Raw genomic sequence first — 72,089 nt, 5'->3', positions numbered from 1 at the left:
GGCTTCCCTAGAGCATTCGTTATAGCACACTCCTAGGACAGACGGTGGCTAGGCACCATGTTGCCGATGCTAGAGCTATCGCTCTCAACCTCATCATTCAGGAGTTTGTGGAAAGTGGTGGGAGCATAGCTCGCCATTCTCACGAATTCGGATGTGAGAGGGGGTGACGCCAGCGTCCTTCAGAGCCCCTAAGCGCACACATCTGTGGGAGACTCAAGGTCATAGGGGAACCAGTCATATGGTGTTTGCGGTGCAAACAATATGGTCCCTTCGGATAATCGGTGGTAGATAGTAAATAGAGAGTAAATAATAGTATGCATATTACTCACAGCGGGGTTTCAGCAGAGAGTTTGCTCGGAATGAAGCGTAGGCGCCTTGTCGTTGAAGTCGTCATGCGTCCCAGAGCCGATGGAGGGCACCCCTCCGATGGGCGCCAGAATGAGTGCCTCCTCATGGAGGTGTAGTAAGCCAAGCCAGTTGGCGACGAAGTCCAGGCTTCCGAAGAGGAAGGCTCAGAATAGTTTGAAGATGGGTGGAACCCACATCCCAATTGGTAGGAGTGTGGGAAACTCCAGTGAGCCAAAGCGAGTCATATCGCTTGAGCTTGCCATGGTGAAGGTGGCAGAAAAGTGGGCCATCCGATGACCAAAAGTGTGAATGTACAACGTCTTCCCCATGGATGGCACTAACTGTCGGTGCAGAAAGCGACCAACATGTAAATATTTGTAGTTTTACTATACGTTGTGATGGGAGGTGGCTTAGCACTAAATGACACAGGGTTTTTTACTGGTTTAGGCCACATGCCCTATGTCCAGTTTGAGTCGGTTGATGACTTTATTCCTGAGCCTAGGTGCTCAAAGTTTGCTATGGGGTTACAAATGGAAGGGAGAAAGATAGGGGGTATAAGAGGTCCGGACAAACTCTGGTCTGAAGGGCCAAAAGTGATGGGAGCCCCGCTATGCACTAAGTATTCGAGCATGTGCTTGTGGTGTGAACCTAGTGGTTCTGTTGTTGTGTACTAGTGAACTGATTGAACTCCTTGTTGGGAGAGAGCGCATCCCCTTTTATAGATGAAGGGGATGGCCTTACAAGTGAATGGGAGAGAGTACGTATGCTACTAAGTCTTGTTGCCCACGCCACCAGGTACAAGATGATGGCAGGCATCCATAATACTGTTTGATGTTAGATGCACGTGGGAGGTTGCATTGTCTTCTTTTGATATGGCAGACATCGGTGCCTGCCATACTGTTGATGCCGAGAGGCATGCAGGGGGTTTTACCATGTTCGCCTGGTATGGTACATGCCGGCACCCATAACATTGTTCGTGTTTGTCTGGTATGAAAGTTGATGGCACCCACAACACTGTAAGGAAAAATGTCAGCGCCTATAGCACTGCTTGGGTTCTGTCATGCTAGGGAGGTCGTAGGGTACTGTCCTATAGGTGCATAGGGTATGTTCCTCGGTATTACAGTTGACTTAGGTCCCCTGCTTTACTTTTTCCATCTGTTCCCTGGTCCTTACCGAGCGGACGTCCCTGGTCGGTTGGTCCCAGTCGACTCTGATTACGCTAGTTGAAGAAGAGCTGTAAGTAGGGGTTCGGCATATCTGCGGTAGGAGACGTGGCTCAGAGTCAGAAGCGGTGTTTGGCCAGGTCTTTTGGTCAGAGAGGCCATCCAAAGGCGGGCTGGGTTTGGAGGCGAGGCCTTCCAGTTAGAGAGGCGGGCCAGAGTCAGAAGTGGGCACCATTCCTTCTCGTCCAGCCCTTCTGGTCGAAGACTGGATCATCCTTCTATGTTGTTTTAGGTATTTGGGCTGGCCCATGAGTTTCGTGTCGTTTGCAATATTGTTTGCTGGGCCGGGCCTTTTGTAGGAAGCTGGTACATAAGGGACCCCAGGTTTATGAACCCAACAAGTTCTTACTACGGTGCTAGACCATAGCCAAGTCATATCGTATCATATGGCAATTCGCGAACCAATGTATCCCAGCTAGGTACCCCGAAACACAAGCCTCGCTTATACCCCAGGCACAAGTAAGACCAACCCACCACTCTCCTATCAAGGGGTCTAGGTCCCTATCCAAACTTGGACTCCAAGCCCCCACCCCTAAGTCTTGGACTCAGTGTGGTACTTAGACCTCCATCATCCCCACCTCCAATCAGTCGGTCTAGAAAAGAGCCAGAATCCACGATAAGAGAGCAATGAGCCTTCACACTCCCATAAGCAAGTATGTGCTTAGGATAATAAGTTTGTGACCTAACTACCATCCACTGCAATGGATAGTCCATAACCAACACGGACAGGGAAAATAGTGTAACCAAGCTATGTCCCATTGGCTATGGGACACAACCTATTACACCCACCAATACCTGTACCATATCTCTACCTGGTCTCTATTTCCTTTCACCATTTTATCATGAGAGTAACAATAATAATCACCTATTATGAGTAATAGCAGGTTACTCATGCTACCGATAGCCTAAGCATAGCAGCTACTCAACCTATGCTAGTAGAACTCATAGGTAGGTTTATCTATGCATGTAGTTTCAATACAAATCCTATAACATAAATGCACATCACATATATATATCCAGTGATTTTTCAAAATAAGGGTTATGCACCGAGGCTTGCCTTGGGCAGGCGGGGTATTAGCTAAGTCAGCCATTGATGGCTCTGAGGCTTCCTCCTATATGAGAACTTTCTCCTCATACTCCTCGATCACCTCCTCGTACTCCTGCTCTCTGGTGGTCATGAACTTCACCAACTCGTTCTCTACATACAAGCAATGATGATGCAACCCTTAATACTAAGGCAACAACAATTCTTCAAATAAGAATGCATCTACTAAGCCACTAAGCTAGCTCTAATGGCTAAGATACTAACTACCTATCATTTCCACCAAAACAGGTATGGTTTCATCTAATAGGTATTAACTTAGCAACTAAAATGTAATCTTACTCTTATTAGCGATTTAACATATATAACAACAAGGAGCACCTAATTATCCTAGTGCTTAGCCTATTCTAGGGCTACAAAAATTATAGGGAGCACATAATAATACAATGAAGCTATTGTAAAATTGTCAAAGCTAAAGCTATCACCATTTTACCACAATATTTAAACTAATAATATTAAGCATCCTTAATTAATTTAATGGCTCCTAAAGTCAACATATATTTGCACAAAATAAATACACCAATGGATAGAGAATAATTTCAGTAGTCTAACAAAATTTATTTTATAATTTTTACACATCTATATGATTTTAGATTAATTACACAAAAATGGTTCTTAAATAAAATACAAAACCATTTCTAATTTTTTACTAAAAAGATGAACCAAACTAGCCCAACGTGGCCCACACGTGGAGGCCACCCACGGCGGGGAGCCCGCACGCTCTGGTGTTTTTGCGAAAATGCCCCTGAGCTACCTACTATTCTCATAGCCACTATTCATCCTATTTACTCAGTCATCACTTATGGACGAAAGACCCCGAGAGAAGCTATATTTGCATCGGAGAGGTCCCCGTGACCCCCACGCTCGCTGGCGCGGCGTGGACCGGTACGGCCTCGTTACGCCGGCCAACCGGGACCCTTTCAGACCTAACTATGGGACCAATGCTCACCTATGGGCCGACGCGCGATGATGGATGATGGTTGCACGAACGAAGGTGAAGCAGACCGGGCTCTCCTCGGCAGTGGGTGACCTGTAGCGGCGGCAACTGCGTTTCGGTGGGCCATAGCGTGCAACAGATAATATAAGTGGCGGGTAAGCATCAGTGATGCACCATGATTCTACCCATGGCGGTTTCTCGGCTGGAGATGCCCTGAGCAAGTCTGGCCGCATGCGCACGATGAGCTCGATGGTGAACCATAGCGACACACCTGTGTTAGCGACGTGGAGGTGGCTATAGGGCTATGACTTGGGTGCGCATGATGAAGAGGGGTTCTTGGTGGGGCTAGTGGTACGATCATTTCGATGCGAGATGGTGAGGTTGGAGCTGGCCACGGTGAGACGGGCTAGGCCTTAATGGCACGATGGCAGGAGCAAAGCTCCAAAATTGGAGCTCGGCCTGGCAACAATTAAGGCAGGGTAGGGGTGGTTGATGTGAGGCTATGAGGATGGAGCAGTGGGTGCTTGGAATTGATGGGAGACGACCCCTCGCAGGTAGGCGCGTTGGCGCGTCTCAGCAGCGGCAGCAGAGAAAAGGAAAGAGAGAGAGAGAGGGGGTGTGGCCAGTGACTTGATGAGGCAAGCCTTGGTGGGACGTAGTTGACGCGATCCATGAGGCCCACGGCCAAATGCTAACCGATAGGCGCGCATGCTCATGACCGACATGGCCCGCGCGCCGTAGTGCCATAAATGGCATGGCGATGGTGGTCCGACCTTGCGCGCGTGGCATCAAAGCAGGCTAGCAACGCAGCACATTGCAGCGGTAGGCAACACAGTGAGATGCAGCGAGTAGGCATGAGCACGATGTGATGTGACAGCAGCGGCAGTGGCGGTGTTGCGGCGTGAGGTGGGTCGGCGGTGTGGCAGCGCCGCTCAGCCGGGCAAGCCACAACAATGGTGGCTCCTCACGGTCGGGTCAAGGCGACTAGGCCGGCCAAGCGTAGCAGCATGCGTGCACACACAGAGCACACCAACACCGCGCCCCATGGCCTGGTGACCGCGCCCAGCCTAGAGGGCTAGCCCGAGAACGTGCTGTGCACAGATTTTAAAAGCTGCGACTACAACTAAACCATTGCCTCTAAACCGAAACCGACTTTACCATGATCAAACTGATACATGAGGCTACTCAACCGAGCTAAAACACCACATCACCCTCTAATGGAGTCTCTTTAAATAAATTGCTAAACTTAGCAATGCCCAGGTGTACACAAGCTTGAAATTTTTCTAAGTTTTTTAGTTAAATTCTATTTCAAATTGCATTTCTAAGCTATTGAAAATATTACTAATGTCGGGGACCAATAGTAGGGTATCCCAGAAGGTGGAACCGATAACCACCGAACGTGAAAAACTTCTGGACGCATAAGGGCACCATGTCATCCCTTGTTCGAGTGACAGGAGTTCGGTTCTGCCTCGCCCGACACCTTTGGGACGGGCTCGGTCTCGCCCGAGGGCCAAGGGATAAACTCCGTCTCGCCCGACGCCTTGAGGGCGGGCTCGGTCTCGCCCAAGGGCTGAGGGATGAATTCCGTCTCGCCCGATCTCGGAGGGGCAGGGTCAGCCTCACCCGACGCCTTTGTGGGATAACCCTGCCTCGCCCAAAGGCTCAAGGCTAATCTCCGTCTCGCCCGACGCCTATAGGGCGAGCTCGGTCTCGCCCGAAGGCTAAGGGATGGATTCCGCCTCGCCCGATCCTAGAGGGATAGGTTTAGTACTCGCCCAAGAGATAGGGATTGGTCTCCGTCTCACCCGATGGCCCAGAACGAGCCTCGCCCTGATCGATATCTATCCCTCATAATGATGGGTACAGGACGAGACAAGACGTTCGGGTCAACCATGACTCCAACGACCATACCCTGCGCCCTGGCAGGAAAAAGACTGCCAGGGAACGACAGGACTGATGCTTTAGACCCTTCCGGGCGCTGTAGAGCCCAAAAGGTATTATAGGTGCGTGCACCTCACCCTGTAGAGTTGTAGACGCCGCCTTCAGCTCTGGGACACAGAACCCAACGAAGATATACGACAACCGCTACGCTCCAAGAATGGATTTGCTATCTCCATGAACGACGGATATTCCGTCACCATGCTGTGGACCCGAGGGAGCAGTGCCCTCTTCCCGACCCCTCAGGTCCTCCCAGTCAGAAGGCCTTGGCCACAGCGCTACACCGGACCCCGACCCCGAATTCTCCCAACAAGGAATCATGGGAACCAGAATGGCGTGCGGAGCAAGGCTGGGGGGAGGCTCATAAGTCAAAACCACTATACTACAGCCCATACCCTACGTAGGGCAGCATTCTATGACTAACCTGACATCCTACAGAGACATCAACAACATGGTAAGCACTTATCTTCCTTTGCACTCATCAGAATTGAGGACCTGGCCAGGTAGACGTGAGCCACAAGACTAAGTAGAGTACGCATCCTGGAACCCTCACCCTTGTAAAGCCAGCCCCTTCATCTATAAAAGGGGAGGCGCTTCCTCCATCAAGGAGACGGAAGAAAAGAGGACCGAACAATAGAACGCACTCATACACACATTCAAGCAGCTATGAAGCTCTTGACCACCTTTCAATCCTTCCATCAGAGACTTGGGACCAGTCCCTCTCTCGGCAGTTTATATCCCTTACTACAGACCGTTCACGGTGCTAATAACACAAGCAGCAACAAACTGGACGTAGGGACGTTCCGCCCGAACCAGTATAAATCCTGTGTCCTTTAGCGCACCATCCGAGCCTAACGCGCATTACTATAAATTTACTTGCCGGTGCTTGTACGAAACACCGACAGTTGGCGCGCCAGGTAGGGGCTTTGCGTGTTCCAAATCAGGTCTCGGATGGCCACCCACGCAATCACCTGGGCCCCGGGCGCACACGTGCGTTTCGACGACCTGGATTTCATCATCACATTAGGAGGAGAGCTGGCGCTGACTCACTCAGCCGCCCCATCTCCCCCTTCCATCAACCTCAGCCGTCTCAGGCTTGAGGGCCCACCGGGCAACTCCCGGGGAGTCCTGTCACCCAAGGAGGCCTCTCACAACGCCACCATGTGTCCGGAAGGGTCCGTATGGAGCGCCCCGACAGCGTTTCCGTTCGGTCTCCGCAACGTTGCGGCAACCGCTGGCCGCCTTCTGGCGCTACGTGTGGTTCAACCACCCACGGACATCGAGTTCATGGGGGCGATTGAGCGGGATATGGAGACCCTCTACGAGCTCCTCAACGAGGAGCCTGTATCGCTCTCCAGCTCAGATTCCAGTAGGGGGAGCCACCACCCTTCCCGGGAATGCTACATGACGCAGACCCCCGAGGGTCACGTCGAAAGCGCCTCCAGGGAAGAGGCCACCCCTACAAACAATCCTGACAGCAGATCCGGGGAAGGGGGGACAAGCCCCATCTCACCTGAGGAAGGAGCAGCTAAGGGCTCGTTAGCAAGAGATCGATGAGGCCGGGCAAGGGCTCGCACGAGAATACGCGGACATCAATCACGAGATTGAACGTCGCAAAGACGGGGGGCGCGCACGCGCCACAGCCCGCACCATACATCAAAGGATCCTCACCGACGATGGGGCCTTTCCTCACTTTGCTCGAGCCAGCCAGAACATCGCCGCAGCAACCGCCTTGCTGCATGGCCTCCCAGAGGCCACGACATCCGAGGATCGACACGCTTATCAGGAGATTCACACGTTGCTCGAGCGTGCAGCAGCGCAGCAGGCGGAAAGTTTGTTGTCTCGATGACGCAAACCCGACACCAGCCAGCGCGCGCCCTCAGTGCGTCCCACCAAGGACGCATCCATACACCAAATGCCGCTAGCCAGTGGGCAGCCCTCCGTCGTCCCTGTACATCAATGCCTCGGCCGTGGCCACGACGTACGCAGCATCATCGACGCCCAAAGACGTGCCCACGGCGACGAGGGAGAAGCAGCACGCCGCGGCTATCATCCCTGATGTGGCGGGCACTACGATAGCAATGAGGACCGAAGCCCGAGCCCCAGTCCTGCCAGGCCCTCAGGCCTTTGGCTGGCACATCCTCAACGCTGCGTTCCCTCTAAGGTATCGACCGCCTACGAACATTCCTAAATATTCTGGCAAAACAAATCCTGGGCTTTGGCTCGAAGACTACCGGCTTGCATGTCAGGCCGGTGGTGCGAGTGATGATAACTTCATTATTCACAATCTCCTGCTATTCTTGGCCGACTCGGCACGAGCATGGCTGGAGCACCTACCGTCCAATGCTATTCAGAGTTGGGCGGATCTGACTGAGATCTTCGTGGGTAATTTCCAGGGCACGTACAAACACCGTGGAAACCCATGGGACCTCAAGAACTGCCGTCAGAAGGCTGATGAAACCCTCCGCTGGTACATCCAGGCGCTTTTCCCGACAGTGCAATGAGCTCCCGAATGTCGCCGACGCCGACGTGATAGGAGCCTTTCTGTCCAGAACGACCTGCGAATCCCTGGTCCACAAGCTAGGACGCAGGGGCCCGTGAACTACCAAGGAACTCCTAGACATCGCCACCAGTCATGCCTCTGGAGAAGAGGCGGTCGGAGCCATCTTTGATCGCTCCAACGGAAAGGACAAGGCAGGACGAGGACGCCAGCGAAGGCGCCTCCAACCGTCCCGCCAAAGGGAAAAATAAGAAGCAACGGCGCGACAACTCACTCATGGCCGCTGCCGACCGCAAGGGTGGCCGGAAGCCCGCGGAGGGCACTCCGAACCACTTCGAGAAAATGCTCGAGGGGCCATGCCCAAACCACAGCCTTCCCGACCAAGCACCTATACAAGGAATGCGGCCTTATGCGCAAATACTTGGCCGGGGGCCTGAACAAGGAGGAGCAGGGGAAGGAGCCTGTTCCCACCACTAACGACACTGAAGGAGAAGGACGACACCTTCCCAACTCCGACCGGTGCCCTCATGATCTTCGGAGGATCAACGGCCTATGACTCCAGGCACCGCTAGAAGGTCGCACGTTGAGAAGTCTATACCGCTGGACCGGCCACGCCAGCTTTTCTCCGATGGTCGGAATCCGCCATAACCTTCGACCGGACCGACCATCCGGATGCCGTCCCACACCCGAGAAGGTATCCGCTTGTCGTCAACCCGATCGTCAGTCCAAAGCGGCTCACCAAGGTATTGATGGATGGGGGCAGCGGCCTCAACATCATATACGCCAAGACGCTCGACGAGATGGACGTCGACCGAACGCACCTCTGTCCCGTCCAAGCACCTTTCCATGGCGTCGTGCCTAGAAAGCAAGCCGTGCCACTAGGGCAGATTGACCTGCCCGTCACTTTTGGGGATCGATCCAATTACCGGACTGAGACCCTCACCTTCGATGTAGTGGGGTTCCTAGGGACTTTCTATGCCATTCTGGGGCGACCATGTTACGCGAAGTTCATGGCCGTACCCAATTACACATACCTGAAGCTAAGATGCCGGGCCCCCATGGGATCATCACCATCGGCACCTCCTTCCAGCGCGCTTACGAGTGCGAGGATTGAATGCTGTGGACACGCATCCGCGGTCATCACATCCAAAGAGCTTGCCACCCTCAGGGAGGAGGTCATTGAAGGGACACCCGACGCAAAGAAGTCATCTGGATCGTTCGAATCGGCAGAGGGCTCCAGGGACATCCTCTTGGATCCTAGTAGCTCCGAGGGCAAAAAAGTCCGAATCGGGACCGCGCTCTCCTCCGCATAGGAAAGCATGCTCGTCGACTTCCTCCGTGCCAACAAGGACATCTTTGCATGGAAACCCTCGGATATGCCGGGTATCCCGAGGGAGGTCGCCGAGCATACTCTCCAAATCCTCCCGGGCTCCAAGCCGGTGAAACAACTGCCTGCGCCACTTCGACGAGGAGAAACGCAGGGCCATCGGCGAGGAGATAGCCAAACTACTGGCCGTAGGATTCATTAAGGAAGTATACCACCCAGAGTGGTTAGCAAATCCTGTTCTTGTCCGGAAAAAGAGCGGGAAATGGAGAATGTGTGTTGATTATACTGGCCTCAACAAAGCGTGTCCAAAGGATCCATTTCCTTTGCCACGAATAGACCAAATAGTTAATTCCACCTTAGGGTGCGAAACCCTCTGTTTCCTGGACGCATACTCAGGCTACCATCAAATCGCGATGAAAGAATCCGACCAGCTCGCGACATCTTTTATCACGTCCTTCGGATCATTTTGCTACGTTTCAATGCCGTTTGGTCTGAAGAACGCTGGGGCAATGTACCAGCGCTGTATGCTTAGTTGCTTCGGAGACCTCATCGGGCGAACCGTTGAGGCCTATGTCGATGACATCGTAGTCAAATCCAAGCGGGCTAACCACCTTGTCGCCGACCTTGAACGCACCTTTGCGAAACTCTGGGCGAACGGCATCAAGCTCAATCCCAAAAAATGTGTTTTCGAGGGTCCCGAGGGGCATGCTGCTCGGCTTCATCGTCTCCGAGCGTGGCATCGAAGCCAACCCAGAGAAGATATCAGCCATCACGAGGATGGGCCCGATCCAAAACATAAAGGGGGTTCAGCGGATCACCGGGTGCCTTGCCGCCCTCAGCCGATTCATTTCACGCCTCGGCGAATGAGGACTCCCCCTTTATCGACTCCTGAAGAAAACTGACCGCTTCGAGTGGACAGCCGAGGCTCAGGAGGCACTTGACATGGTTAAACGATTTTTAACTAAGCCACCGGTCCTAGTTCCTCCATGCGATGGAGAATCTCTCCTACTATATATATCGGCCACCACCCAAGTGGTTAGCTCCACCTTAATAGTAGAGCGAGAGGAAGAGGGGCACTGCCTTCAAGGTGCAGCGCCCTGTATATTTCATCAGCGAGGTGTTATCCGACTCCAAAACCCGCTACTCCCAGATCCTAGAAACTCCTCTACACCGTCCTCATCACCAAAAGGAAGCTACGCCACTACTTCGAGTCACACCCCATGACAGTAGTGACGTCGTTCCCCCTCGGCGAGGTCGTTCGTAGCCATGACGCTACGGGAAGAACCGCAAAGTGGGCACTCGAGCTGATGGATCAGGGCATTTCTTATGTCCCCTGAACGGCGATCAAATCTCAGGCACTAGCTGACTTCATCGCGGAGTGGACCGAGGTCCAGATGCCACCAGCAGCCGTCGATCAAGAGTACTAGATAATGTACTTCAACGGATCGCTGATGAAGAAGGGCGCTGGAGCAGGACTAGTCTTTGTATCCCCCCTCTGGGGTGCACATGAAGGTACATGGTTCGGCTTCATTTTCCCTCATCAAACAATACTGCAGAATACGAAGCGCTCATCAACGGCCTACTGAATCGCCATCGAGCTGGGCATCCGATGCCTCGACATCAGGGGCGACTCTCAGCTGATCGTCAACCAGGTCATGAAAGAATCAGGCTGCCACGATACCAAGATGGAGGCGTACTGTCAAGAGGTCCAATGCCTAGAGGACAAATTTGACGGCCTCGAACTCAATCATATCCCCAGGCGCCTCAACGAAGCGGCCGACACACTCGCAAAAGCAGCATCCAGTCGAGAGCCAGTTCCAATAGGCGTCTTCGCCAGTGACCAACACGAACCCTCAGTACGCTACACGGGGTCGGAACAAGCCGACGGTGGCCCTTCTAGTCCGACCCCCAAGGCTGATCCACCAACTGTTCCTCCTGACCCCGAGGTCATGGAGCTTGAAGAAGACCCAACAATGGAGTCCGATCCTCCCAATGACTGGAGAACGCTTTACCTCGACTATCTCCTCCACGACGTACAACCAATCGACAAGATAGAAGCCTGACGGCTCGCGCGACGCGCCAAATCCTTCGTTCTTGTAGAGGGCGAACTCTACAAACGAAGTCACATCGGAATTCTGCAACTTTGTATCCCTGGTGAATAGGGAAAACTCCGACTGAGCGACATCCACGGTGGAGCATGCAGTCACCATGCCACACCAAGAACCTTGGTTGGGAAGGCATTCCGACAGGGTTTCTATTGGCCCACCGCAGTAGCCAATGCCGAGCAAATTGTACGCACCTGCGAAGGGTGCCAATACTATGCTCGGCAAACACACCTCCTAGCCCAAGCTCTCCAAATGATCCCCATCACGTGGCCCTTCGCGGTTTGGGGGCTTGACCTGGTTGGGCCACTTAAAAAGGTGCCCGGGGGCTTTACCCACCTGCTTATCACCATAGACAAGTTCACAAAATGGATTGAAGCTCAGCCAATATCCACAATCAAATCCGAGCAAGCTGTGCTATTCTTTTTCAACATCATCCATCACTTTGGAATACCAAACTCCATCATCACAGACAACGGCACATAGTTCACCGATAGGAAATTCGTTCGTTTCTGTGATGAACAACACATCCGAATCGATTGGGCAGCTGTCGTGCACCCCTAGACGAACGGACAGGTCGAGCGCGCAAACGGCATGCTTCTTCAAGGCCTCAAACCCAGAATTTTCAACCGGTTGAACAAGTTCGGCACGCGTTGGCTCACTGAGCTCCCAGCTGTGCTCTGGAGCCTAAGAATGACTCCTAGCTGGGCCACTAGCTACACACCCTTCTTCATGATCTACGGTTCCGAGGCCGTTCTCCCGACGGACCTCGACTATGGAGCACCAAGAATCAGAGCATATGACGAACAGGGAGCCGAGGCATCTCACCAAGATGCCATGGACCAGCTGGATGAGGCCCGCGATATCGCCCTCCTCCATTCAGCTAAGTACCAGCAAGCGTTACGGTGGTACCATAGCCGACGGGTGCGGGGTCGAGCCTTCAACGTCGGAGACCTCGTCCTCTGTCTTGTGCAGAGCAACAAGGATCGCCACAAACTCTCCCCGCCCTGGGAAGGGCCCTACATCGTCGCAGAAATACTTCGCCCAGGCGGCTACTGGTTGAAAACCATCAAAGGCGAGGTCTTCACCAACGCCTGGAACATTGAACAGCTACGTCGTTTCTATCCTTAAAATAAGCTTACACTTTTCCTTATCAGTTTTTGTCTTAACAGAACCCCAATCCTTAGTGACTTCCGACCCTTGCAAATCGCGAGGGGTCCGACCTCACTCAGGGGCTGGCATGTGATCGTAACATATGTCATGTGTAATACAAGTATTACGCTTGCAAAAAAATCCCTGTGTTATACTTACAAACATTCTCTAAGTTTTCCATTCGCCTCGTAAACGAGTCTCGAGGGCTAAGATCTTGGGAACCAATTCTGAATACAACTGGTAGGACTGCAAGACACCCACGCCCCAGCGGCTGCAACCTCTTTGCTCACCAGTTCAATCAGAATTAGTTCGCCCACGTTCCTAGCTTCCTATGACTTAGACCATGAGAAGAGTTGGAAAGCGCTAAAATGACTTGCCATAAGCAAAGGATGTAATTTTGTTCATTTTTTGCACAAATTCACCACTTACAAAGCGATGTCATTACAAAAAGGAACAATATACTCAGAGGACTATTTACTCGGGGGCTTCCCCACAACGTTATTTCATTACAGTCTCGGCTCAGCTCTACCACAAGTGCTACTGCGGTCGTCACGCCATGCTCTCCATCGGTGACGTCCGGGGCATGTACACGAGCCAGCTCGTCTACTGTGGTCACCGTGCCACGCTCTCCATCGGCGACATCTTCGCTGGATCCTCGAAGGCGCCACCATCTACGACGCCTCCGCCGGAGCGTCTAGGGACTACGCCATCGTCGTCAGCCACGACCCCGGCAGCGATGCCACCGCCATGATGTCTGGGGACTACGCCATCATCCCCAGCCATAACCCTGACAATGGCGTATGGGTAGGAAATGCCTCCCGCCAAGGGAGGAGCACAGCGAACGACGGCACAGTCAACGACATATGACGCCCACCGACGCCTCCTTTCCTTCAGCAGCAGCGACTCCTCAGCAAGGGCTGCGCGCACCATCTCATCTACGTTGGATAACCTCCGACTCGACATCACGCACCAGACTCACGAGCAAGTTTGTAAGTTCTCTATCTCTCTCTGGCATGACTCTTCCTCACTCAGGAACTGCCGCAACGCACAGACGTGTTCGGCAGAAAGGAAGAAGAAGGAGAGATAGCGGCTCGGAGGCAGAAGGGGAGGTGGGATGAGAACTCCTCTCCCCCTCCCTATTTAAAGAGGTGGCGCTGTAACTAAGGAAAGGCGAAAGGTCGGACGAAAAACCCTCTCCCTTCCCCTTTTTTAATACGCAATCAATGCTGATTGATATCTGAGGGGACGCGCCAGAAGTGACGGGACGAACCCCGGTCTACGAGGCGTTCCTCTTTGGTCAAACTGAACACTGCCTGGGTATGGCCCGCCACTGACCCGCTCCGAACGTGGCGATTAAGGCACCCACATAGGCAGACAACTTTTCGCCTCCCCATGCAGGACCACGGATGACCCGACGACGGGACCTTTCAGATCTCCTGGGTCGGCCGTTCGACCCAGAAGACATGACGAACGAACGACCAAAGAAAGATAAGCCTCCCAGCTTTCTCACTTTATGCGCTAAAATTCGTTCGCAAGATTCCGACCCCGTCAAATAGCAGGGACGCGAACATCACTCGGGGGCTGCCGAGGATGACTACCAGTCTAGACATCCTCTTCACCTGACCCCTCCGTACGCTTGAAACTAAGGGCGCAACATACAGGCACAAAGCTTTGAGTAAAACTAGACGAACTAGCAAAACCTACGCCCCGATAGCTACGGTGTTTCTGTTCACCAAAAAAATCCTACTCAACGCCCCTCGCGTCTCTAGTTTCGACGTCTGCCTTCTCAAAGAAGGGATCGGAGGGGTCCGCCTATAGAATCTCCCCCAAAGGAGAAGCTGTCAGGCTACCCAAGTTAATCGAACAGCTCGGATCGTCACCGAGACACGAAAACAAAGAATGGCAATTCTTAAGCAGGTTTTTTCAACCTCGTCACAAACGTCAGGGCCCGAACCCATCTGGTAGGAGCTTTTCCGCCACTCATATCACCAAGGTAATGTTACCGACCCCACCTTTATTTTCAATTAAATCTTGCATTCAAAACATTTCATATGCAAAAAATTGCATCCCAACGATTCATGTCGCACCACGAAATGGCTGTCGCCTCATTCGATAGAGGCAACCACAGGCTGAGGTTCGAAGGTCGGCCCACGAAGGGCTCAAGGCCACCTCACGCCGAACAGAGCCAAGGAGAGATAACCGAGATGAGCCCCAGTGGCCCTGCCCGACCCTGCTCAGAAGCAAACCAGGACGTCTCGACCTTCTCTCATTCGATTCTAACCTCGAGCCAAACCCACAGAATCTCCATCGAGGAGAGGCCATCGGCCCCCCTGAGCTTATCGAACGACTCAGGCATCTGCCGGGAGGCGGGTTAAGAAGTTGTGGAGTGCCACTAGAGGGCTCTGCCGACCCCATCAGCAAATGATGGACCCGGATTCCGCATGAACGTACCTATTAGCGAGCTCGTTGAGCGTGGTACTCAAGCCGTCGAGGCAAGTGTCGTTCACTCAGCCCTTCCGATTGCAAAAACCGAGGACGGGTTAACACGCAAAAAACAGCTGACCCCTATCAGACCCTAACAAGGCTCGAGGGCTCGGGCCAAACAATGCAGGGACATAGGTTCAAAGGCCCCACCTTGCCGAGCCCATAGAGTCCCCAGTTGGGATTTCTGTTGGAAGACAGGGCGGGGATTATTGCGATGACATCCATTGTCACCAAAACCATGATTCCGGTCTCCAGTAACACCCGACCCCAGCAGGTGTGGGGGTCGGACCTTACTCGGGGGCTGTTAAGGTATGGCCACCTCCTTTCCTTCCTTCGGAACAATCTCCTCGCATTATAATCAGCGGCATAATTCAGGGGAACATATTGGTAAGACCGTAAAAAATCAAATCGCAAAAAATCAAACAAAACGAAATTAAGACGCAAAAGCACGAAAGGCGTCCAGACTCGAAAAGTACCGACACTTGTCCACATATTACATATAAGCTATTCTCAAAATTGTTCGATTAATTACTCCCACGGAGGGAGAACCATTTCTTTCATACTGTCTGCCAGGTTCTTCGCAAGGAGAGCGACCATCTTCTCCATTTCCTCTAGCTCTTCATCCTCGTAGGTGGATGGAAAGCCTTCGCTCATCACCTTTAGGTTTATTTCCTTCTCATAATGGGCGTGGGCGACGGTGAAGGCCTGGGTAATCCCGGCGTGAAAGGCACTCTCCTCAAGTTGGCCCACCCGAGCCGTGATACCTCCGACACGAGCCGTGAGCGGGCTAGTCTCCACTGGCTCCGTCACATTCAGGGCGTTAAGGACCACCCCGACCGCAGCTTGAAGAAGATCGTGCTCATCGCTCTCAACCTGAAGGGCCCTTCACGTATAGGCAGCCTCTTTCTCTAGCTTGGTGGCGACATTCTCAGCACTCAACCTTCCTTCCACCATGTCACCAAGCTCCGCCCGGAGAGAGTGGACCACCTCGATGTTCTCGTCCACCTTCTGTTGGAGGGCTGTGGCCCTACTCTCGGCTTTCCGCCGGAGGTCCCACTCCATCTCTAGCTCCTTTAGGACTTCGTCGGCCTTCTCATTGGCCACGGCATTCCTCTGCAGCAGCTCGTCTTGCTCTTTTTGGAGTCTGGCAATCTCCTCTCCATCTAGCTTAGACCTCGCCAACAGGTCCTCGAACATCCCGTGCGCCTCCTCCGCATCCTGACGCGCCTAGGCCTCCCGCTCCTGGACAGTAGCAAGCTGGGCGGCCATGTCTGCTCGTAGCCGGGCCTCCTCGGAAAGGCGATCCCACTCCACCTTCTGTTCACGGAGGAATTGGGATTTATTCCGGCTACGAGCAACAAGAATCTGAGGAGGAAGAAGACTGATATCAGAAATGCGAGAACACAGAAACACATGAAGAAAGAAGAAAGTCTAGAAAATACCTGAGTGGTAGGGATAACGATCTCACGGAGGGCTCCTCTGGCCTGGTCCAGGGCGTTCAGCATGGTCGAGATCCCGATGTCAAGACCCTCCCGCTCCATGCTCTCGGAATAATCATCGAGCGAGAAAAGAGCCGACGTCGGGTCCTGAGCAGCCATCCACTAGAGCAGCGGCTCCCCCCGCGTAGGGGAGCGGCTTCCTCCCGACAAAGGGGCCAGTGGCGGCTCCCTCCTGACCCTATGTGGCACCACCGCCGCACTCGAGGACCCTCCGGCTAGACCCTCCTCTGTCTGGACCGCTTCGGGCACCACGGGCGGATCCACATGGGCGCCTAGCAGCGTGGATTGCACCATGCCCTCGGGTGCCACCACGACCGCGCCCGGCTGATCCTGGCTTGGCATAGTCACGATCACCTTCACCGGAAGTATGCGGTCCTCGGCCGGCTGTTCCACGCCCGCCATGGAAGAGATCGCTCGCTCAGTAACCTCCGCAGGCGTGGGAGCCACCATGGACGCCGTCGGTTCGGCTAACGCGGCCCCGACATTGGCACCACTCCTACCTGAAACAGGGGTGACTCCAGGCGACACCGTCTGTCCCACTTGAAGGGCGAGACTCTTCTTGGACGCCAGCCCTAGGGGGTGACCCGTCCACAAGAACCTACACAAAGGTAATAACCGATAAGTCAAAATAAAAACAGAAAAAGGATGAAAACAGAGGAGTCAAGAGCTTACGTTGATGTCCTCGACCGACAAAAGCGTTTTGGGGATGGATCCCTAGATCCCTGCCTTGACTCGTCCGGATGGGACCGTTTCATGCCTGCCCCCTGCTCCGGGGCAGGGGGGTTCATCTCGTCTGGCGCGGCGCCGGAGTCGCTCCCCTCCATTGTCTCGTTGGGCGTGGCACCGGAGCCGTCCCCCTCCATCATCTCATGGGGTGCAGCACCGGAGCTGCTCCCCTCCATCGTCTCACGGGGCGCAGCACCGGAGCTGCTCCCCTCCATCACCTCATAGGGCGCGGCATCAGAGCCGGGTGCGGCTCCGGTGCCACCCCCTCCACGGTCACCTCGGGGTCATCGGTAGCAAGCCCGGCGTCCCCCGTCCACCGATCCTCGGCCAGCACGCCATGCGAAGCGGCGGACTCGCCGGCCTCCACTGACCTCATCGATTCACTTCCCTCTACGTGAAAAGGGAAGGGCCCCTGCACGGGTGGGTGGCCACTTGTCAGCGTTTCCTCATCCTCTAGGACGCCCCAATCCACGTCGATGGCTACCTCGTCGTCGTCGTCATCATCATCATCATCATCGTCATCCTCACTACTCACGTCCTCTCCCCGATCCCGCACCTCTTGCTTCAGTCGTTTCACCTTCTTCATCTCCTCCTTTGCTTTCTTGTCCCGCTCGGCCGTGAGTCGATTCGCCGCCGCCACAACCTTGTCCTTCGGCAGCGGGGCCGGACTATCCTTGAAGACTAGCCCCCTCGGCTAGCCCCAACATTACAAAAGCAAGTATTAAAAAAGGGAGATTCAGGAGAAAGAAAAGAATGCGGGAGAAGAGGGCTTACGAATTCGAAAAACCTAGGCTCCAGCCGCATTGGAGGATGCCCGAGCACCGGATACATGATGTCGAGGACACTGCCGGCAGAATCCTTCGTCGGCTCTGTCGCCTCCTTGATGCGCTGCGCCACTTCTGAGTAAGGGAGCGCCTCATCAACAAGCACCGTCCCCTCGTACGATATCCCGGGCATCATCCGATGCAGGGGAAGCGCACACGCCATCAGGGGTGCCACCCTCCTAGCATGGTAGGCACCGATGATCCCTGTCCCCTTTACACCCCGGCCCTTCAAGGCTTGGAGGGCGGAAAGAAGGTCGGTGATGTGTTTCTTGTCTCTGGACTGGACGCCCCAGCCCCACGACTCCGGAGCATCCACAATAAGACACCCGGTATACTTCGGTAGGGTGGCACTCGCATCATCCTTAACATAAAACCATTGCGAGTGCCATCCCTTGTTGGATGTCGCCAGACGCATGTATGGGTAACCCTTCGACCGGGTATGGCGCAGATGAATACTGGCACATCCCATCGGCGCGTTCATTTCTTTCCCCCCAATCTTCCTTCTTGATAGACTAATACTAAAGAAATACCGCCACAGATCAAAATGGGGATCGATCCCCAGGAAGCCCTCACACAGGGCAACAAACGCTGCCATATGCTGAATCCCATTGGGAGTTAGATGCTGCAGCTCTACCTCATAATAATCTAATAGCCCCCGGAGGAATCTATGCACGGGTACCCCAAATCCCCGCTCATGAAAGATGGCAAAAGAGACGACATACCCTTCAGGCGGCACCGGCTCACCCTCGTCGCCAGGAAGCAACCACTCCTGGACGGCGGACAGTGGGCGGAGAAGGCCACGGCGGACGAGGCCCTCTAGACGCCGGGAGGTGATGCTTGATCTACCCCACAACTCCATTAAAACAGTAGGGGGAAGGGCAGGCGCGATCTTGACGGCAGCTGGAACACGAACGCAGGCCGGTCGACGGTGGTGATACGGGCGCGAGAAGCTGGAAAGATTGGCAGCGGATGTTTCAGAACGCAAAGGAAGGGGAGCGAAATACGGAACCCTAGGGGCAAACCCCGCGGTTTTATAAGAGGCGACGGACGTGAGAAGGGCAACCGTCCGCCTCGATCTCCGGGCCTGCCACGCGCGCCACCGCATCACGTCGCGGGACACGCGCCCGCAGTCCCTATCCTCTCACCCCAAAAATCTCGGCGGACGGTTCGCCTTCCCCAAGCGAATCTAGACTCTCTACCCACCAGGGAAACGCAAGCCACAAAGGTCTGTTCTTTTCTCTTTGGCCCACCTAGGGCCCAGAAACTCGCCGGCCGGCCCAACTAAGAAGGAATCCACGAACGATCCACCATCAAGGACAGAAGCACCAGTTAGGACAGCCCCGAATTAGTTCCCAGTGAACGGAATGCCACGACCCACTCGGAAAAACGTCCAGTTGATAAAAAACTAAGTCCTTCAGCCTTACCCGTGAAGGGGCCGATACAACCCCCCGGGCGACTCTACTCGAGTCACCCGAGGGCTCGGGGGCTACACCCATCGGGTGCGCTCGCGCGCACCCTCCGGCAAATTAGCTTCGACAAAATCAAAAACACCCTCCAGGCGGTTCTACTCGAATCACCTAGAGTCTCGGGGGCTACTGTCGGGGACCAATAGTAGGGTATCCCAGAAGGTGGAACTGATAACCACCGAACGTGAAAAACTTCTGGACGCATAAGGGCGCCATGTCATCCCTTGTTCGAGTGACAGGAGTTTGGTTCCGCCTCGCCCGACACCTTTGGGACGGGCTCGGTCTCACCCGAGGGCCAAGGGATGAACTCCGTCTCGCCCGACGCCTTGAGGGCGGGCTCGGTCTCGCCCAAGGGCTGAGGGATGAATTCCATCTCACCCGATCCCAGAGGGGCAGGGTCAGCCTCACCCGACGCCTTTGTGGGATAACCCTGCCTCGCCCAAAGGCTCAAGGCTAATCTCCATCTCGCCCGACGCCTATAGGGCGGGCTCGGTCTCGCCCGAAGGCTAAGGGATGGATTCCGCCTCGCTCGATCCCGGAGGGATAGGTTTAGACTCGCCCAAGAGATAGGGATTGGTCTCCGTCTCACCCGATGGCCCAGAACAAGCCTCGCCCTGATCGATATCTATCCCTCATAATGATGGGTACAGGACGAGACAAGACGTTCGGGTCAACCATGACTCCAACGACCATACCCTGCGCCCTGGCAGGAAAAAGACCGCCAGGGAACGACAGGACTGATGCTTTAGACCCTTTCGGGCGCCGCAGAGCCCAAAAGGTATTACAGGTGCGTGCACCTCACCCTGTAGAGTTATAGACACCACCTTCAGCTCTAGGACATGGAACCCAACGAAGATATACGACAACCGCTACGCTCCAAGAACGGATTTGCTATCTCCACGAACGACGGATATTCCGTCATCACGCTGTGGACTCGAGGGAGCGGCGCCCTCTTCTCGACCCCTTAGGTCCTCCCAGTCAGAAGGCCTTGGCCACGGCGCTACATCGGACCCCGACCCCGAATTCTCCCAACAAGGAATCATGGGAACCAGAAGGCATGCGGAGCAAGGCTGGGGGGAGGCTCATAAGTCAAAACCACTGTACTACAGCCCATACCCTACGTAGGGCAACATTCTATGACTAACCTGACATCCTACAGAGACATCGACAACATGGTAAGCACTTATCTTCCTTCGCACTCATCAGAATTGAGGACCTGGCCAGGTAGACGTGAGCCACAAGACTAAGTAGAGTACGCATCATGGAACCCTCACCCTTGTAAAGCCAACCCCTTCATCTATAAAAGGGGAGGCGCTTCTTCCATCAAGGAGACGAAAGAAAGAGGACCGAACAATAGAACGCACTCATACACACATTCAAGCAGCTACGAAGCTCTTGACCACCTTTCAATCCTTCCATCAGAGACTTGGGACCAGTCCCTCTCTCGGCAGTTTGTATCCCTTACTACAGACCATTCACGGTGCTAATAACACAAGCAGCAACAAACTGGACGTAGGGACATTTTGCCCGAACCAGTATAAATCCTGTGTCCTTTAGCGCACCATCCGAGCCTAACGTGCATTACTATAAATTTACTTGCCGGTGCTTGTACGAAACATCGACAACTAAGCAATATTATTTTTTAACAGCAAGCATTTCATTGTCATCTACAAAGTTTGCACTTTCAACTTTATTTAAGTATCACACACATGTTCTATAGTATTTTTGCTTAATAAAAAATGATTTTAAACCCTACTTGATATGCATGAACTATCGAATCAACTTTTGTTTATCATTTTTATTGATCATTTTGAGTTACAGAAATTGATCTACACACTTTATCACATGCATTAACACATAAACATGATGCTCATGACATGTTTTAATAATTACTTTAAGGTGTAACACTGAGGGTGTTATAGTGGGTAGCTTGCATTGAGAATGGAGTCTCTATGTAGTGCTCCGCCTGTGTCGATTGAGGACCATACCGTTGTAGACCTGTGTGAGTCGAGACTTTGTAGTACTAGCCACACACTCTAGTAAGCCTGAGTACCTTGGCTATTTCATTATGCAAACTGATAATGCACACTAGGAGTGGAGAGATGGCGGGAGTAGCATGTACAGACCCTACAAGATAACCGTCAGGGATGGAGCAGGGCGATGGAGTACTATGCTCCTGGGTGGTGTGATCTAGTTCATGTTTTGGAGGATCCATAGGAATGGTTGATATATGTAGGTCCGGGACCTGCATATGTCATGTGGTTGGAAATCCCCAGCTGGGTTTTAATTGATTCGAATCGCTGTTGCTTCTCGGAGAAGGAGACTCGATTCCCTGATCTACATCGTAGTTTAATTAATGAAACATTGATACTTATGATTACATGTTGAGATGATTTATGAAGTGTTTGATCTAGAGTAGGTGCAAACTGGATACTATGGATACACTTAATACAAAGCTAAATATTGAAAGTAAGGACCCACTCATAGTAAGCTTTTCTACAAAAAGTTACTTCTTGCTTCAGACTTTTCTTTAAGCCTTGATACCCTTGAAGTCTTTTCTTTTAGTCAGGTAAGTCTTATTAAGTACCCTCAAGTATTTAGGGTTTGTTAACCCCTGTTGTAGGTTTTGACTTGTACTGCTAATCAAGATCACATCGGTGGGCCTCACATGATGTAGATGTCTCTTCTACCTTAGGTGCTTCTTCTAATTTGCTTCTGCTATCCTATTCACCTTTTGGATCTAAAGTTAAGTTTTACTTAAACATGTTTCGTAAACTAATGTTATAAGTCTTCCATAACTCTATTGTATGAAACTTTTGTATCAATGTTGTAATGTTGTGGTAACTCCGTTGTTAATCATGTATGAGTTGTAAAATGTGGATGATTCAGGGTTCCCCATAGACACCAGACAAACTACCGGATTATCTAGTTTTCATATACAGTAGTCAGAGATCTTTAGGACAATGATGAATACACATGGACCAGCATAATGTCGGGTACCATAAAAAGGGGTCCCCTAAGCAAGAACCGAAAAATCGCTTAGACCTGGTAAATATTGAAGCCAAGAGATAACCACTGGCAAACCCCCACCTTATCCGAGGCCCGGCTGGACCACCCGGCCCATCTCGAACAGTATCCGGGCTCACCCGAAGCGGGCTCAGCCTAGAACATAACCACGAGGCCTCGGACGAGGTACTGATTCTCCGACTCGCCCGAGGCCCCATGCCACAAGGCCTTGGATAGGTACCAATTCTCCGACTTGCCCGAGGCCCCATGCCACAAGGCCTCGGACGAGGTACTGATTCTCCGACTCGCCCGAGGCCCCACGCCATGAGGCCTCGACCGAGGACCCAGTTACCAACTCACTCGAGGTCAGCTCAGCATCAACCCCATCACCGTCGCCTTGACCGACTTCTCTGACGAGACGTCACATCCAACTAACACATCCAACCACTCCCGCGACGTTAGCCGAACGACGGGACGATACAGCGGAGTGGCAGACGAGACGGAAGTCACATCGACACCATGCCATCCGGGATAGGATGGGGTAGGGGTTACCGGCCACTGTGCTCAGCACTATGCCCATTGCTGACACCCATGCTGCACTGTGTTGCCTAAACCCTGCTCCAAGGATAGCGCGGCATGGAAAGTCAAGTCCGAGTCCTTGTAGCCTCAGAATCGACGTACAAAACCAACTGCTCCCTTTGAGCCTCGGCTATTCGCTTCTAAGCTCCTGTAGCCTCGAGACTCGCGCCCGCTAAGCCCCCCACAATGGTTCAGCCTCGGTACCGACTGGGCCTTGGCTCTCTATGTTGTCAGCACTCTGGGACCAGCACGTCGTCTGCAGTACGCGCCGTGCCCTACGTCAAGCTACAGGAGCCCCCACGTCTTGCACAAGGCCAAGCTCCTATAGCCTCGGAATCAGCGCACCCTCGCCGTCACATCTACCTAGCCTTGACTCTTCGCGCCGGTCAAACATACAGTGACCAACATGCCTCCAACCGAAGAAGGCACGTATGCCACCATAGGAGCTCCCACATCGCATAGGATTAGGCATGACCGGTGTGTCGCTCCAGTGCACCGAGGACAAGTCCACTCCATCGACCATGCTGCCACAGTGATGAGCTACAGGGCTCGAACATACCGCCTCTGCTCACAAAACGCCATGTAGCAAATACATGTACTGCCCTTGTGCCTCCCTTCGACTATAAAAGGGAGTGACCAGGGCCGCTTCTAGGAGGGAAGAGACATAGGTGCAAGCAACGCACAACGCTCTATAACACACATGCTTCCTCACTACAAGAGATCAACATCTCAAGCAACCCACGCCACTCCACGTAGAGACCTAGGACTAGGTTCCTCTCTCGCTCAACTTGTAAGCCCCTCTACAAGCACCTCAGTGTAAGGAATTCAAGATCGCTCTCTCAGACTGGACGTAGGGCACCTATTGCCTGAACTAGTATAAACCTTATGTCTCTTTGCATCACCATCCGGGATTAGAGGCATGCAGTACACTTTCACTAGTCGGTTGAGGACCCGCTGGACCAGAACACCGACACATAGTTTGGATGGTTCTGCCACAAGATGCCTTGTGATAAACTATTTTGATTCTCGTGCCTCATTGACTTTTGGACAACAGGTGTGTGAAATGAAATGGCTGTTTTGTCCTCTAAACGGCGAGGATGAATAAACACACATATAGCCTATTCGGCTGGTGCTGATACGATCATATACAATCATGGATTATTACTGCTAGCTGGTTTGGTGTGAGCGAAAAATATTGTTCTGGCTAGAAATTTATGATTATTTATGACCAAGCGAATAGGCTGATAGTTGCACCGTGTATTAGCATCACATTTTTGTTTGGTTGTACTCGAATTGATTTTTCACATCAACCCCTCAAAGCTTGTATGGATCGAGGTAAGTCAAAATGCACCCAAACAAATTTTGGTGTGTACGAGCATATGCAACCAGCCAGCTACCCTGAAATTTTTAGCCTTTTTTTTAAAGTTTTTCACAAATACGCCCCCGATGGAAAGATTTCAGAATCTGGACCCTTGGCTCGGTGCCATCGATGCTGGCGCCGAGCTAACATGTCTCGGCGCCAGCGTCCCTGGCACCGAGATCTTGAGCTCGATGCTGACGTATCACTGATTTGACAGGCAGCTCGGCGTCGTAGACACTGGCGCCAAGCTCGGTGCCAGGACATATGGCGCCGAGCGTGGGGTGAGCGCTGGTAGTGGCAGGACGCTGCAGAGCGCTAGGAGCAGACACGATGGCGACCGCTCAGGGAGCTAGCAGTAGCGGGACAGAGATATCACGTGAGCCTCGGACAACCTCTTAGTCTGCTGTGCGTGTAGTCTGATAGCGCTAGCTTCTTGCTCTGTTGCCATCCATCCTACCCCGCTGGCCTACTGAGTGCACAAGGAAATTGCAATTGCAATTTTGCTTGCAAGTAGTAATGAGCCATATTTTTTTCTAAAAGGTCACGTCGCGTGGGGCGGTGGGTCCTCCTCCCCAACATGAGGTGAGTGCAGTGCAGTGTGTGTAGTGCAGTGTTTACCGAGCTCCCGTCTCTGAGATGAGGCCTGCAGTGCACTTTGTGTTATGGGCCTAGTTCTCACATCTCCCGTTAGATCCTGTCCGCAAAGCGTGGAAAGAAAGGAGGTGCCTTAGCGCAATGAAATCTACAGTAATAGCAGGCACCTCCTCCGCCTCTCCTGGCGTCACCGATAGTAGCAGTAGGCGCCTCAAAGTCGAAAATGAAATTTATCTAAGCCCCTTGACTACTTCATCCACTGCATGATTTGACAACAGGGCTAGGTGTACACGATGCTACTGCTCAACAGCTACTGAAAATGAAATGACCGATGCTGCAAAGGTGAAGGTGAAGTGAAGGGAGACTACTGTAGTGTGGTGTGTAGGAGCAGGCATTGCCAATCAGACAGAACAGCTACTACTACTACAGGTAGTGAGTGATGAAGCAATGCTACTGCACATACAGATATAGTACCGTGCGAACCAATAATCGATCTGTTTAGACTGTCTCTAACAACAGAACCTAAAAATAAGACCCATCCTATGATTTAGGTTGTGTACGGTAAAAAGATAGCTCACCCAAATCTTTTGTTCTCCAACAGCGACCCAAAAAAAACATGAGCGAGCATGCGGCGACGGGGGGCGGAGCGAGCGAGCAGAGCGCACCGGCTGGGACAGCGGTGGGGGCTAGGTGGATCTCAAGGGCAAACTAGATCTGGACAGGGAAGCAGCAGGCCTCGCCGCCAGTGCCTGGGTAGAGCTCGAGGACGGAGCTCAAGGCCATGGTCATCGGGAGCAGCGGTGGCCTAGGCGAGCAGCAGCGCACCTAGGCAAGAGGGGGCGGCACGCCTCACGTGGATCTAGGCGAGCGGCGCGCATGGTGAAGGCGGCATACCTAGTCTTTGCGGGGGCGGCATGCATGGTGGCGGCGGCGCTCCTGGGTGAGTGGCAACGGTGGTAGGCTGGCGAGCGGCTTTGGGTGCTCGGTTTCACACGGTAGGGAGGGCAGAGAAGCGGCTTTGGGCGGCTCCTTCTCCCCTTCCGGTCAGCTGCCTCGATGTCCACGCAGATGGCCCCTACATGGAGCTTCCAAGGGTAGGCACGCCTTGCCGTCGTCGTTCACTATAGTTTTGCATCGTGGAGATTGAGGACACCTTTTGCCTACCGACTCACGTGGTACGTAAAATGGCTGTTTGGTTTGCGTCCTCCGTTGGAGTGTTTTTGTGGGACGCAAATCACTATGCATAGTGCATTTTGTGTTTGGGTAGCTCTTTACCTCCATAGTTGGAGACAGTCTTACTCCGATCAGCCACACCCACACCACAGGATAGGATCGTGTCTGCCATCAAGACGGATGCACGATCGATGACCAACGAGTACTGCTCGTGCAAGTGCCTTGTAGTACGTCAGGAGGACTTATGGCTACTGATGAACCAACACCAAGTGTCATGCTAGAGCGATCGTTGCACTGCACTGCAAATCCATCTCTCTCGCATCGCATGCAAGTGATCGATCCAGCAACACACATAGTTGTTTTTTTTCTTTCTCTCTTTTTTATAACAGGTTAGTTACTGTATCATTCATTCCAGCTATGACCGGCCGGTAATATCCTCCCTCACCAACAAATTGATCGGCAGGTGGTGGTGTGGGATAGATGCAGTAGTATTTGCAACGTGTGGCCTTGTGTGTGCACACCTGTGTGCTATGTTGGACTGGACGACGACCGGACGATGGATTGATGATGGGACCAGACGGGATGAGACGACCGGCTACTACTACTATTGCTAGCTCCCTAAGCGGTCACCATCATGCCTGCCTTGAGCGCTCCACAGCGTCTTGCCACTGCCAGCGCTCACCCCACACTCGACGCCATACGTCCTGGCGCTAAGCTCGGCGCTAGCGTCTACGGCGCCGAGCTGCCTACTAAATCAGCGACATGTCAGCGTCAAGCCCAAGATCTCGGCGCTAGGGACACTGGCGCCGAGACGTGTTAGCTCAGCGCTAGCATCGATGGTGCCAAGCTAAGGGTCTAGATTCTAAAATCTTTTCGCCAGGGACGTATTTGTGAAAAAAATTCAAAAAAAGAGCTAAAAAGTAAAAAATTCGGCCAGCTACCCTCGTTGCATTCCTCTCGATCCTATCCCATTGCCGCCTACAACGAACAAAGCTAGTTCCTTGGTCGAGTCAGATGCCACGACCACGCAACAAGCAACACGCATATGGCAGCATGTGGTCTAAACTCCAAAGCGATGAGGGAGATTTGAAATAGGCAAAGGCAACTGTTTGCGCGTGTCACCGGGTGGGGATGTGGGGTTGACAAAAGGCCTAAGGCCTAGGCACATCACCACACACATGGTGGGGAGATTTAACTTTTTACCATTATAAAGATCGACCACTCCTCAGATAGCATCTCAACGGTTGCCACTACATTTTTATCAGCCAAGACGGAAAACAGATACAAAAATACCACTTTTGCTCATGTGGCACGCCAACTCTCACGCTAGCAGAGATCCAAGTCAGCATACGAATGTTAAATGTCTCTCCTGCCCCTGCTCTCTCCTTCTCCACCTCTTCCTCTCTACCCACGTGGCTTAAGGTCACCGACGCTCGCTCACAGTGGCCTACACATGAGCGGAGCAGCGGAGAGCGCCACGAGTGCCCCAGGTGGCCTACACGTGAGCAGAGCAGCGGTGAGAGCGACGAGCGCCGTGGCAGCCTGTGCGCCAGCGGAGCGGTGGCGAGCGCCCGCGCATGTCTGTATTGTGAAGAGCGTCTACACGGTGCCCAGCGCGGCATGGCTGAGCGCGTCCCTGGCAGCGTGCATGCTGGCCCTAGGCAGCGCGCGGAGGAGCACCACCAGCGCCGCCAGGAGTGGCCGCAAGTCGCCCATGACCGTGCGGTGCACCTCCTCCCCGCAGAGGAGGCTGTGGACCACGACCATCGCGTGCTGCACGGCGTTGCCGGATCGTAGCACGGACGTCAGCGCGTCCAGCACGCCCGACGCCGATGCCACTGGGTCCCACGCCGAGATAGAGATGTTGAGGTCGTGCGGGGTGCCGTGGGCCGTGGCGGCGTGCGGGAGCGCGGTGTGCAGGCGGGACGCTCGAACGGTGCCGCAATCATCGGTCGTGTGTTGCCCCCGTACTTGTGCTCAGCAGCGGTGGTCGTCACTGTGCTAGTCGGCCATAGGCACCGCGTGCCACTTCCACCCCACCTCCCCCACACCTGTATGTTCGTCGGCCACTTGCTGCTCCCGCACAGGTAACCGTGGTCAGTTTCTCCTTGCATCCTTTGTTACGACCGTAGGCAAGGCACTCATCGTTGCTCCATGCCTGGGTGGCAAGCAGCAAACTTGCTGGTATGGTGATTTGGTCATCGCCGTACGGCCTGCGCACGAGGCATGCGCTCGTTGCCGCTCTTCCTCCTCGCCGTGGCTGCGACCGTGACCGCGGCGAAGCTGATGCCCAACTACTACAACGCTCGCATGCTGCGACCGTGACCGCGGCGAAGCCGACAACGGGTTGATTTACGGCGCCGGCGGGACCTCCGACGTCCCCGTAGTGCGTGCGCTCGCGTACTGCGTGGCCACGCACCTTAGGGCCGTTCGCGGCATGCGCGTCACTCATGGCTCTGGCGCTTGGTCGCAGTCTCGCAGACCTCGCCGACCTCCGGAGGCTAGCATTGCCAACGAAGGAGGCAAGGCCGAACGTGGCGCGCATGGCGTCGGGCACCCGCCCGGAGAGCTGGTTGTTGCAGGCGTCGTGCCAGGTCGGGCGTCGTCGCCGTCATCGGGCCAGGACACGAGCACCGCCACCTGGCCGGAGCGCCGCCACCGCCGGGCACGAGCTGACGCGTTCTGGGCTACGAGCGCGGGCACCGCCAGGGTGTGAGCTGCCGAGGCACGGTGCGAGCACGCGCACGGTCGCTGGGCCAGGGCGTGGGCAACAGCGCGCCACCGCCTGGCCGGAGCACCGCCGCCGCCGGGCATGAGGTGTCACGCTGCAGGTGCCTAGGGCTACCAGCATGGCCAACGCTGGGCGCGCGAGTTGCCGCGGCTGCCAGGAGCACGGTGCGAAAATGCCAGCCGCGTGGGTGGAGAGAAAAAGGGCATGAGGGACATTTCACAAGTCCTGCAGACTCGAATCTACGCTGGCACGAGGAGCTGATCTGCCACGCAAGCAAAAGTGATAAATTTATAGCTGTTTTCTTTCTGTGCTGACGAAAATATATTGGCATCTGGGCCTCGTTCACTTTGCAAAAAAAAAGTGAACCTGATGAATAGTACCACTTTCGTCTTATTTGGTAAATATTGTCCAATCGTGGACCAGGCCTGGTTCACTTTGCAAAAAAAGTGAACCTGATGAATAGTACCACTTTCGTCTTATTTGGCAAATATTGTCCAATCGTGGACCAACTAGGCTCAAAAGATTCATCTCGTGATTTCCAACTAAACTGTGTAATTAATTATTTTTTTACCTACATTTAATACTCCATGCAAGCGGCTAAAAATTGATGTGATGGAAAGAGAGTGAAAAAACTTAGAATTTAGATGGCATCTAAACAAAGCTCTGTTAAAATACTATTTAAGGAGGTGTTATTTATTATAACGATAAAAAGTTAAATCTCCCCGCATGACAGCACGGCAGGCTGTCCATGCCAACCGGGCCTCTCATCCCAGCCGGGCCAGAGACTGCCAGCGCGAGGGGAGCGCCCGCCTCGTGCCCCCCGCCCCGTGCCGGAAACAATCTGGCTGGCTGGAGCCCACCGCCCGCGATCTCTCTTCCCACCTCGCCGACGCACGGGGCAAACCATTTGGCGCTGGCACGGCACGGCCAAAAAAATCACGGCTCCTCCCTCCCATAAAAAACTCGGCAGCCGCAACACCCCCGGCCTCGGCGTAGCCGTCCGATCAGATCGCAGGCTCGCAGCACAGGCAGCCGCCCCCCACACGCGCCGCGCTCAGCGCTGTTCTGCAGCAAAAAATCGCCTTGCTCACGCGCTCTCTGCCCTGCTTGCTATTTTATCCTGAGCCCAGCCCAATCCCCTCGTCGTCCTGTTCATTTCCTCTCCTCTCCCCCTCCTAGCCCCCCTTCCTCGCCGCTCGCCGTTGAAGAGGGAGGCCCCTCGGGCCGGCGGAAATGGAGGCGGCGACGATGGCGTGGACGGCGGCGGTGGTCGGGGTGGGGCTGGTGTACTGGTTCGTGTGGGTGATGGGCGCGGCGGAGGTGAAGGGGAAGCGGGCGGTGGATCTCAAGATGGGATCCATCACGCGGGACAAGGTGCAGGACAAGTACACGCAGTACTGGTCCTTCTTCCGCCGCCCCAAGGAGACGGCCACCACCGCGGCGTCGGCGGAGAAGGTGCCGGCCTTCGTCGACACCTTCTACAACCTCGTCACCGACATCTACGAGTGGGGCTGGGGCCAGTCCTTCCACTTCTCCCCGTCGCTCCCGGGCCGCTCCCACCGCGACGCCACGCGCGTCCACGAGGAGCGCGTCGCCGACCTCCTCGGCGCCAGGCCGGGCCACCGCCTCCTCGACGTCGGCTGCGGCGTCGGCGGGCCCATGCGCGCCATCGCCGCGCACTCGAGATCCAACGTCGTCGGTATCACCATCAACGAGTACCAGGTGAACCGCGCCCGCGCGCACAACCGCAAGGCCGGCCTCGACTCCTCGCGGTGCGAGGTCGTCTGCGGCAACTTCCTCTCCATGCCCTTCCCGGACGCCTCCTTCGACGGCGCCTACTCCATCGAGGCCACCTGCCACGCGCCCAGGCTGCAGGACGTCTACGGCGAGGTCTACCGCGTGCTCAAGCCTGGCGGGCTCTACGTCTCCTACGAGTGGGTCACCACCTCGCTGTACCGCGCCGAGGACCCGGACCACGTCGAGTGCATCCACGGCATCGAGCGCGGCGACGCGCTCCCGGGGCTCCGCCGCCAGGACGAGATCTCGTCCATCGCCAAGGAGGTCGGCTTCGAGGTGATCAAGGAGCAGGACCTGGCGCTGCCCCCGGCCCTGCCCTGGTGGACGCGCCTCAAGATGGGCCGCGTCGCCTACTGGCGCAACTCCCTCGTCGTCCGCGTGCTCACCATGCTCCGGATCGCGCCCAAGGGCGTCTCCGAGGTGCACGAGATGCTGTACGAGACCGCGCAGCATCTCACCCGCGGCGGCGAGACCGGCATCTTCACGCCCATGCACATGGTGCTCCTCCGCAAGCCTGTCGTCTCCATCGAGGAGGCGAAATAGTGTAAGATTACACATCAACGACATCACCACCAATCAATTACTACTCAACCACCGCAAGAGGGGAGAGGGAGGAAGGAAGAAGAGCAGGCTACTCGGCGACTTCAAGAAGTGAAATTTGACCTGTTAGAGAAGAAGATACTACTAGGAACCATGCTTCTCTCGTTTACTCTTTTTTCTTGTTATTAGTAGCTTTCAATTTTAATTTTAGTTTTTTGGTGGAAGGATCATTCCGGGGGACGAGGTTGGGGTTTAAATTTGTTTTCGCTTGCTTATATCGGTGGAGATCCATCTATCATCTATCATCATCATCATCATCATCATCAACCACCATGTTTTGTCTGCAACAATACATTGGAATTGAATTCCCTAATTGTTACTGCTGCTGGCCTGCTTGCTTATGTTGGGTGAGATCTGTTATCTGATTCGATTTCGAGTTTTCGACAGCGCGTCCCTTTCCTCTTTTCGTCCTTCGTCACCGGCCACGCATCGTTTGTTTCGCTCCGTTTTCCACTGGACCACGACCCGTTATTATTCTATAGTCGGGCGGGCGGCCGGCTGCGGTGAAGCCCTGAAAAAGGTTAGAAACGACAAACATTCTCGCTGTTTCACATTCACTAAGGTGTTTTTTACCCTGCTACGACCACGAGAGCCGCGCAGAGCCCGGACGGCGGTGGTCCAGCTTGCGAGCTGCGTGTGTGTGGGTGTCACGAGCCGGGGGCCTACGATGTGGATCTCGTCGTCTAAGTGGGACCCGAGATCGGATCTGAAATGTTGTTTACCGTAGGAGTAGTAGGCGATTACTTTAATCAGTCAGCTGGAGCCTGGATGGGACTACGGGAGTGAGTAGTCTGGGGGGCGGGGGATGGGGAGAAGCCGGGCACGTGAGCGCGCCACGGAGGCCGAGGCCGAGGCCGAGGCCGAGGCGATGCGCGCCACCCTTTCTTTCCCTCCTGCACCGCAGCCAGGGCCGGAAAAAGCTGGGCTTTGCTAGGCTTTCTCCGCGCGGTGGTGGGTCGGCGTGGCCCCTCGCGCGCGCGCCACTAGTCCGGCTCCGGCGGAGGCCCATGAGGCCGGAGGACGGCTGGACCTGGACGGGAGGCCAGGGAGGAGCGGAGCCGAGAAAATATCCGTTGGAGGCTGGGGGCAGGGCCAACCGGCCAGGGCGTGCGCGTGCCAATGGATGGGGACGGTAGGGCCTGTATCGTGTCAGCGGCGTGCAGGATCGGTCGCTGTCAGAGGAGGGAGGGACAGCCCTTTGTTTGCCTTTGGCGGTGGCATGTGCTGGTCCGCAGGAGAGCAAAAAGAATTGGCGTTTGCAGGTTTGTGTCGCACTACCGGCACTATGCTATGCTTCCCGAATTCAGATACTACTCGTATTTGAGTTTTAATTCGATGCTGTTGCTGCTTTGTGCTGAATTGTATGGTTGATTTGTTGAAAGAGAAAAATATTATACCATAACTTAAGTCGATTTATAATGGTAGCCGAACACTCACCTAAATTCTAGGAGAACCTACACCTAGATATCCAAAACAGATAAGATAAAAATGATTTAATTTTTAGTTCCCAACCAAACTACTATTACATTTCAAATTATAAGACGGATTAGTTTTTTCTACAAACATTGCTTTTACTATACACTATGTTTAAATACATAAGAAAAACGGTGTATTAAAAACAAAATATCTTAAATTTAGAACGGAGAGAATAGTCATTAGCTCATTAGTGAGCAAGGTACACGCGAGTCTTTCTCTAAGAGAGCTACATGCTTTTAGTTCACTTTTAAGGTTTGTTCGATACCATGCACTAACTTGGTCACCTAGACTTTAGCTTAAGCCTAGGGTATCCAAATAGGTGAACTAAAAATAATTAATTTATAGCCCCCGACTCAACAAACCGTCAGTTTATTACTTGGCAAATGTGAGCTAATATATGGGGCTAAAAGGTGTACATGAGACTTTGTCTAGAAAAGCCTTTTTCCTTTTAGGCCTTGTTTAGATTCTTGAAATTAAAACTTACTCTAATAAACATAATTTAGGCATAAATTAATTAAGTTACCATGGTCGTATGCAGAATGTACTTGTATGTCTCCGTTGATCACATTGGGGAGATATTTATGTGCCGCATTTTCTGCCGCAGGCGAGCAAGCCGAAGAGCATGTTATTAGTTGGAGTGTAGAAATAGACCATAGGAATTGATGAAATCTATTTAATCTATCAACCCATGAATTTAAGATAGGCTTATATCTAAACTTTAAAAATGATAAAATAATGTTAAATTACAAGCCAAATAGTCTAGTCATAAAGTAGATTCTAATTCTTTCAAAATGAAAGTATGGAAATGTGGCCTTAGTTCGTTTTATCTATGAATCCAATTGTCCAAATAATACCGAATTAAACTTTAATTCTAGGTAAACAGGTTCTTAATCTAGTTTAAAGGACTCTTATTTTGAGAAGAAAGATAATGGATCTGTCTGGCAGGCCCCGGTCTTCTATAAAAACATAATGTCTTTTAGAAAAGAGAATATATTAATATCCTAGCCTCTGCGTCGACTAATGCATATGGTTGTTCATTATTACAAGCGAGCAAAAAAGTCAAAGGAATCTCAAACACGAAGTTTTGAACCATGAATGCAACAAAATTCTCAAAAGGAAAGACTAAAGAGCAATTCTATTGCTAAAACGTCAGTCGTGTCTAGCAAACACCTCCATCGCGATCGTCTCAATAATCCTACAGCCCGCCTTCATGAAATGGCGATCCTCCTCCTTCTGAAATAATGTCCAGTACCTGGTCCAATACATTCCCTTAAAGATAACCTGCAAATAAGACGGTGCTATGGCCTTGTCAAACACAACACCATTCCGCGTTAACCAAAGAGCCCAGCAAATGGCACTTGCACCAACAAGAATCTGAGACTTCCTTTTCCTATTTAACCCTTTCAACCAACTTGTAAACAAATTATGTACACTAGTTGGGGATTTCAGGTTAAAGGAAATAAAAACAATTCTCCACATAAATTTAGCATAATGACAGTCAAAGAGTAAATGTTGTATGGTCTCATTAGTGGAACAGAAACAACACTTCCTATCTCCTTGCCACTGTCGCCTAGCTAAATTATCCTTGGTCAAGATTATGCCTTTGTATAAAAACCACATAAAGACTTTAATCTTGAGGGATAGTTTAAGTTTCCAAATTAAAGTGTTGTAAGGTAAAGCATGTACACCTAATAATGCTCTGTACATTGAATTAACTGAAAACAACCCTTTCTGATGCAGCCCCCACACAAAGCGATCCCTTTGGTTTCTTAAGTGTGCATCTGCAACCATGGACACTATATTGTGCCATGCTTGCAAATTAACCCCCATCAGAGATCTCCTGAAAGCTACATTTAACGGTGTCGTAGACAGTACCATCCTAACAGATGCACTTTTCTTTCTCACAATGTTATATAGTGATGGGAAGAGCGTCTTGAAAGGACGTGGCGTTATCCACGAATCCTCCCAAAAACATACTTGGGATCCGTCACCTAGATCAAACCTACCCATCGACAGGAACTCACCCTTGACCTTCATAAGGCCAGCCCAAAACTGAGAGTCCCCGGGCATGTATTGGACCTGAGTCAAAGTCTTGTCCCTTAAATACTTATTTTAAGCAACTTTTGCCAAACACCATCACCATTTATCAGTTTGAAAAGGCACTTGCTTAAGAGACACTTATTATGGACACCTAGATTTAGGACACCCAATCCTTCTTGGTCTTTTGGTTTACATACTACTTCCCATTTTGTTAATCTATATTTCTTCTTATGTTCATCGCTTTGCCAAAAGAACCGAGATCTAAAATAATCTATTTTTTTCAAAATTCCTCTAGGTATTTCAAAGAAGGACATCATGAACATAGGAAGACTACTCAGAACCGAGTTAATGAGGACAAGCCTTCCACCCATCAAAAGCATCTTACTCCTCCAACCACTCAGTCTCTTTTGAAATCTTTCTTCCACATATTTCCCGTCCTTATTCATTAGTTTTCGATGACGCATAAGAATTCCTAGGTATCGAAAAGGGAATGATCCTACATTACATCCGAAAATTTGTGTATATTCCAATTGATTAGCGTTAGCTGCTCCATAACAAAATAATTCGCTCTTATGAAAATTGATTTTGAGTCCCGATAATTGCTCAAAGGCACAAAGCAAGAGCTTCATGTTTTTGGCCCTCTCCAAATCATTGTCCATAAAGATAACAGTGCCATCCGCATACTGAAGGTCTGAGAGTCCTTCATCGACCTAAATGTGGAACCTACTCCATGGATTTGTTCGGCCTCTTTTGCTCGTGAAATGAGTATAGCCAGCATATCAACCACTATATTAAACAAGATTGGAGATAACAGGTCCTCTTGCCGCACTCCTTTTCTTATTTGAAAATAATGGCCTAAATTATCATTAACCTTTACTGCAACACTCCCTCTAGACATGACTTTTGAAATCCATTCACACCAAACCAGTGAGAATCCTTTCATTCTGAGGACTTGTTGTATAAAAGGCCACTTAAGATTATCATGCGCTTGTTCGAAATCCTAGCTTTAGGATCACTCCATCTTTCTTTTTCCTATGCAGCTCGTGTATTGTTTCATGTAGTATTACAACACCTTCTATTATATATCTTCCTGGAATAAAAGCCAGTCTGAGATGGACCTATCAACTAATCTGCCACTTTCAAAATTCTATTATTTAACACCTTCGTAAAAACCTTGAACAACACGTTTAAGAGACAAATAGGTCTGAACTGTTGTATCCTAGTCGCATCCGTAATCTTGGGTAATAGTGTAATTACCCCAAAATTTAAACTATGAACATGCAGTCTCCCCATATAAAATTCATAAAAGAGACTCATCAAATCTTGCTTGACAACATCCCAAAAGAATTGGTAAAATTCTACAGGAAAGCAATCCAGACCTGGTGCCTTATTATGTTCCATATCAAAGATTGCCATTTTGACCTCTTCCTCACTGAATGGAGCCACCAATACTTCATTCTCCTCCTCCGACACTTGAGGTATATCATGCCTCAGAGTCTCGTCCAATGAGAAAGAATTCTGTAAATGAGGTCCAAACAATCTTTTGTAGCAATCGGTTATATAATCTTTCAAATTCGCACCCCAACAATAATTTCTTCTTCCTGTTCTAGTTGTGTGATTTTTGTTTTTCTGTCTCCCATTTGCTAACATATGAAAATACTTAGTATTATCATCTCCCTGCAACAACTTTGTTGCTTTTGATCGTTGGAGCCAATAAATCTCCTCCTCTCTTAGCAACTTAGTTAATTGCCCTTTAAGATGGTATCTAAGCTCTACCTCCTGAGATGATAGCAAATTTGTTTCTATCTTTCTATCGAGGATATCTATTTTATCCATCAGGTCTAGTTTATGTTTCTTGTTTTGGGAGACTAAATTTCTAGCCCAACCTCTAAGAAAACGTCACAACTTCCTTATCTTAGACTGCCACCGTTCCATGGGTGTTCTACCCCTATTCTCAGACTCCCACACCTCTTTTACCAAATCAAAAAACCATCCCTTGTCAGCCATCCTAGCTCAAATTTAAAATTCCTAGCGTTGCCTCTGTGAGATGGTTCCCCTACATCAAGTAAGAGTGGTGTGTGATAAGAGATTTCTCGAGTGAGAGCCTAGACGGTCGCCAACTAGAAATTTTTGTTCCCATTCGGTTGTCACCAAAATACGATATAATTTCTCATAGGTTGGAATTTCAGCATAATTATCCCAAGTGAACTTTCTACCCGTCATTTCTAGTTCCCTTAGATTGAGAGTTTCGATAATGGCATTAAAGAGAAGTGGCCATTTATTATTATATCTTGAATTATTTTTTTGATGGCTTCCTAATTATATTGAAATCCCCCCTACTATAAAAGGTAGATCCCCACTAGCTAGTGCAAGCACGTACTAACTCTGATAAAAAGTTCTCTTTGTGCTCTTCCTATGCTGTGCCATAGACCGACAAAAGGGCCTATCGAAAACCATCTACCTTATTTCTCAAGACAAATTTTATGTAGTAATCCCCATCAATAATACTTTCTACTTCGAAGCTTTCTCGATTTATTCCCATTAGCATCCCCTAGACATACCCCGGGGACATTGCCAATGCCAAACAAAATCAGTCCCCACACAGAAATTTTCCTAGACACTGAGTTGAGAAACTATTTCTGTTGGATTTCTGATAAAGTTATAAAATCAAGTCTTTTCTCTTCAGCCACATCATGTAAAAAGGTATGTTTAGCCAGGTCACGTAGACCTCTACAATTCCAGAAGATACCTTTCATTAGAACATTTTTTTCTTTACATGCGCCTTCCTATTAAGGAGTTTCTTAAACTTTTTATTTTTTGCCACCTTGATGGGTATGTGAACAAGTACTCCATCAACGCCCACATTACTATCGTCCATCACCTCCTCCGTCAAGTCACCACAGAGTCGACTGATGGTGGAAGTATCAGGATCGACCTCATCCTCCTCCGATTCACATTCTTTATCAATTGAATTACCAACATATGAAGGTTTCAATCTCTCTTGTTCTATATCTTTAATTAAAGCTATAGAACCAGCAATTAAATTTTCACTACCACCCTAGACTGATCCCCACCCCTCCAAAATTTTGCTCAATACGATCACTAGAAAAAGAACACACTGAATTAATAACTGCCTTAGCATTACCTTGGGGATCCTCGAGATTTTTTATGGCAACTCTTTTTTCTGCCTTCTCAAGAGAGTGTACATCAGCCACGTCCACATTCCACTTGCTTCGCCTGCACTGGAGTAAGCTCTCCGTTAGACATCACCGCCATCGTCATAACACTACCTAATACATTGCCATCCGCTGACACTCCGGCCTGTACCATGGCTTTAGGACCGGCCCCAAGGTACTGATCCTCACCCACAAGCACTCCATCTGATGTCCCATCAACCTGTCTTGCCTCAAGTGACTCTCCAACTAGTGTGGAAGGCTGCTGGTTATGATTTTTTTGCGAACCCCAACTAGCAGCCCCCAAACCGACCGACGCCTGTATCCCTTCCTGAAGGCGGTTGCTGCTTGCCCCTTCTCCTTCCCTTTCAATAAATTTCCTAGGACCAACTTGCCTCCTAACCTTGATGACTGTGATGAACGTTGTTGCATATGCGCTGGAGCTGAGGGCCCTGAAGGTACCTAGAGAAGCTGCTACTCGCACATCCGCTGAATGACCTCTCTTGACTCCCATAAAATTACGTACCACATCACTCAGATCATTCCCCTCATCTAATAAATCATCCTCTTCAAAATCAACATCCATATGTGCTTCTGGATTATTTGCTTCTTTTCCTGAATTGCTACTAATTATTGCACTTGCTGCACATGTCTTTAACTCTTTCAAATAAATCACAAATCCTACCTCCTCGTTCCTAGTATAAAATGCTCTGATCGAGTCTATCGGTGTTTTCGAATCAAACACCGGCTAGTAAATTTATGATTGTTGCACGTTAGGCTCAGATGGTGCACTAAAGGACACAAGATTTATACTGGTTCGGGTTGAATGTCCCTACGTCCAGTCTGCAGCTTGCTCATGTTATTAGTGCTGAAAAATGGTTCATAGTAGGGGGTACAAACGATCGAGAGAGAGGAGAGGTCCTAGGTCTCTTGATGGAATGGTCGAAAGGGATGCCAAGAGCTCGGTCGCTGCTCGGCTGTATGCGTGATGTGTTGTGTATGTTGAACTGATCCGTCCCAAGTCGATCCCTCTAGTGGGAGCCCTGTCCTTCCTTTTATAGACCAAGGGGGAGCAGGGGTTACAGATGGGAGAAAAAGAAAAATACTAAAGGTATAGAAGGTCCTTTGAGGGAGGTGGGTCTTCCTTTTCCATGTGCCTGCCCTGCTTAACACGGTAGGCTATGTTAGAGGTGGCATGTTCGCTGATCCTTGTAGGCCATGCCCTAGCCTCATTTAGCAAGTGGGTGCGTCCCATCCTACGCTGGTGGACTGGTGCGGCGTGCTGGAGAGCTGAGCTATGACCCCTTGAGGAGTAATAGGGGAAGTGACCATACGTCCGTCACTATAGATGATGTGATTTCTATCTTGGACCATAGTGGCTGTCGTATGCCTATGTTAGTATCCTGCGCCTCGAGGACTAAAGGTGGCGCCTACTACACCGAGGGACAAAAGTCAGCGCCTGCAACACTATTTGGGCACTGTTACATTGGAAAGGACATAAAGTGCCCGTCCCATCATATCCTAACGGTACCTTCCTATAGGCGTACAAGGCATGGTCCTCGGTACTGCGTTTGACTTGAATGTCCAGTCATACCCTGTGCTTGTCATCATGAAGTAGTAGGGTGCAATTGTCAGGCACTGGCGGAGCTTGCCCTCGGACGTCGGGCGAGACGGAGCCTAGCCCTTAGCCGTTGGGCTGAGGCAGGAGGCCAGCCCTCGGGGGTTGGGTGGGGTGGAGCCTGCCCTCGGACGTCGGGTGAGGCAAAGCCAGCCCTTAGCCATCAGGCTGAGGCAGAGGCTAGCCCTCAGGGGTCGGGCGAGATAGAGCCAGCCCTTAGTCTTTGGGTGAGGTAGAGGCCAGCCCTCGAGGATCGGGTGGGGCGGAGCCTGCCCTCAGACATCGGGCAAGGCTAGCCCTTAGCCATCTGGTGAGGCAGAACCTAGTCTTCCATTGTTTAGGCAAGAAGCATAGTAGTCTTCCATCATTCAGCCAGCGGGTTCGATGGTCATTAGTCACACCTCATTGGGTACCCCTGGTATTAGGTCCCTAACAGTAGCCCCCGAGCCCCTAGGTGATTTGGATAGAATCGCCTAGAGGGTATTTCGATTCGCTATAGGGTGCGCACTGAGCGCACTCGTCGGGTGTAGCCCTCGAGCCACCAAGTGATTCGGATAGAATCGCCCTGGGGGGTAATTTTGGACCCTTCATGGGTAAGACTGTGAGATTTGGTTTTTGTAACTAGGATAGTTTTTTAGGGGAACCCTGGTATCCTGTTCATGAGGATCTCATCCAGGGTTAGCCTAGCTGGGGCTCAACTGTGGGTCAAGGTCTTACTGATGCTTGTGTCCCTGAATCATGGTCGCTTGTAGGCCCATCCCTTATTGGGACGGCCATTGAGACTATTGGGCCAGCCCTTGGACTTCTAGGTCTAGGTGGGCCAAAGAAAGGGTCCTTTGACCCGTATTCCCTCGGTGGGAAAAGAGTCCTCGGTCTACCTAGGGAAGGCAAACTGTTCAGCATGATTTTGGTGGGAAAGGATAGGGATTGCGAGCGCGTATCCCACGATGTGATGTAGCGGTGTGTCATGGCAGGCTCAGAGATCAAGGCGGATGGTTGCCCTTCTCGCATCTAGTCGCCCCTATAAAACCATAGGGTTCGCCCCCAGGGTTCCGTACTTTACCTTTTCAGCCTTCGCATCGTCAACCTCTGCTGCCAATTGCTAGAGCCTCCCGTATTCGCATCACGACCACCGTCAAGCTCGCATCCGCTATCGAACCCGCAGCCTCCTCTTCCAATTTGTGTCAATGGAGCCATGGTGCAGGTCCAACATCACCCCTCAATGCCTAGAGGGCCTCCTTCGTCATGGCCTCCTTCGCTCGCTGACTACCACCACGGAGTGGTGGCTTGCCCGGTGATGAAGATGAGCCATCGCCGCCTGAAGGGTATGTCATGTCCTTTGCTCACTTCCATGAGTAGGGATTCACCATACCCTGCTCATCAGTTCCTTTGGGGGTTGTTGGATTACTACCAGGTGGAGCTGCAACACCTTGCCCCCAACAGGGATCCAGCACATTGCGTCGTTCGTCGCTCTATGCGAGGGGTTCTTGGGGATTAGTCCCCACTTTGACCTATGGCAGGTATCTCTTCGCCTGTCAATCTTCTGAAGAAGCGGGTCGAGAAGCAAGATCTACATGCGCTGGTGGGATGCGCCTGTCATCCACCTCTACAACAACCGGACAGAAGCTGTACCCTGTTAATGTGGCTGTCGACCTCCAACAAGGGGTGGCATTCGCAATGGTTCTATGTGAAGGATGACACCGCCACTCCCTTGGCTAGTTTTCTCTAGGTGCTTCATCATGGAGGCCCTAGGGGTCATGGAAGTGGGGTGTCCCAGCCAAAAAAAAGAAGCACATCAACGACCTTCCTACCTGCCATCTGAACTTTGAAGGATAGGCATGTGAAGGGATCAGGGGATCATTGGTGGCTACCACATGAGGAGGGTGGCGCTGCTCATGGCACGCGCGCTCCCCCTACACCAGATGGTGCCCGGAGCATCGCTTGAAGGGATGGATGCTTGTCGACAAAGCGCTCCCTCCCTTCGAAGTGGCAGCAGTGCATCAAAGAGGTGATGGAGCCTTTGAAGGACATAGCTGGAGTCATCCTTGATTTTGTGTTTCTGGTGCCGGGGCATCCCCCAATACGGCCGGAACCAGGGTTCATTGACTTATAAGTTTTCTTTCTCCTGTACTCATTTTTTACTTGAATTTCTAACCCCTTAAAGCTGACCTTGGGATGGCAGGACCATCCGAGGCCACTATTCTTCAAGGAAAGCCCAGGCTCCATTACTGAAGGATCAGGACCCTAGCGAGAGCAAACCATATTGCAGACCGAGTGGGACAAAAGGATGAGGGAGCTTAGGAAGAAGAAGCTGCTTCGAAAGTAGCAAGCATGAGATCGAGGAGAGGAGACAGGCTAGTGATGACAATGATGATGATGATGAGTTTGATGAGGCAGCTACCAGTGTGGATTGGGGTGTCCTAGAGGGTGAGGATTTGCTGACAAGCGCCCACCCATCCACATAGGGACCCTTCTCGTTCTACATGGGGGGAAGCAAGCCCTCGAGACCGGCAGAGATGGGCCTAACCGTCGGCCTAGTCCTTAGGACCGATGGAAGCAGGTAGGCCTACCACCAGTGCTTGGGGTGCCGATGGAGGGGGGTGGCTCTGATGCCGCTCCCCATGAGTCGATAGGGGCGGGTGGATCTGCCGCCACGCTCGAGGTAACGACAGAGAGGGACGGCTTTGCCGCCATGCCCTTGGAGACAAGGGAGGTGAGCCTCTCTGTCTAAGAGCAAGGGGCAGGCTCGAAGTGGCCCCACCCTAATGAGGTGGAGCTAGAAGCCAGAGGTTCATCCCCAAATGTCATCTAATAGCGCCAACATAGTTTGTCGACTCCTCTGTTATCTCTATTTTTCTCTATTTTTTGCGGTGACTTATGACTTTTGTTTCTTCTGCAGCGCCGGGGGTCGGTTAGACAGGGCATTCCTATAGCACTGGCGCCCAAGAAAACCCTTGCCCCTTCAGGCAAGGCGGGGGCCATCATCTAACATTGACCCCTGTTCCGGGCGGGAGCGAAGCCGGTGCCACAGCCTCGCCAATGGGTCTGGCGCCGCCCGTGATGGTGCTCGCGTCCTCGATGGGTCGAGCAATCAGCATAGCTGAGGGATCACCCTCAGAGGTTGCCGTGTGACTAGCGATGGAAGTGATCCCACCTTCGGCGCCGGAGCAGGTGGAGCTATTGGCCGCACCCGTTGCGTTGGCTATGGTTGTCGAGGAGCAGCCAGATGAGGTCCCGCTGACGGGGGCAGAGGTGATAGTGGCTGTGATGGATGGACCATAGCCAGAAGCTATGGTGGTGGTGCCTAAGGCAGTGGCGCGTCCCGCGCCACCGGTGGCCTCCGAGGTGATGCCCGTCCTAGGCAGGACAGAGGAGGTTGCTCGTGAGGGACCCTTAGACACCGTAGTGGTCGCCGAGGAGGCCGGTAGGGAGTTGTCCCTATCCCTAATATCAGGGGCAGCTGCCCGCCCATGCGGGATGAGCACCCGCTCTGATGGGGAGTCCATAGGATGTGTCGTCGGCGATCTTCACCCACGATGATGGCACTGAGGACATGGATAGGGAAAGCCTTGGTAATGGGATCACAACCATGTTGGATGCTCTGAACCATGCCCAGGGCGCCCTTTGAGACATCATCATTCCCACCAGCCAGGTATTTGCTTGGTCTTGCCTCTTGATTTTTCCTTTCTTCGTCTATTTTTATTTTCTGATCACCTGTCTTTTTTCCTGTCTCTTACTGCTCGTAGCCAGGAGAAATCTTGGTTCCTACATGAACACAAGGAAGAGTGGGACTGCCTCATCGATGAGGCACAGCTGCATAGGGACGTGACCACCCAGCTCCATCGGAGGGTGGCTAAGCTGACTCCCCTTGCGATGGAGGCGGATGATCTTTGGTGGTAGGAAGTCAAGTCTTGCCAGCACATGGAGGATGCTGCGGGGATGCTCTAGGATCTAGCAGTGAGGGCACGGTGTGATGCGGAGGAGGCCGCTAGGGTGCAAAAGCAGTGGGACAAGCTGCTCCAGCGGGATGACTGAGGCCCGCCAGCGGATCATCAACCTCCTAGGGCGAGGTGGAGATGGAGCAGGAGCTCAGGCTACAAGCCGAGGAGAGGTCCATGGCCCTAGAGCAGTGGGCAAAGCTAGACATCGAGGCAGTCGCTCGGCTACGCGGGGAGCAAGACGAACAATGCTAGACCTTAGAGAGGCTTCGCTCGGAGCGTGGTATGATCTATGGGGAGCGCGACCAGGCCGTGCAGGAGCATGATGAGGCACAACAGAGGATCAACTCCCTCTAGGCCGAGCTTGATACCATGAAGGCTCAAAAGCTTGAGGCCAAGGGCGCCACTGCCAGACTGGCCAGGGATCTTGCCAAAGCGAGGAGTGTTCTTTAGGCGGAGAGTGACAAGATCGAACTCTTGAAGGTTGGCCTGAGCGTTGTCTATGACGACCTATGGGTGGTGTAGGCGGAAGGGACCAGCTCGCTCATGGCCCATGCCGTAGATATCATAGCGCGGGTGCGCCAGTAGGAGAAGGAAGCTTTTCACCTAGGGGTTATCCAAGCCTTCGCCATCGCCGGCTCGCATTATGATGATAACATCAACCTGAGGGTAATGAGCCTAGGTTTCACGCCTGGCTATGAGCTCTCTGAGCTGGATGAAATAGAAGCAGCGGTGACTCCTCTCGTAGAAAGCCTGGCGAGCAAAATTGAAGACATGGTTCTCCCTCGGAGGAGTTGTTAGTTAGTTGAAATAAATATTTGTCTATAATATGTGGACAAGCGTCGGTACTTTTGTGTCCGAAAATAGATTCATGACTTTGTTTCGCAATTTTGTTTTGTTTGTTTGATCTCACCTTTTCCCTTTTTGCGATGAAAAAAGATTTATGCGATCCGACCCTTCTGCTCGTTAAGACTGTAGGGCCCGAGGTGTTCATGGGAAATTTTAATTATGCTGGTGAGCGAAATTACCATAGCTGTCTGAGCATGGGCTTTTTGCGGTCTTACCTATCTGTTCCCCTGAACCTTGCCGCTAGTCTTGACGCAAGGAAAAGGTCTGACGTAATGACTAGTTTTGAAAAAAGAAAGGATGTACTCGTACCTTTGTCAGCCCCTGAGTGACATCCGATCCCCTTGTGGTCACTGGGACTGGATGGTATTGGAGACCGGAGCGAGGGTCACGAACTTAGTCTTGCATTCGCCCATATCCCTTACTTAGGATTTTAGCGATCGCTGCGTGACCGTGTGTTTGGTCTTAGCTGCTAGGCCCAGCCTTCCTCGAGCCCCCATGCATGGTGGGGATTCGGTCAAGGGCCTAGCTCATTTTTTTATTGTCACCCCATTCTGTGGTTTTCCGTAACTAGAGGGGTTAAGGCAACATCACTTGCCTCGATGGCTTGAGTGACGTGCTTTATGAGCTCGCTAACAGGGATGTTCAGATAGAATCTGATCCCGTTTGCTTTGCGACAGGGTCGGAAAGCCCTCGGGTGGTGTTTCGTTGCTCCTTGACCCGCCTTCCAATAGATTCCCCCTTAATGGGGATTTTATGGGTTCGGCTAGAGGCTAGGATTGAACTAGAAGGTTGAGATGACTCTTCCCGCCTTAATGCAGGTTGGGCAAAGGCCGCTGAGGCTCATTGGAGTTTTTCTCCCCTGGCTCTTGTTGGACGCGAGGTGGCCTTAGACCCTTTGTGGGTCAGCCTTTGAACCTTGGTCTCTTGATCATGGACCGAGCAGCTTGAGCCCCCGAGCCCATTAGGGTCTGTTAGGGGTCGGTCGTGTTTCACATGTTACCCCATCCTCGGTTTCCGCAACCAGAGGGGCTAAGTTGATGACACTTGCCTCAATAGCTCGAGTGTCGTGCTCAATGAGCTCTCTAACAGGTACGTTCGTGTGAAATCTAGGTCCATCATTCGCTGATGGGGTCGATAGAGCGCTCATGTGGCATTTCACTACTTCTTAACCCACCTCTCGGCAGATACCCAAGCCGTTCGATAGGCTTAGGTGGTCCATTGGCCTCTCCTCGATGGAGATTCTATGGGTTTGGCTCGGGGTTAGAATCGAATGAGAAAGGTCGAGATGTCCCTGTCCGCTTCTGAGCAGGGTCGGGCAAGGCCACTGGGGCTCATCTTAGTTTTTCTCCCCTGGCTCTATTTGATGCGAGGCTGCCTCGAGCCCTTTGTGGGCTAGCCTTCAAACCTCGGTCAGTCACCACTCATATTGAATGAGGCGGCTACCGCTGCATGACGCATCACGAAGCGTTGAGATGCAGCGATTTGCATATGCAATGTTTGGATGTATGGATTCAATATACAATTTAATTGAAATGAAAGCGGGGGGTCGGTAATGTTACCCTGGTAGCGTGAGCGACAGGAAACTCTTACCAAATATGTCAGCACGGGGTTCAGGTCCGATGTTTGCCATTTTTTGTTTCTATCTCTCAGCGGCGATCCATGCCGTTTGATTGATTTAGGCGACCTGACAGCTTCTCCTCGAAGGAGATTCTATAGGAGGACCCCTCCTTACCCTTCTTGAGAAGGCAAGAGCTAAAGCTTGCGATGCGGGGAACTATGAATTCAATTATGCTGCTGAACAAAAAACACCATAGCCAGTCGGGGCGTAGGGTCTGGCGGTTCGCCCACTTGTATTCAAAGTTTTATACCCACACATCGTGCTTCTGGTTTTTAGACATAAGGAGGGGTTGGGCGAAGAGGATGTCTAAATAGGTAGACACTCTCGGCAGCCCCTGAGTGGTGTCCGTGCCCCTGCCATTGTTGGGGTGGGAAACTCGGTAATGAAATTGACGCGCAAAGTAAGAAAATAGAGGTGCTTATCTTTCTACGGCCGTTCATTCATCATTTTGCCTGGGCCATCCGATTGACCCAGGAGGCCCGTTGGGCCCCCACTGGATGGGGGTTCCATCGTCGGGTCATTCCATGGTCCTGCCTAGGGAAGCGGAGAGTCGCCTGCATACGGGTGTGCCCTAGTTCTCGCGCCCGGCGCGTATCAGTGGTGTGCCACTCGCAGGCAACGTCCTATTTGACCAGGGCGATGTCTCATCGACCAGAGCGCATCCCGTCAGTTTAGGCATGTCCCCTCGGATTCTCATCAGCATTGATTTCCCACCTGCATTAAATAGGGGAAAGCAGAGAGTTTCTCATTCCAACCTTTTGCCTTTCCTCAGTTGCTGCACCTCTTCCTTAAATAGGGAGGGGGAGGGGAGTTCTCATCCCATTCTCTCGTCTATTCTCGGGCCGCTACCTTCTTCTCCTTATTTTCCACCGAATTCATTCCTACGTCATGGCGGGTCCTGAGTGAGAGACGGTAATGCTAGGGAGAGAAAAACTCACAGATCCGCTTGTGAATCCGGAGTGTGATGTCGAGCTAGAGGTCATCCAACGTAGATGAGGTGGTGTAGGCCACCTTTGATGAGAAGGGGCCACTGCTACCAAAGCAGGAGGGGCACTGGAGGGTGCCGAGCGTCTGTCAGCCTTACCGTCGTTCATTGCAGCCTTTCCTCTGCAGGAGACGCCCCTCGCCCAGGTGCCATTATCAGGGTTGCGGCTGATGATGATGTCATAGTCCCTGGACGCCCTAGGGAGGGCACCACAGTTGGCGACGTGGTGCTCGACATTGCAGATGATGGTGCCCTCGAGGATCCCGCAGAGGGGTAGGGCGTCGCCGATGGAGAGCGTGGTGCGGCGACCGTAGTGGTGCTCGTAGTTGGGCTAGTCAGAAACTATAATCGAATAAGTTTGTGGGGGAGCCCCCGAGTGAACAGTCTTTTGTATTTATGAATATAGTAGTCGTTTTCGTGTTGGGATCACTTTGTAAGCGGTGGATTTGTGCAAGAATGAACAAATTTTCATCTTTTGCTACAGCAAATAGTTTTTTAGATTCCTCTTTTTTCTGTAGAAGAGGTTCCGGTGCCTTCCGACCCTTCCCATGGTTCAGGTCGCAAAAACTAGGAGTGCGGGTGAATCAATTCTGATCATGCTGGTGAGCAAGGAGGTCACAAAAACTAGGAGTGTCGTTTGAATCCCCAGATCAATAATCATCATGTTGGATAAGTTCAACAAGCATGTTCGCAAGGAAATTAATAGGATCATCACTGAGCTGATCTAACTTGATGGAAAATTCATTTTTGAAAGCTTTATCACCAACAAGTATATGAATTTACCCCCATACAGCCCATGGTGTAATTGAAAAATTATACAGCTGCTGAAAAATTCTTTTGCACCACTCCTTTGTACCTCCACAAGGGCCCCAAGTGGATCTGCTTCAAGAGAGCACAAATGGTTCAGCTATGTAATGCAGCAAGTTCGAACTAAAGATTTGTCTTATAGCCAAACTAAACATGTTCCTGAATAAAATTAAAGTGAGACTGAAACTATGAATGACTGAAGTTGAACAGACTGAACACAAATAAATCAATATAAAGATTGGTAGGTGGACAAACTAATTTTGTACAGGAAGATGAAAATTCTATACAGCAGAACCATAGAGGTCATCCCATTATTTATATTTATATTCTTGTAGTATAGTGCCCGTGCTAACGCTACGGACCATATTAAGTCAAAAGTTAATTCTAGAACAATATTGGTCTCGCGCCGTGCTAACGCTAGTAGTGTGCCATGCTAATGTTGAAACAACTTTGTTTTGGCCTAATCATAGCATCTCTAATCAATGCCATGTCTAACAGAATCGTGGCATTAGGCCCGAAATTTCATTTCATTGTAGTTTTTTTTGTCTGTAGCACATCATTACAGTTCATAAACTAAAAGACGTTAATGAGTTAACAGATAGTTATTATAACCCCTCAGTGACACGATTTAAATCACACCACAGCTAAATTAAACAATTACAGATGGGGCTCCATCCTAGATTAGACCAGAGGTTATGGTCGAAGGATAGACACTTGCAACAGAAAGAAGCAGCTGCTTGTTTACATTGTCAAACGGCACTTCCTATCGGTAGGTCTTGAGATCCTCATTGGGACTACAACTATGTCTATATAATCAGATTAAACTAACATGAGTACATGACCAAAACAGGAAATGTATAATACGTATAGTCACATAAGCCACAGCAAGTCAGACAATTTTTGGCATAAGTAATTTGACCGTAATTATAGATTGGTATACCATAGATCACATGACAGTGTAAGTTTGTAAAGATAACCTAGAGCAAACAATTTTAAAGACCAAAAGATACCCAAAAACAAAAATAAAAGGCAAAATTAAGAGCACTTGCATTATCATCAGAAAAGAATTGCCTTCTCAATCACAGAGTTACTAGCACTATGTTAGAAGGTATCCTAAGATTGTTTTGAGGTTTCATCATCGAGAGATACTGTCAGTGCAGAAAGTGACCAACAAGTAAATATTTGTAGTTTGGCCATACGTTGTGATTGGAAGTGGCCTAGCACTCAATGACACAGGGTTTATACTGGTTCAGACAACATGCCCTACGTCCAGTTCGAGTCGGTCGATGACTTTATTCCTGAGCCCAGGTTCTCGAAGTTTGCAGTGAGGTTACAAACAAGAAGGAGAAAGATGGGAAGTACAAGATGTCCGGTCGAACTCTGGTCAGAAGGGTCGAGAGCGACAAGAGCTCCGCTATGAGCTAAGTGTTCAAGCGTGTGCTTGAGGTTCGAACCTGGCGGTTCTATGGTTGTGAACTAGTAAACTTGATCGATCTAATGAATCTAGAGTTACTTGACTGAACCTGAATGTTGGGAGAGAGTGCATCCCCTTTTATAGATGAAGGTATGGCCTTACAAGTGAGAGGGAGAGAGTACGTATGCTTCTAAACCTTGTTGCCCATGCTGGCGGGTACAGGACGATGGTAGGCGCCCACAACACTATTGGATGTCGAATGCACTGTGGGAGGCTACGTCGTTTTGTTCAGGGTATGGCAGATGTCAGTACCTGCTATAATGTTGATTCCTAGAGGCATGTGAGGGGTTTCACCATGTTCACTCGGTACGATAAATGCTGATGCCCACAACACTGTTGATGCCTAGAGGCATGTGGGGGAGCCTTACCGTATGCGAGTTAATGGTGCCCACAATACTATAGGGAAAAAGTCAGCGCCTACAACACTGTTTGTGTTAGGGAGGTTGCAGAGTACTATTTCTATAGGAGTACAGAGTATAGTCCCTGGTATTGAGGTTTGACTTGTGCACTTGCCTTGCTTTCTCCTATTCGTTCCCTAGTCCTTTCTGAGCGGGTGTCCTCGGTCGGTTGGTCCTAGTCGGAGAAGAGCGGTGAGCAAGGTTTTTGTGTACCCCTGGTCGGAGATGTGGGGGTCGAAGTCAGAAGTGGTTCTTTGGCCAGGCCTTTTGGTCGGAGAGGCCATCCGAAGGCGGGCTGGAGACCGAAGCGAGTGCTCCGGTCGAAGAGATGGGCTAGAGTCGGAAGCGTGGGTGCCGTTCCTCCATGGTCAAGCCTTCTGATCGGTGATTTGATTGTCCGTCTGGCCTATCATTCAGATACTTGGGCCAGCCCATGAGTTGCGTGTTTGTCTACTTGGGCTGAGCCTTTGTTGAGAAGATGGTTCATGAGGGACCCTGGGTTTATGAATCTGACAGGAGCCCCCGAGCCTCCGGGCGATTCGGGTAGAATCGTCTGGGGGATTTTTGTCTTGACGGCGGGTGCGCCGCGCACCCGTGGTTGTAGCCCCTGAGCCCTCGGGTGATTTGGGCAGAATCGTCCAAGGGGGTTGTCGTGTTGTCAGTGGGGGAGGTTTTTGTTGCATCAGCGGGTGCGCGCGAGGGCACCCGCGGGTATAGCCCCCGAGCCCCCGGGTGATTCAGGTAGAATCGTCCGGAGGGTGTTTGTTAGTGGGCGCATGTGCGTGTTTTTTTAGTCAAGACAGAATTGTCAACCAAGCTGTTGTTGCGTAGCTGAGGCAGTTAGTTTTGGGATCGAGCGAGGTAGAGCTTGTGGATCCTTGCGTCGGTGCACGCCATAGGATCGGATGAGATAGTTAGTTTTTAGGGATTAGACAAGACGGAGCTCGTGGATCCTAGCGTCGGTGCGCGTCATGGGATCAGGTGAGTCAGAGTCATGGATCCTAGCCTCACTGTGGCCTGCGCAACTAAGATAGTTAGTTTAGTTAGTTTGGGATCGGGCGAGCCAGAGCTCGTGGATCTTAATGGGGCGAGTTCGGGGTCATAGACCCAGGTAGTTTTTGGAGTGCAGTGGAAGGGTAGCTAGATGGGGCAAGTTTGGGGTCACAGACCTAGGTGTTTTGGTGTGCAGTTGAAGCATAGCTGGATGGGGAGAGTTCGGGGTCACACACCCAGGTGTTTTTGGAGTGCAGTCGAAGCGTAGCCGGATGGGGCGAGTTTGGGGTCGCAGACCCAGGTGTTTTTGGAGTGCAGTCAAAGTATAGCCAGATGGGGCGAGTTTGGGGTCATAGACCTAGGCGTTTTGTGTCTTGAGCCCCCGAGCCCTGTTGGGCCTTAGTAGGGGTTGGTTTGAGTTGTGTGCATTATCTCGTCCTCGGTTTCTCACAATCGGAGGGGCTGAGTTTTGTCGCTTGTCCTGATCGCTCGAGCTCGAGTGACACGCTCGGTGAGTTCGCTAATGGGTATGATCGAGTGGAATCCGGGTCTGTCATTCATGACGGGGTCGGCATAGCCCTCTTGTGACATTCCACTACTCCTTTTACCTAGAACCCGGTAGGTGCCAGGGTCATTCTGGAGACCGACCCAGGTGGCCTAATGGCCTCCACTCGATGGAGATTCTGTGGGCTTAGTAGAGGCTTAGGATCGAACGAGAAGGTTGAGATGACCCTATCTGCTAGACTGAGCGAGGGCCGCATTGGGCTCATCTGCATTTTTCTCCTCTAGCTCTGTTTGACATGGGGCGGACTCGAGCCCTTAACGGGCCAGCCTTCGAACCCTGATCAGTCATTGCTCATGTTGAATGAGGCAACTACCACTTTGTGATGCAACACGGAGTGTTGTCATGCATTTCGCTGCATGTGCGATGCTTAGTTCCCGAGCCCCCGGGGGGTTTAGGGCCCGAATCACCCGAGGGGACGGGCGTATGGAATGAATGCACGTATGGATGTATGAAATGATTTAAATAAAGAAATAGCGATGGTCGGTAGTGTTACCTTGATGACTCGAGTGATGGGGTTCGGAGAGCTCTAATTGGAAATGTCTGACCGGGACCCGTGCTCGTCGTTCATGATGGAGTGGGCATGACCTACATGGCGGCATCCCTTTACTCCTTACCTGTCTCTCGATGTGTTTTTCTGAGCCATTCGATCGACTTAGGAAGCCCGATGGTCTCTCCTGGTAGAGATCCCTTTGTTTGGGTTTTTCAAGTCCCGCCTAGGGAGGAGTAGAGCCACCTGCCCGTGGTGGCGCTTTGGTTTCTGAGCTCAGCGTGTGGTAGTGGTGGGCCATACCTAGGCCATGTCCTGTCTTACTAAGCGTCGTTCTATCTGACCAGGCGTTGTTCTGTTGGTCAGTGTGCGTCCCATCTGCATTAAATGGGAAAGAGAGAGGGTTTTCGCTCCATCGTTTTGTCTTTCCCGATCAGCGCACCTTTCCCAACTACTGCACCCTTTTCCTTAAGTAGGAGAAGGGAGAAGATTTTTGTCCTGTTCTGTCGCCTATTTGTCATCTGTCACCTCCTATCCTTTTCCTTCTTGCCGAGAGCATTCTTGAGAGCCACGGTGGGTTGTAGGAAAGAAAAGGGAGAGAACGAGGGAGAAGAGAAAAACTCACAAATCCTTTCATGACCCTAAAGCAAAATGTCGGACTAGAGGTCGTCCACTATGAAGGACTCGGTGTTGAAGGCCTTCACCATGAAGGGGTTTCTACCACCAAAAGAGGTGGCATGCTGGAGGGCTCCCAGGAGGGAGGAGTTCCCACAACCTTGGCCTGATGAGGTGGTTTCCTTTCTTGCCTTCCAAGAGAGGGGGTTAGGATACCCCATGTACTGGTTCCTATGTGGGCTCCTCAATGAGTGGGGTCTAGAGCTGCAGCACCTTAATCCAATGGGGGTGCTGCATATTGCTAGCTTCATCACCGTCTGCGAGGCCTTCCTTGGGATGGAGTCGCACGCGGATTTCTTTCGGCGGCTGTTCTCTGGGTGAGCTTTGCCGATGGGGAATCCGCCTAAGGTCATGTCGATGGGGGGGTTTTGCCCTGCAGAGGAAACCAAGCGCGAGAGGCTCGTATCCCGCATACATCCCCTATGACTCCAACCGGGGATGGTACGAGGAGTGATTTTATATTAGGAATCTGGCAGAGGCGCCATTCCTGGCATTCACCTATGGGAGGCTAGAGAAGCAGGATAGTTGGTCGTGGGGTTGTACCCATCAGGAGAAGAAGAAGGTGGAGATCATTGAGGAGGAGCTCCAGAAGCTCGTGCGGTGCGGCCTTGACAGGGTGTGGGTGTTTCACACCCTCTACCACCACCGGGTTGCACCATTGGCGGAGAGGACACAACTAATATGGAAGTACAATGGCCCGATGGACCCGAACCATTCGTCATTGGAGGAGCTACCGGACGACGAGGTCTGGGTCGCCTTAACCGGGTGCCACAGCTGAAGCCTAGAGAGAAGGTCAATGGGAAGCCCATACCTTTCAACTCCTCGATCGTGTCCAGACTGGTATGCTCCCTTCCCTTTAGTTTGTGCTTCTTCCTCTGCTTTCCTATTTTTTGATTTCGAGCCGCTCGTTTCATAGGGACTTGGAGTTTACAAGTCCTTGCCGCACCTTCCCAAGGGACCGGAGGGCGTGGCTCGGCAGGCCGCCTAGAAGGAGGCGACGGATGCTAGGAAGAGGAAGAGAACCAAGGAGGTTCGGTGGAAGCAAGAGAAGGAGCACAAGATCACCTAGCGCGTGAAGGCCGGGGAAAGGTGCGATGTCGAGTCAGAGCTCGAGTTGGAGGCTCCTACAGAGGTGGATGACTTGATTTTATCCGAGGAGGAAAGTCAAGAGGTCGCTGTGACCTCAGTGGAGCATCGCCACCCTACAGCGATGTCTGCTGGTGATGAGTAGGAGGCGGAGAGGCACATGGTGGTTGTTGTGCTTTGGAAGCATGCAGTGAGCGTGGACGCCGTCGGTGAACGAGAGGCAAAGCGGACGCGGTCACCGTGCCCCTCGGTGGCATCGCCGATCTCGTCCCCATCTACCGCAAACACGGCCAAGCAAGCCGAGTGGTCCGAGGAGCAGGCTAGTACCTGTGCATCACTAGGACCGGTGTCAGCTCACTACTCATAGCCAAAGGATGCCCAGCCTGCTGCTCTGGTCGGGGCGTCCCGAGCCGAGGGTCGCGGTGACCCGTAGGCCGGGCAGGAGCCGGTTGGGATGACTTCGCCCACGAACTTAAGTGAGGGGGCACGGGTCATGGCCTAGGAGTGGTCCTTACCCTACAGGCCCATCAATGTTGGGTCTTGCCTTCAAAGTCATGATGCTTACCTCCCAATATGTTTTTCTTAGTTTCTTTTCGATCTTTTTCTGTTGAGTCTTTTCGGAGTATGACTTACCAACATTTTTTGTTAGTGGCCGGGCGATGACGGGGTTGAGCATCGCCCCAACTCCTGTGTGGGAGGTTTGGAGGCCCACCCTACAATGCATCATGGTGAGCAGTGAGGGGAATAGGGTGGTGGGTGAACCCTTCCCTTCCGAGGCTAGTGCCCCCCGGGTCGGTTGCTAGTACGGTGGCAGCAGCGGCGGCATTGGTGGTGATTTTGGTGCTAATGATGGAGGTCACATCAGAGGTAACTCTTGTGGCCCCTCCTCCACTAGCTGAGGCAGAAGAGGAAAGGGAGACCGAGCTCCCTGCCTCGTCGGGTGGAGGGCTGCACGACTCACCCTCGCAGTCAGAGCTGAAGGCATCATGGGGAGACATGGCCGAGACAAAGTCAGAACGGCCAGCGGTGGCCCACACAACCGAGGTGGAGGTCCCGTCTGACGATGAGGCGGATGACATGGTGGAGCTATCGATGTCATCACGGGAGCTAGCGGTGGTTCATTTAGAGGTTGGGTCCTCTGATGGGCTGCTGGAGGGTGACCTAGAATGGCCCTGCCCCGAGGACCCAACAAAGGCATGGTTCATTCTTCGGGATTCTTAGAAGTGTCGGCTCTGGAACATCCTTGGGGGGAAGGACTCGCCACGATGTCAGAACTTGCCAACCTATCTGTGAAGCTTGAGGAGGCAAAGGAGCGGGTTAAGTCCGCCCAGCAGTTAGTTTAGGTCGACCTGCAGCTTGCCGGCAGAGGTGAGTTTTTCATATTTCTTTTTGACTTCTAAGTCTCTTATTGGTTGCCTCAGCATACATGCTTTTTGTTTTCGTAGGGTCTAAAGGAGATGTAGTCCCGCAAGTCCCATTTCCTCTGGATAGAGCATGCCTAGGTGACTGAGCTCAAGCGTCAGCTAGAGTCTGCCTACCGTGAGTCCCAGAACCTAGCGGCCGAGGTGACCACGGTGTAGGTAGAGAAGCAGCATGCAGCGGAGTGGGCGACCATCGCTGAGCGAGGTCTTGAGGCGGTGAAGGCCCACTAGGCAGAGATCGAGGCGGGGTTGCAGAAATCCCTGGTGGACACCGAGGCAGTGCTCCAAAAATCCTTGGAGACCCTTAAGTCAGAGCGGAGCACCTTGGTGTCGAAGCAGAACACCCTAGAGTTGGCGCAAAGGGCCCTAGAGTCAGAGCAAAAGGCACGGTCGAAGGCAAACTAGGAAGTGCTCATGCTTTGAGGCCGGGTGATGGGGACAGAGGAGGCGAGCGCTTGGCTGCGTGTGTAGGTGGCTCGGCAGGCGGAGGAATTCTCCACCCTTAAGAACTTCCACCTCGGTACATACCTTTTTTGTTTTTTGTCGTGTTGGTTTGTTCCTTCAGCCTATTTCTGAGCTTATCGCCCTTCTTCTAGAGCTGGGCAGAAAGGTGAAGTCATTGGAGCGGGACCTGGAGATGGTCAAGGTGACTTTTGGTTAGAATGCAGAGGAGCTGGCCAAATCCCATGAAGAGCGACATGCTCTCAAGGGGGAACTTGACTAGATCCACAATGTTGCCTAGCTTGTCGTCTCATATGTCTTCGGGTTAGTGCCAAGTACTAGTGTGCCTGTTGTCTAGCTGGCGAAGGTCCTAGATGAGGTCTAGGCCCTTATCACAAGCGGGCTTTTCTACAGAGCGTCAGGGGTGTTGACTTCGGTGGCAACATACCACCCGAACCTAGACTTCGCCACTATCTACAGCGGGTATGCCGATGGCTTGAGCACGAAGGATATCTAATCGCTCGGGGAGAGATTGCTGTCGCACGCAAGGTTGGTGGCGGAGCAGGCTACGCAGTGGGTGATGGATGTCCACCGTGAAGACATGGACAAAAGCATGCGTCAGGAGGACGTCACCTAGCCTGCTGATGGCATGGAGCCTAGGTCAGAAGTGGACGTCGTCCCATCTTCAGCCGAGCCAAATGTGGTCCCACTGGGGAGTGAGCAGCTCGCGCCTTCATCGGTCGTACTGACAGCAGATGCCGCCAAGCCGCCCTAATAGTTTGTAAAGTATAAGAAGTTTAGTAGATGTAAAAATATTAAGTTCGTGGGGGAGTTCTCGTGTAAACGTTCTTGTGTACTTAATGACTACAGTCGGTTTCATTTTTTGTGATGGAGTCACTCTGTTCGGGGAAGCTTGTCCCTTTTGTTCCTTAGTTTTCCCTTAGCATAATTTTATTTTTTATTCTTTATTTCTCATACTTGCCAGTTCGTCCCATAGACTGCAACCTTGGGAGCCCGGGGTGTGGCCTGCGAGGCTCAGCTGCTCGTAACCGTAGGAAAATGCGGGGTGCGATTAGTCGAAATGTTTTAAAGCAAAGCTACATAAGGCAAATTAAAGGAATGAACTACCCTTTTGTTTGGGTAGGAAGGAGTTTTATTATATAATAGTAAACAAAAAAGAGAGGTAGTAGTGTACCCTCGTGGAGCCCCCGAGTGACCCGGGCCAAAAAGTGTTCGGGTCGGGGTGCTCTTATAGGAGCAAACGCTAAGTAAACAATGGTAAGACTGAAATTTAGGGGAAGAAAAATGACATAGTTGTTCCAAGCATTCAGTGAGAATGTTGTCGTTGTTGTCCTTCAGTCGATAGGCGTCCGGTCATATCATTTCAACCTTCAGTCGTCTGGATCCTTGCCCGCTACACCCCCTTTCTTGGCCGCTGCTTCTTTGCCTTTTTCCGCCTTTGGCCCACCGGCCTATCGTAGGAGGCACTTGAGGAGCTCACAATCCTTGTAGAAGTGTTTGACAGGGTAGGCGTGGTTGGTGCACAGGCACTCCATGAGCTCATGGAAGTGGCCTAGAGGGTCCTGTTGGGGCTGCTTGCCCGTGTGATCAGTCGTGGCGACCAACGCGGAGTTGGTCGGTCAGCGGTGATCTTTCTATTTTTCCCTTCTATGTGGAGGGGCCCTCGTCTTGATCCTAGCACTTGGTCTTACCTTTGCCTTGGCCTCTATTGGAGCGTGGCAGGAGCAGTGCTCGCTAGAGGTGTTGGACAAAGGTCCGTGGTCCTAAACCATCAGGGCTAGGACTCCAGTCGCTGTTGCGTGAGTCTCGGCTCGGCCTGAGTCGCGCATATTCAGGCGGTTGGTGCAGAGCGGTCATCAAGTCAAGATGAGGCGCCAATGCAGCCTCTTATGCCATGCTTGGCAGTTCTAGTGGTGAGCAGGTGGAGCGACTCATCTATTGCATCCCCGTTCCCCTAGTGGGGAGTGAGGCCGTGAGTTGGTGTCGTGATATGGAGCTCTCCGCTTGTTGAACGGCGATAGTCTCCACTAGTGCCTAGAGGTTCTAGTGGATCACCTGTTTCGGAGGGTCATTCAGCTCGGGCAGGCCATGCAAAAGCATTGCTACAGCGGCAATGTTTTGATTGGCCTAAACAAACTATGGGGGATCATTCCCCCTATCCATGGTGTTGCGCTAGACCCAACGGGCGCGACCCTGGGCGCCGCTCACCGGTCTATGCATACAGGGTGCAATGTGGTGCGTTGAGCACGCTAGCACAGTCGGTGGCTAGTGCAGCCACTGTTGTTGTGGTTCCACACCATGCTCCCGTATGAGCTCGGGGGTCTCCGCATGACGATCCAAAGAGGCGTGAGTCTGCAAGGACTCAGTTACCACCAATGGCTGTCCCAGAGCATCTGCCATAGCGCACTCCTTGGATGAATGGTGGTTAGGTGCCACATCGCCAATGCTGGAGCCGTCACTCTCAACATCATCATCCATGAGGTCAAGGAAACAAGTGGGAGCATAGCTCGCCATCCCCATGAATTCAGACATGAGAGGGGGCAGCATCGACATCCTTTGGAGCCCCCGGGCATACGCGTCCATGGGAGACATGAGGCCATAGGGGAACTAGTCGTATGGTGGTCGCGATGGGGATAAAGGGGTCCCTCCGGGTAATTGGCGGAAGATAGAAAATAGAAAGTAAATAACAGCATGTACATTACTCACAGCGGGGTTTGAGTAGAGAGTTTGCTCAGAATGAAGGGCAGATGCCTCATTGTTGAAATCATCATGTGTCCCAGAGCTGATGGAGGACGCCCCTCCAACAGGTGCCAAAACGAGTGCCTCCTCACGGAGGTGTAGTATGCCGAGCCGATCAGCGACGAAGTCCAGGCTTCCAAAGAGGAAGGCCTGGGATGGCTCAAAGATGGGTGGAACCCACATCCCAACCAGTGGGAGGACGGGAAACTCTAGTGAGCCAAAGCGAGTCGTATTGCTTGAGTCCACCATGGCAAAGGTGGCGGAAAAGTGGGCCATCCGATGACCAAAAAGTGTTGAACATACGTCTTCCCCACGGATGGCTCCAACTGTTGGTGCAGAAAGTGACCAACAAGTAAATATTTATAGTTTTGTCGTACGTTGTGATCGAAGGTGGCCTAACACTCAATGACATAGGGTTTATAATGGTTCAGGCAATGTGCCCTACGTCCAGTTTGAGTCGATCGATGACTTTATTCTTGAGCCCAGGTGCTCGAAGTTTGCAGTGGGATTACAAACAAGAAGGAGAAAAATGGGGAGTACAAGAGGTTTAGTCGGAAGGACTAAGAGCGACAGGAGCTCCGCTATGAGGTAAGTGTTCAAGCGTGTGCTTGAGGTTCGAACCTGGCAGTTCTGTGGTTGTGAACTAGTAAACTTGATCGATCTAATGAATCTGGTGTTACTTGACTGAACCTGAATGTTGGGTGAGAGCGCATCCGCTTTTATAGATGAAGAGAATGGCCTTACAAGTGAGAGGGAGAGAGTACGTATGCTTCTAAACCTTATTGCTCATGCTGGCGAGTATTGGATGATGGTAGGCGCCCACAACACTGTTGGACATCGGATGCAAGTGGGAGGCTACATCGTTTTGTTCGGGTATGGCAGATGTCGGTACCTGCTATACTATTGGTTCCTAGAGGCATGTGAGGGGTTTCACCATATTCACTCGGTACGATAAATGTCAGTGCCCACAACACTGTCGATGCCTAGAGGCATGTGGGGGAGCCTCACCGTATGGGAGTTAATGACGCCCACAATACTATATGGAAAAATTGGCACCTACAACACTGTCTATGTCAGGGAGGTTATAGAGTACTATTTCTATAGGTGTATAGACTATGGTCCCTGGTATTGAGGTTTGACTTATGTGCCTTGCCTTGCTTTCTCCATTCATCCCCTGGTCCTTTCTGAGCGGGCATCCCTGGTCGGTTGGTCCCAGTCGGCTCTGATTGCGCCAGTCAGAGAAGAGCAGTAAGCAAGGTTGTGTACCCCTGGTCGGAGATGTGGGGGTCGGAGTCAGAAGTAGTGCTTTGGCCAGGCCTTTCGGTCGGAGAGGCCATCCGGAGGTGGGCTGGAGACCAAAGCGAGCGCTCCAGTCAGAGAGATGGGCCGAAGTCAGAAGCGCGGGTGTCGTTCCTCCTCGGGCAGGCCTTCTAGTCGATGATTGGATTGCCCTTCTGGCCTATCATTCAGATACTTGGGCCGGCCAACGAATTGCGTGTTTGTGTGTTTGGGCCGAGTCTTTGTTGGAAAGCTGGTCTATGAGGGACCTTGGGTTTATGAACCCAACAGAGACAGTTAAGGATTCAGATGCACACATGTTTGTGTATCACTTGCTCAGCAAAAGCTAGCCTTGGATCAAGTGTTGGATTATGCATGAGTATACTTTTTTAAATATAAAATAGCAATAAGCTCAAGTATTGTTGTAACATGCCTGTTGTGAGGTAGGGGGCGGCGGCTATGGAGGAGGAGGAGTTGTTCATGCTAAGCTGCTGGAGATTCTCAAGCAAGCTAGCAACATTAGCAAGTTCATTGTTCTTGGACTGCATAGCGACCTCTGTTGGCTTCGTCATCTGCAAGTTCATTGTTGCCTTTGAACAATACAAATTTTCAATGAAAAATTCATTCCTCCTATGAGGTGAAAAATATCAAATGGAAGTTAAGAGTTCTTGCAGTTATGTAGCTCCAGCAGTGTGATAACAGCACTATCAGCATTTCTTAGTAGTCAGGCAAATACTAAATCCTTCATTGAGATAAGCCTTAGATCATTGAGACATTTGGTCAAGCAGGTCCTATGCATGGTTATCATTGCATTCAGCCTATTATGTCGAGTGCCCTCACCTTGATTTGTTGTAGACTTTGGAAATTAGGGAGTCTCGCCATCCAACAGCGTAATGGCAAGAACGCATCCAGTACCTAGAAGGTCTGATGTGTGTGCACTAGAGTTTGACCTCAGGACACGTTGACTGAGCTTGTTGTGCTAGAGATGTGCAACATCTGGGCGTTAGGCTTGGCTTTGATGCGCCTATGATTTTTGTGCCCTGCAAATGCATAACCCAGTACCAACTCAATTTGCAGTAAACATTAGCAAGACCTGATGTGATTTCCATCCGTCCCAAAACCAGAGAACTAAAATAGGCATCGAATAAATCACATCTGAAAATATATCCGCACCAAAACGAACGAAGACTGAAACATGAAACACGCATTGTTTTTGATTCGTGCTGCGTTTTCGCAGACAAATACCACAGCGGACTGGATGGCAAATACAAACTCAAGAACACAGATCCGATCATTGAGGCAATAGAGGACCAGCAATCTCCAGGAAAACACAGGAATAGGCCATCAGACATCCAGAATTCAGGAATACAATCCAGAAGCTAGTAAACCATACCTCTCACCAATCCTTGGTGGAGATTCAGATTTTGGAGATGTAGGCGAGACGGTGGTAGAAGCAGGTTGGCAATCGATGGCTCCCCTTGCCGCCACCACCGCTGAGCAAAGGAGCATCTACCTGGTCTCTCTCCCTCCACAAATCTCACATGTGCAGACATCACCCTAGGGGCTCTCGACCACGCCGAGATGCCACCGTCGCCCTGCGCAACCCTAGCCCCATGACCGGGCGGGCTGCGGCGACAACGGCAAGCAGTAGGTGGAGCGTGCACCGCCACTGTGAGGGCCATGCTAGTCTACTCGGTTGCTACATGAAGCTTCCACAGCCGCTAGGAGAGGAAGGATGTCGGTGCTAGGTAGCTAGGAGGGGCAGCGTCATGTCCGCATGGCCTAGCTGGGATGCATGGAACGATGGCGACTGGCGCCTCAGGAACTAGGCCTCGTGGATGTGGACTAGCCGGGCCAATAGCGGCTGCCCTGAGAAGGGAGACGCGGCGAGGCTCTTGACGCTCATGATCGGCTCGGTCTGGTGGGTCCAGTAGGCGGTGGCCGGTGGGATCAACGGGTAGGGCTCACGTTATGATCATGTGTTTCTTTTTTTTTCTTTTTTTATTAGAGTGAGCGGCTTTGGTATCGTACTGGGCATGCATGGAGTGAGCCGCTTTGTTGTGGTGAACGGAATAGTTATGAATATTTTACTTGTAGATAGATAGATGTAGAGATTTGGGTCTTCTGATGGGTCTTAGTCTCATATGCATTGCAGTTACAGCCAGATGGTCTAGCCTGCTGCTGTACTCTAGACTAGATCTATTCTCGCCTGCCTGGTTGCCACTACCTTGCCCTTTTTCTTTTGGTACCGAGTGCTTCCAATTAAGTACTGCCAATTTGTGAGTTCAACTAGCTGGCGCCCAATCATCTTCGTGCCAGCTTTCATTTGATATATGATATGCTTCGTATGTATTATGTATGTATGCATGCATGGCTCGCTTACAATAGATCAGATGCCGTTTTTCTGATCAGATGCTTACAACTAGAGTTAAGCATGTTTTGGCCTACCAGGTCGCTGTCTCGGCTCTGAGACATTGGCCTGGCATGCATCGCTTGCTCGTTCTTATCCACTCCATAGTCCACACCGCCACCGTGTGGGCTGAGCTGAGGCATCTGACCCCTAACCTAATCCATTCGAGCCCATCGAAACAAGGCCAAGCCGTACTCTTGACTCGAGCACGTGCGACGGAACGTCCTTGGCAAAAACACTATTATTTTTTTCCCATACTAAACCTTTAGGACTTATAAAATACTTAAATTAACACCAATATGGTGTTTATTAAGCCACACTCTCGAGCATGTTTAAGATGTGTTGACATTGAAGGTGGTCCGAATCACACGCCAGCAGGGCCTTGAATGCCCGGGCCGCTATGGATCGAAGAACGCAGCAAGGATGACACTCTTTCATGGTAAAGAACAGAGAGGTTTACTAGCAAACCACCAAAGGATAACCAACGTGCTTGCGTGATGAAGAACCAGCTAGTTTTTAGGCAAACTAGCAAAGAAACCATTGAACCTCTCGCTCGGGAGGGACCCCGTTAGGGCAAGGACGTCGTCAGGTTGCCCTAGGTCGACCGACAAGCCTAGGGCGCCATCCTTGGTCGTGGATCAAAGGATGAACAACATGTAGGTTAGAGAAGAGGGTAAAAGGGATTTTGTAGATTGGTTTATATGACGTTTGGATAGTTAGAAACTCAATAGGCCATGATCCTCTCGTATATATAGAGGGGTGGTCTTATTCTAGTAGGAAACAAGTCAAAATCACAATCTCTAAGTTTCCCACGTCCAAAAAAGATCCAAAACTGACTTGGGGGTTAAACTGGCTCAAAAACAATAGAAAAGTTGGCTTAGCCGACTTCCATGGGCCTGGGATGCTGTTTTGGGGCTGAAAATAGGGGGAGTCGACTTATCCAACAGGGTGACTCGGCTAAGCCGACTAGTTGCTGGAAATTTCACTGAAAAGCTTTCAAAATTCATAATTAATTCATTCGAACTCCAAACAAGATGATCCATATATGTTTTTCGATCAGCTCAACAAGAGGAATGCAATGGTGAAGTTCATTCTTGCATTTAAGGAAGTTGGTCAAATCGGCTTAGCCGACTTGGCTAGTTCATCACCCAAAAAGTCATTTTCTTCGCCCAAGCGCCAAATGCGATGATCCAAGTGTGTTTTCATGTCGTCTTGAGGACAGAAACATGATGATGATGTCAATTATGCACTCTGAACAATTTTGGGTGTCAACACATGTCCCCTGCTTTTAGTAAAGCTTGCGTACTAAAAAGCACCTTCAAAGCCAAAACTATCCCATTGCTGCTGTTTTTTGCAGAAAATTCAACAATGCTTTCTGTTTGCTGTCTCGAACTTATCCAGAGTAATATCCTCAGCTTTTCCATCATCTTCTCATATATACATAATTGAAGCACTAAGTAGCAGCGATACTCAACTCATCGGCTATCTAGTATCTAAGGGCGATGTATTTATTGGCCATATTTGTTCTAAGGGCGATACATGTATTGACCATTGTTTGGAGAGCACTTTAGGCTTTTTACCAAACACTTGGAAAGTACCTTTTCAAGCACCTCCCGTTAATTGCTTTTGGGAGACTATAACCTTGCAACATCTCCAGCTGATATGAATTGCCAAATATCACTTTGATCACTCTATAAGGACCTTCTCAACTTGGTGACCTCATGCCAAACCAGTTGCTCCTCATTCATTTGGTGGTATGGTTTTCTACACCTAGCACCATTCCAAATATACAATATGTCCATAGAGCCTTAAACTAAACTTTAGGCCATTTCCTTGGATTATCCCTAATCTTCTTCTTGATGAGCTTGATCAAAGTCTATAGATTTTTCCCATAACCATCTTTGCTTGATCAGATCCCAAACACCTCAGCAACAATTTTTCAGCAATTTTTTGGTATGGCTCATGGTGCAAAACAAACTCTGCACTTCATCGAACATTTATCAACTTTGATTTTGGATCATGTTTCATGTGAATATCGCAATATAAGTGTTCTCTAATCACCCAAATCGGCCGTGTCATTGCTGGAAATCAAGTTGGGCTAATTTGGTAAATCCTCAGCGAGCCAACCCAGCGAGCTAGAGGAGACTCGGCTTAGCCAACTTGGGGAATCTGCTCAGCCACTCTGTTGCTCCTACACAAAGAACAACAAAGTTTTCTTGCATCGGCCTTTCTTTGATGTGAAAATTACGCCCACCAACATTAAAGCCAGATGCTTATTAAAGTAACATGTTGACCTTAAAATTCTCTTGCCTTGGAATATGCCTAATTCAAAATTCGACAAAAGAAGCAACAATATCAAGGCACATATCAAGATGAGCATTAAGTAGTCTTTCTAAGCATTGAAACTCACCAACTACTTGATGTGCCACTAGCAAGGAATCACCAAAGGCTTCAAAATGTCATACCCCATGGATTGCAATATGGCCAAGCCAAATAAGAAAACTTCACATTCGGCTTAAATGTTGGTGCAATCATAATTTTAATCGGCTTGATATCTCAAATAGCACCATTGTGAGAAAGAATGATTATGCCAACACCTTGGCCTTATTTGCAAACCGATTAATCATATTTTCACATCAATGAAGTAAATCAAAATGTATATATTATGCCCCTGGGCCTGAAAGCCATCAAAGTAAATTCCATGAGGGTCTTTCTAATAGCACGATGGTTGCAAGCATTCATCGGCTATAGTTTTACACTAAGGGCGACATCAAAATATCAACCATATGAATTCATCCACAAAAGTATGCATAACCAAAATAAATATTCTAGCTCTTGATCATCGATAAGTAAAATAATTTGGTAACCCTCCATAACATAAAGATCCAAACCAATGATCAAAAAAGGAGCTGAGGGACCATGCATACCAGGAGAAGAATTCGACATAAGCATAGGCAGAGAATATGGATGATGCCATGACTAGTAACATTGATGATTTGGTGCAAAGCTCCAATTTAGCAATTGCTTCTTGAATCTTCTTCTCTCCTTTGCTTTATTGCACCACTTGAGCATCATTCTTTTGAGATTGAATTCTTCCTTTAGGAACCCATGCTAAGCCTTTTTCTTTTAGCTTCTCTGCACTAAGCTTCTATAACTTCTTTTCTTGCCACCTTGGTAAATCAATTGAGCATATCGATTTTATTTCTGTTTTGGACAGCGGCAAATCTTTCTTGATTTTGGGCACTCTCACCTTCTTTTGTTCAGATTTGGCAACCTAGAATATCAATAGATGACTTTCCCACTTCTTTGCCATCAATAGCCAGATTTTTCAGCAATGTAATCAGCTTTTCAATAGTTGAATTTAGATCTAAACTTTTCTTCTTTCGGCCATCATACTTCATGCGATAAACTTGCTTTACCGCTTTCTTCTTTGGTTGAGCTCTAGACCAATTTTGATCAAAACTGTCTTTATAAGATGATGATCTCTCTAAATGTCTAGGAGCTACATATTATACATATTATGGCCTAAAATATGATGGAACATGTGTCTCTTGATCAAACCAGCCCCAAGATGAATAAGGATAAAAATATGCGGGCTATGGTCCATATGACATGGGAATTGGTTGCTCAAAAGGAGAATATGTTGCTGATGCGTAAGATCTGTCTCCTTGCCAATTCCACTCATGAGAATTGTGCTTTGGAGGTAATTTTGATGATTGGACTTTCTTTGGTCGATTAGTGACATTTGCTTCTGCTATGTTAAAGTGATTTGAATAGAGCTTAAGTTAGAATATGCGGACTGCAGTGAGCATGTGCATTCCCCGAGCATCCCTAACTTCATTCATGTGCATCCATGATATTTTATCTTGTGCATACATGCAATAGGTGTGCCGGAGGGAGTGATGCTTCTAGAGTTCGAGGGAGCGAGCCAGGAGGAGGAGCCCGAGGTTCAGGCAACCGATGAAGCAGCCACCGAGAAGGAGTTGCCCGAGTGCCCTAACCACCGCCCATCCTAATGGGGACGGGGATCCCGATCTTCTATCAGGTACAGGTAACTATCGTTGTGGCAGAGAATAACACACCGATCTGGCTTTAGATCGAAAGATCGAACCCTGTAATCTTAGCACCACAACTCCTCTGGTTATCAACCAAGTCATGGACCAGGTTGACCTCGCCAAGAAGACTAATCCCTGTCTGCGCAATGAAGAACACAAGCAAGAACAAGAAAGAACGCAACCAAATTGCAGATGAATGGTTAATCTCTCGAAGTTGGGGTCTCACAAACTGATGAACGGTGAAACTATTCTTGATAGAATAATCTAAGCAAAACCCAAAACCTAATGTAGGTGAACGCAACCAAATTGCAGATGAATGGTTAATCTCTCAAAGTTGGGGTCTCACAAACTGATGAACGGCGAAACTGTTCTTGACAGAATAATCTAAGCAAAACCCAAAACCTAATGTAGGTGGCGGCTACTGATTATATAGCCTAAGGGACATCCAAGGATCCCTCTTCACGCCCTAAAGGTGTTCCAACATGTTACAAGGCCCAACGGCCCAAAAGACGACGACACAGCGCCATGACAGATTCTGGACGTCAACTTATTTTGATGATTCCCATTTATTATGATGGAATTTTGATGTGGGACCACTTCCATTGGTTTCCTTATGAAATTATCTTTCCATCCATATGTGGATCATCAAAAATGGAGTTCATATGCGACCTGGACGTCCATTTTACTACACGCTGGTCCTGGAGCCCGAGATGGACTCGAACTCAAGTTGGACTGGGCCTCCGGCTTGGCTTGGATGTCCTTGCTGGCCTCCTAAGGTGGTGGCCAAGGATGAGGACATCCAAGGGCTTTCTTGGTGGGTTCTCTAAGTCCTTGGGGTGTGCTCCCACTTGGGCCAGGGTCCCAAGGATGAATAAAAAGCCCATAACGACAGTGTAGCTCCCAGCAGAAACAATGATAGAATATCTTGATGGTTTTGAGGCCTTGCTGACATGATATTGAGATGAGACCAGATCTATTTGAAATCTTATCAAACAAGCTTTCCATCAAGTGCTCATTGACCTCAATCACACTCCAAATGGCTGAGTTATGGCCTTCCCAATGATGCACTGTCGAGCTGCTGATGAACCGAAAAGTCAACTTTGATAAATTTGCACGTTGAGACATATTTGTACCTACATTCAAATAACGACATGTACATGTGAAACCAAGTGAATTGTACCAAAAATCACTATGCAAATGTAGGAACGAGCTCACCTTATAAACAATGGTCGTATCCGATGGTGTCATGTCCTCATCACATCCTCTTTCCTGAAAGACAAGCCCCGGAGCATATTAAGTCTCCCATGTTTTTACAAATATCTTGAGTATCTTTTATCGTTGATGATGCATTAAGTATAGGAATTGGTTGGAACCAATTATTGCATTATATATCTATCCTTGTCCAGATATCGTACTTGAATCCTATTTAAGATCAGGAACAGATTAAATGCTTAGCCATGCTTAGTGCGGTAGAAGTCAGATGATTTCCTATCACCTACGAGCTTTAGGATGAGGTGGGTCACGGTTGGCTATATTTGCTATCGTGGAAAAGAACCATGTTAATAATGAATTAAGATCGGGTGGAGTCTTGTGTAGGTTTGGACATAGTGACTCTGTCTGAGTCATTTAAGGACCGATACGCTGTACGTCCTTATGTCATGTTGAATGCAGCCTAACATTTAGTTGGTCGGATAACTCGTTCTGACCATGAAGCCTAGTAGCTCAATTTAGATTGGGGATGCGAGCAGTTGGTCACAATCTGGATGGTAGTAAGGATGTGCAGAGAGCCATTGGCATAAGCCCAAGGGCAGATTTAGTCACCGAGCACTCATGGCAGAGTGGTTCTCTGATTTTGCGACACTGATCGGACTCGCAACTCCTGAATTATACCAAAGGTTACTTGTTTGCGACCCTAATGGGGGAAGCAGGGTTTGTATTAGGAATACCCCTCCAGCTGGATAGGAATCGATTTAAATTGCCGTCTCTTCTGGATAGTGAGGACTTGACTGAGCAGCGGCAACGTAGATTCACTTAATTTAAAGACATGGTTAAATGGAGAATGATGATAATATTACCACAGTTTATACCTGCTATGGTTAATAATCTTTGCATCTTAATCAAGTGATTGCTTAGTATAGGTGCTAATATAGATGATAGGTTAATGGCTAAAAGTCACTGCTAGTTCAGGTTAAGAGTTGATCATTATTACTTATGCTTTTCCGTAAAAAGAAAGTGTCAGCCAGATCCACTAAATTAAGCTATGCATGATCCTTGGTGTCAATTATTTTGGTTTCCAATGGGTAAGTCTAGCTGAGTATATCCTTATACTCAGGGTTTATTCCCTCTTGTTGTAGATAACCTTCTTTATCAGGGCTTCTGTAAGTATTGTCTCCACCCAGCGGGTGACGAAGACTAGATCACGGGCATGATCTCTGTTTATCTTATCCAAATGTGTTTGTGGGATATGATCGACAAGTTGGTACTTGTATTTGAACTCATGTGTGTGAGTTAAACTATTTGCTTCTTGTCGGGGACCTAATACCAGGGTACCCTAGAAGGTGGAACCAATAACCACCAAACGTGAAAAACTTCTGGACGCATAAGGGCGTCATGTCAACCCTTGTTCGAGTGACAGGAGTTCAGTTCTGCCTCGCCCAACACCTTTGGGGCGGGCTCAGTCTCGCCCGAGGGCCGGAGGATTAAACTCCGTCTCGCCCGACGCCTTGAGGGCGGGTTCGGTCTCGCCCGAGGGCTGAGGGATAAACTCCGTCTCGCCCGACGCCTTGAGGGCGGGCTCAGTCTCGCCCGAGGGCTGAGGGATGGATTCTGTCTCTGCCCGATCCCGGAGGGGCGGGGTCAGCCTCACCCAACGCCTTTGTGGGATAACCCTGCCTCGCCCAAAGGCTCAAGGCTAATCTCCGTCTCGCTCGACGCCTATAGGGCGGGCTCGGTCTCGCCCGAAGGCTAAGGGATGGATTCCGCCTCGCCCGATCCCGGAGGGACGGGGTTAGTCTCGCCCAAGAGATAGGGAATGGTTTCCGTCTCACCCGATGGCCTAGAACGAGCCTCGCCCTGATCGATATCTATCCCTCATAATGATGGGTACAGGACGAGACAAGATGTTTGGGTCAACCATGGCTCCAACGACCATACCCTGCGCCCTGGCAGGAAAAGGACTACCAGGGAACGACAGGACTGATGCTTTAGACCCTTCTGGGCGCCGCAGAGCCCAAAAGGTATAACAAGTGCATGCACGTCACCCTGTAGAGTTGTAGGCGCCGCCTTCAGCTCTGGGACATGGAACCCAACGAAGATATATGACAACCGCTATGCTCTAGGAAAGGATTTGCTATCTCCATGGACGACGGATATTCCGTCACCACACTGTGGACCCAAGGGGGCGGTGCCCGCTTCCTGACCCCTCAGGTCCTCCCAGTCGGAAGGCCTTGGCCACGGCGCTACACCGGACCCCGACCCCAAATTCTCCCAACAAGGAATCGTGGGAACCAGAAGGCGCATGGAGCAAGGCTGGGAGAGGCTCATAAGTCAAAACCACTGTACTACAGCCCATACCCTGCGCGGGGCAGCGCTCTGTGACTAACCTGACATCCTACAGAGGCATCGACAATATTGTAAGCACTTATCTTCCTTCGCACTCATCAGAATGGAGGACCTGATCAGGTAGACGTGAGCCACAAGACTAAGTAGAATACGCATCCTGGAGTCCTCACCCTTGTAAAGCCGGCCCCTTCATCTATAAAAGGGGATGCGCTTCCTCCATCAAGGGGGACGGAAAAAAGAGGACCGAACAATAGAACGCACTCATACACACATTCAAGCAGCTACGAAGCTCTTGACCACCTTTCAATCCTTCCATCAGAGACTTGGGACCAGTCCCTCTCTCGGCAGTTTGTATCCCTTACTACAGACCGTTCACGGTGCTAATAACACAAGCAGCAACAAACTGGACGTAGGGACGTTCCGCCCGAACCAGTATAAATCCTGTGTCCTTTAGCGCACCATCCGAGCCTAACACGCATTACTATAAATTTACTTGCCGGTGCTTGTACGAAACACCGACAGTTGGCACGCCAGGTAGGGGCTTTGCGCGTTCCAAATCAGGTCTCGGATGGCCACCCACGCAATCACCTGGGCCTCGGGCGCACACGTGCATTTCGGCGACCTAGATTTCATCATCACATTAGGAGGAGAGCTAGGCGCTGACTCACTCAGCCGCTCCATCTCCCCCTTCCATCAACCTCAGCCAGTCTCAGGCTTGAGGGCCCACCGGGCAACTCCCAGGGATTCCCGTCACCCAAGGAGGCCTCTCACAATGCCACCATGTGTCCGGAAGGGTCCGTATGGAGCGCCCCGACAGCGTTTCCGTTCGGTCTCCGCAACGCTGCGGCGACCGCTGGCCGCCTTTTGGCGCTACGTGTGGTTCAATCACCCACGGACATCGAGTTCGTAGGGGCGATTGAGCGGGATACGGAGACCCTCTACGAGCTCCTCAACGAGGAGCCTGTATCGCTCTCCAGCTCTGATTCTAGTAGGGGGAGCCACCACCCTTCCCAGGAATGCTACATGACGCAGACCCCCGAGGGTCACGTCGAAAGCGCCTCTAGGGAAGAGGCCACCCCTACAAACAATCCTGACAGCAGATCCGGGGAAGAGAGGACAGCCCCACCTCACCTGAGGATGGAGCAGCTAAGGGCTCGTCAGCAAGAGATCGATGAGGCCGGGCAAGGGCTCGCACGGGAATATGCGGACATCAATCGCGAGATTGAACGCCGCAAAGACGGAGGGCGCGCGCGCGCCGCAGCCCGCACCGTACATCAAAGGATCCTCACCGACGATGGGGCCTTTCCTCACTTTGCCCGAGCCAGCCAGAACATCGCCGCAGCGACCGCCTTGCTACATGGCCTTCCGGAGGCCGCGACGTCCGAGGATCGACGCGCCTATCGGGAGATTCGCACGTTGCTCGAGCGTGCAGCAGCACAGCAGGCGGAAAGTTCGTTGTCTCGACGACGCGAACCCGACACCAGCCAGCGCGCGCCCTCAGTGCAGTCCCACCAAGGACGCATCCGTACACCAAACACCGCCAGCCGGCGGGCAGCCCTCCGTCGTCCCAGTACATCAACGCCTCAGTCGTGGCCATGACGTACGCAGCATCATCGACGCCCGAAGACGTGCCCACGGCGACGATGGAGAAGCAGCACACTGCGGCTATCATCCTCGACATGGCGGGCGCTACGACAGCAACGAGGACCGAAGCCTAAGCCCTGTCCTGCCAGGCCCTCAGGCCTTTGGCCGGCACATCCTCAACGCTGCGTTCCCCCTAAGGTATCGACCGCCTACGAACATTCCTAAATATTCTGGTGAAACAAATCCCAGGGCTTTGGCTCGAAGACTATCGGCTTGCATGTCAGGCCAGTGGTGCGAGTGATGATAACTTCATTATTCGCAATCTCCCGCTGTTCTTGGCTGACTCGGCACGAGCATGGCTGGAGCACCTACCGTCCAATGCTATTCAGAGTTGGGCGGATCTGACTGAGATCTTCGTGGGTAATTTCTAGGGCACGTACAAACGCCCTGGAAACCCATGGGACCTTCAAGAACTGCCGTCAGAAGGCCGATGAAACCCTCCGCGGGTACATCCAGGCGCTTCTCCCGACAGTGCAATGAGCTCCCGAATGTCGCCGACGCCGATGTGATAGGAGCCTTTCTGTCGGAATGACCTGCGAATCCCTGGTCCACAAGCTAGGACGCAGGGGCCCACGAACTACCAAGGAACTCCTGGACATCGCCACCAGTCACGCCTCTGGAGAGGAGGCGGTCGGAGCCATCTTTGATCGCTCCGACGGAAAGACAAGGCGGGATGAGGACGCCAGCGAAGGCCACCTCCAACCGTCCCTGCCAAAGGGAAAAATAAGAAGCAACGGCGCGACAACTCACTCATGGCCGCTGCCGACCGCAAAGGTGTCCGGAAGCCCGCGGAGGGCACTCCGAACCACTTTGAGAAAATGCTTGAGGGGCCATGCCCAAACCACGCCTTCCCGGCCAAGCACCTATAC

General features: G+C 51.1%; 1 protein-coding gene, 1 non-coding gene and 2 pseudogenes across 2 annotated transcripts; 1 reads left to right on the top strand and 3 right to left on the bottom strand.

The window, feature by feature from the left end:
• The first annotated feature begins 30,046 nt into the window (after positions 1–30,046).
• Positions 30,047–31,722, top strand: LOC136540694 (24-methylenesterol C-methyltransferase 2-like). The gene has a single exon (XM_066532706.1). It carries the CDS (start codon positions 30,305–30,307, stop codon positions 31,409–31,411), a length of 1,107 nt encoding a protein of 368 aa, XP_066388803.1. The 5' UTR covers positions 30,047–30,304; the 3' UTR covers positions 31,412–31,722.
• A 16,684-nt stretch (positions 31,723–48,406) lies between these two features.
• On the bottom strand, positions 48,407–48,487 carry LOC136541101 (small nucleolar RNA snoR2/U65; annotated as a pseudogene).
• Positions 48,488–48,582: 95 nt separating this feature from the next.
• Positions 48,583–48,767, bottom strand: LOC136541076 (small nucleolar RNA Z112). The gene has a single exon (XR_010780180.1). It is a non-coding gene; the product is annotated as a small nucleolar RNA Z112 (small nucleolar RNA).
• Positions 48,768–49,021: 254 nt separating this feature from the next.
• LOC136541082 (small nucleolar RNA snoR31/Z110/Z27) lies at positions 49,022–49,122 on the bottom strand (annotated as a pseudogene).
• Positions 49,123–72,089: the final 22,967 nt, after the last annotated feature.

Source organism: Miscanthus floridulus, chromosome 2 (assembly GCF_019320115.1).
Source record: "Miscanthus floridulus cultivar M001 chromosome 2, ASM1932011v1, whole genome shotgun sequence".
NCBI classification, from domain to species: Eukaryota; Viridiplantae; Streptophyta; class Magnoliopsida; order Poales; family Poaceae; genus Miscanthus; species Miscanthus floridulus.
The sequence above is the reverse complement of the archived record's forward strand: the minus strand, read 5'-3'. Positions and strand labels throughout refer to the sequence as shown.

What these genes read in the sequence shown, in the direction of transcription:
- LOC136540694 (XM_066532706.1), top strand. Translation starts at nt 30,305, where the DNA reads ATGGAGGCGGCGACGATGGCGTGGACGGCGGCGGTGGTCGGGGTGGGG.